General features: G+C 42.4%; 2 protein-coding genes and 1 long non-coding RNA gene across 4 annotated transcripts in view; all 3 read left to right on the top strand.

Moving 5' to 3' along the window:
* LOC124109127 (uncharacterized) overlaps nt 1–4,285 on the top strand; it is a 5,809-nt gene extending 1,524 nt beyond the window's left edge. The window contains exons 2-3 of the long non-coding RNA XR_006856875.1: nt 1,411–1,461; nt 4,111–4,285. This is a non-coding gene — a long non-coding RNA (uncharacterized LOC124109127). The remainder of the gene's footprint in view (nt 1–1,410; nt 1,462–4,110) is intronic.
* Nucleotides 4,286–15,958: 11,673 nt separating this feature from the next.
* On the top strand, nt 15,959–45,890 carry Vdac1 (voltage dependent anion channel 1). 2 transcript variants are annotated; one of them, XM_046467582.2, is made up of 9 exons: nt 15,959–16,096; nt 26,878–26,950; nt 27,513–27,562; nt 28,340–28,492; nt 28,588–28,640; nt 36,363–36,590; nt 42,802–42,952; nt 43,992–44,049; nt 44,916–45,890. In XM_046467582.2, the coding sequence occupies exons 2-9, from the start codon at nt 26,884–26,886 to the stop codon at nt 45,005–45,007; spliced, it is 852 nt and encodes a 283-aa protein (XP_046323538.1). In that variant the 5' UTR covers nt 15,959–16,096; nt 26,878–26,883; the 3' UTR covers nt 45,008–45,890. The 2 variants fall into 2 exon arrangements, with proteins under 2 accessions (XP_046323538.1, XP_046323539.1); XM_046467583.2 differs by lacking the exon at nt 15,959–16,096 and adding an exon at nt 16,187–16,333.
* A 3,162-nt stretch (nt 45,891–49,052) lies between these two features.
* CUNH5orf15 (chromosome unknown C5orf15 homolog) lies at nt 49,053–67,810 on the top strand. Its single transcript, XM_046467580.2, has 3 exons — nt 49,053–49,230; nt 63,501–64,024; nt 66,197–67,810. The coding sequence occupies exons 1-3, from the start codon at nt 49,095–49,097 to the stop codon at nt 66,326–66,328; spliced, it is 792 nt and encodes a 263-aa protein (XP_046323536.1). The 5' UTR covers nt 49,053–49,094; the 3' UTR covers nt 66,329–67,810.
* Nucleotides 67,811–70,858: the final 3,048 nt, after the last annotated feature.

Raw genomic sequence — 70,858 nt, 5'->3', positions numbered from 1 at the left:
TCACTGGTCCATACCTGAGATTCTGAATGGGCAAATGGGGCAGGGTCCCAGAATCCATGCTTGATCAAAGTTCACTGATGAGGTGGCCCAACCTCAGGGTCCCTTCCCATTGTGAGGTGGCAGTCATTCCACCTCCATCAGGAGGCCTTCAGGTCAAATAAATAAACATTGAGTACTATTGATTAACACCAAATTCCATAGCAACATTGGAGAAAAAACTTGATTTAAGATACATACATATAGGATGGTTAAAATGCTTACAGAAATATGTGGACTGGGTCTAAAAATGAATTAATTATGCAAAAGAATATAATTACTGTTATAGTTGGTGGGGAGAAAAGACTGAGTTATTTAAAGAAATGCATTTAGTGTTATATTACCCTTGTTATATTTCTTTTTTTTTCTTTTTCTTTTTCTTTTTTTTTTTAGAGAGAGTGAGGAGAGAGAGAGAGAGAGAGAGAGAGAATTTTAATATTTATTTTTTAGTTTTTTGCAAACACAACATTTGTTTGTATGTGGTGCTGAGGATCGAACCCGGGCCGCACACATGCCAGGCGAGCACGCTATGCTTGAGCCACATCCCCAGCCCCACCCTTGTTATATTTCAAGAGGCCATTCTATTTTCAGACTTTAGCTCAATTGTCAACTTTTTAGAGGCCTTTCCCACTGCCTTCCCCCCACTTCCTCAGCACTGGGATTGAGCCCAGGGCCTCAGGCATGCTAGGCAAGAACTCTACCACTGAGCTACACCTCCAGTCCCCCACCATTGTTGTTAAAGTTGGTTCCCTCTGTATCATTCTTAGTCTCTTTTTTGTCCCCACATTGCACTTGTCACATTTGCAAATGCGTAATGCATTTCCCTGAAGTCTGAGCTCTGGAAAGGAAGGCAGGGACTATCACCTTTGTCCCTGGGGGTCTCTTCAGGGTCCAGCACAGGGCCTTGTATATGCTGCTCAGAAGCGTCATCAGAAACAGGAATGAGTTGAGTCTGAGGGAAATGTGGGAAATGATGAAGGTGAAGGAGACAATGGAAGTCCCTCTCCTGTCTCTTCGTGGCCATTGACTCTTGAGAATGTGATTAGATCAGTGTTTCTCAATCTCATTACTATTGTTCTTTTGGGCTAGACATTTCTTTGTTGTTGGGAACTGTCCTGGGGAGAATATTTAGCAGCATCCCTGGCCACCAACCAACAGATGCCAGTAGCACCACCCACTACTCACAACTGGTGACAATCAAAAATATCTACTGATATTGCCAAATGCCTCCAGAGGTCAAAGATTGAGATGCATTAGGAACCGGGTCAGATCTTAACTTTTTGCACGAAGATGCACTTAGGTGTAGAAGTATTTCCTCACCATTCTTGGTTTCCTCAGCAGTAAGAGAGACTGACACCACAATTTATTTTTCAGAGGCTTTGCAGGTTTTGGAGTGACAGACTTGGAGAGTGCTGCCACCTGTTTGTAAGTGTGTGGGAATGCACCCTTGGGCGAACCTCTCAGGGCCTCAGTGAAACAACTTGCCTGGAGAGGTAGCAAGCAGATGTGTTGGCTGGTAAGGCCCTGCCACCAAGAGTGGGCCAGGGAAGCCCCAAATAAGGACAGCCAGGGTGTTCAGCAGCCAGGAGAGTTAACGGGAATGGGACTTTTCCTATTATTTTGGTCAAATATTTGGCAATGTTAAGAAATAAAATAAAATCAGCCTGGCTTGCTGGCACGCGCCTGTATTCCCAGTGACTCAGGAGGATCACAAGTTCAAAACCAGCCTCAGCAATTCAGTGAGGCTCTAAGCAACTTAGTGAGAACCTGTGTCAAAATAAAAACTAAAAAAGCGCTGCAGATTGGCTCAATAGCTTAAGTGCCCTGGATTTAATCCCTGGTATAAACCCCCGCCCCCCAACCAACCAACCAACCACCAACAAAACTCAGAAAAACTAGGCCTTTATTTCCTTCTCCTTTTTTTTTCTGCAGACACTATGATCCCTTTTCCTTAGAATTCCTCTGATTTAGGTCTTATCTGTACACATTTTAATCAGAGCAGGAACCCTGATGGTTGGCAATATGGCTGGTTTCTGGCTTGTCAATAACTCTCCTTGGCCAGGCTGGTGGTAATTTCAGGCTGGTGGAAAAGGTAGGAGGTTGACACCACCAGTGACCACACCCAAACTCACCAGCCTTCTCTAAACCCACATGTCCTCTGGTGCTTCCAGCTCAGTTTGCCTGCACCAGCCCTGGAGTTCCACAGCTAGAAACATCACCTCTATTTCTGAGTCCCACTAATTTTGTTTCCTAAATTAGTTCTATTTCTCCTCACTTCATTGCTATTCTCACTTTAGATTGAGCCACCTGTATCCCAATCCACCTGCAATGGCTCAACTGGGTCATTCTTCTGTCCTCTATGTTGTTGGCTGGAGTCATGCACATGGCTGATTCAGTTAGGAGCTTGGCCAGGGTTGGACTCTTCTAGATGGCCTCATTTACAAGTCTGGTAGCTCAGATGGTGAGGGTGCTGGAGCAGCAGCTGGGCTTTTCTCTATAGCAGGGACTTGTCATGTGAGGGCCTCAGGGTTACAAGAGCATCCAGGCCCACAACTGGCACAATGTCCCTTTCTGATGTTCCCTGGTTACACACCTATAATCTCTGCCACTCAGGAGGCTAAGGGAGGTGGACTATAAGTTCAAAGTCAGCCTCAGCAACTTAGAAAGACCTTGTCTCATAACAAAAAGGAAAAATATCTGGGGATGTAGTTCAGTGGTAGAGTGCCCCTGGGTTCAATCCCCAGTACCAAAATAAGTAAGTAAGTAAGTAAATAAATAAATAAATAAAATAAAGCTTAACTAGCTAATGATGTAAGTTATCCATTTATAAGAAAGATAAGAACATTCCAGAAACAAAAATGCACGTTTTAACTCCACTTAGCAGAAGTGCCTGGTACAACTGATGACAACCTTAGGAAAAATGTTTTTAAAATACACAAGCTTATAAACAAGGTTCCTGTTATTAAATGTGGGTTTGTTGCAAATGTTTATTTTGCAACAAATTACACTAGCAATTTCTCTAATTATAATTCAAGTGTAATTTAGTTAATGTAAATTGCTACACTTCTATAACAAAGAGATGAAGATACAGCTAGCACAACAGACCATAGCCCATTTACTGTGAGAGGTCTGGGGAAGGGGACTACATCATTTTATATATTCAAAGAGAAAAAAACCCCAATAGCCCCCCAGTTGTCCTGAGTGATTCTGTCAAAAGCCAGGTTATATTACACTCCCGCCATCCCCTCTTGCTTGGCCTTCATGTGAAGCATGACACAGCTCTTAGCCTGATTACAGTGTACAAAGCAAGGACGATGAAGACACCTTGCTCATCCTCATTGGCATCCAGGCTCCACTGGAGAGCACTGAAAACCTTGAGGAAGGACTCTTGTGGGAATTCCTGAGTCACTGCCAGGCATGGTGACACATGCCTATAATCCCAGAGACTCAGGAGGCTGAGGCAGGAGGATTGCAGGTTCAAAGTCAGCCTCAGCAATTTAGCAAGACTCTGTCTCAAAATGAAAACTAAAAATGGGCTGGGGATGTGAATAATCAAGCTTAGACTGAATATGCTGGGGATTGAACCCAGGGCCTCACACATGCCAGGCAAGCGCTCTACCACTGAGGCACATCCTTGGCCCCTAAATGAATGAATATTCTCAAGAGCTTTCCTTTCATAGCACTTATCAGAGTCCATAATTGCACATTTATTTGTATGGCAATTTGAGCAAAGTCTATCTTCTCCCTTGACTCTAAGCTCCACAAGGGAAGGAACAGTGTCTGTTCCTACCCAGTCTATCCCCAGTTCTTGGTACACTGTGTGGGACATAGTGACCTTCGAGGAATACTGGCTGAATGAGTGAATTCTGAGTCAGAGGAACAGGAAGGAAGCCAAGATGTGAAGCATCATGGTAGATGCGTCTCTCTTCACAGCACACAGATGCTGGGTCTTGAAGAAGATGTATTGCTATAGTTTGTGTAAGATATGGAAAAACGACAAACTCCAAAGTAGTGTGGCCTGGGAAGAGGGAGTGAGGAAGAAGGCAACACATGATAACATTGATCCTTTCCCAGTGACAGGACAATCCATGGAAAGGAAGCAAACATCATCCAGAGACAAAATATTCCCTGGGAAAGAGATACCCATCAAGACTAAAATGGCAAGCTGGGGATGTGGCTCAAGCGATAGAGCGCTCGCCTGGCATGCGTGCGGCCTGGGTTGGATCCTCAGCACCACATAAAAACCAAGATGTTGGGTCCACCGAAAACTAAAAAATAAATATTAAAATTCTCTCTCTCTCTCTCTCTCTAAAAAAAAAAAAAAAGAGGAAGCCAAAGCATTGATTCTTCCCCAAATAAGTTCTTTTCCCAGTGACAGTACAATGGGACCCTGAAGAGAAAGAGATTAGCACTGAATGCTGACCCCAGACCCTCCATTCTTCCAAAAAACATTGCCCAGTGAAAACAAATTTCAAATTTCACAACCCGTTTCCTGAGTGCCCAAACTGATACACTCTGTCAATAATTAAATCACCTCGGAGTGTAGCATATATAAGCACAGATTCCTCCTTCGGTCAGTGGCTCATTTTTCATCAAAAAAGTGTGTCCACCACATGCATGGCTCCACTGCTGAATAAAGGCTTTGCTGGCCCATGAAGTCTGCACCTGGCTCGGTCATTTTGTGCTAACAGTTTGAATGTTCATCTCCTCCAAAATCATGTTGACGTTTTATTTCTTTTGTAACAGTATTAAGAGGTGAGAACTTTAAGAGATGTTTAGGTCATAAGGGATCTCCATTCAAGAATGGATTATAAACACCCTCTGTTATAGCTGTTATTGAATGTGGATTTGTTGTAAATGTTTATTCTTGCACTAGCAATTTCTCTAATTATAATTCAAGTGTAATTTAGTTATTGTAACTTGCTAAACCTTCTATAACAAAGAGATGAAGATACAGCTAGCACAACAGACCATAGCCCATTTACTGTGAGAGGTCTGGGGAAGGGGACTACATCATTTTATATATTCAAAGGCAAAAAAAAAAACTTGTATTCTCCCCCTTTTCTCTCTCTCTTTCTCTCTCTCTCTCTCTCTCTCTCTCTCTCTCTCTCTCTCTCTCTCTTTCTGTATTTCTGTCTCATCCCCCTTCCTCTCTTGCCCTCTTTTTGCCCTTCTGCCATGTGATGATGCAGCAAGAAGACCCTTGCCAGACGTTGGCACCTTGATATTAGACTGTACAGCCTTCAGAACTGTGAGCCAGTAAATTTCTATTCATTACAAATTACCCTGTCTCTGGCATTCTGTTGTAGCAGTGCAAAATGGCCAAGAGACGGATATAAATTAAAATGTCCCAAATTGATTAAAACAACAAAAACCAACCAACCAGCCCACCAACCCCCAACCCAGGGAGCTAGTGCTTAGAACAGCTACACTTTGAATTTCTTTCTGTGATTATGTAAGATCACAGACTTTCTATGGGCCTGTAGCTCCAGGTTTACTCTAAGTGCTTATGAAAACTGCCAGTGCCCTCCCTGCCCCAGAAATATTCATGGGGAATCTTCAGGCCAGAGGGCTCCCCAGCCTTCCAGGTAACTCCTAGGCACATCACGTTTTGGGAATCTTTGTCTTTCTATTTCTATATTCCAAGTTTGGATTTTCTTGGGCTGGCATTTCCTTTAGGATGCTTAGTGTCTCTTAGAAACTTGGTGGTTTTAGTTTTTCCCCCAGAAGGCTTTTTGAACAAGCAGCCTGTTCTATAATCCTAGGAAAACCAGTGTATCTACTTACCTTTGTGGGCTACAGAGAGGTCATATAGTCCAGTCCCCTGGGGCTGGGCAGGATCACACTGAAGCCAGACCAGGTAGGGAAGAAATAAAACCAGGTTCTCTCCCACTTTAGATTTACTAGTGTGGGATTGTGGAGTTTGTGTTTGGGGCTTGTGGTTTGCAGAGAAGGGGTGGGGTCCTTGACAAGGGGGGAGCTTTGAGCATAGTTAAGGAAAACAGGTATTTCCCCAGGGGTGGGAGGTTGAGGGAGGACTAAAGGCCTAATCTTCTTATGTAAGAGTCATGGAAGAACTTGTTTTATAACTTCAGGGCAGCAGGGCTGCTAAATTTAGATTCAAACCTGAAACTTTTGAACACAGAGAGGCATCTAAGGCTGCAGCCTGTGGCAGGAAGGGCTGGGTCTGGGGTTCAATAGTCTCAGCCTTGGCAGGTGGGGAGACCCTGGCTTGAGAGGAAGGAAGGACCTGATGGGTTTTAGGAAAACCACAGCATTTCCTAAAAATCCTGAGGTCAGCCCAACCCTGCATCCCTCCTCCAGCACCAAAGGCCAGGTAGGTCTCACTTGTCATGACAGGTAGGGTTGGGGACAAAGGCAGGGATGGGTGGGACTCTGTGGCCAACTTGGCTCCTGACTTGTTGTCTACCTGTCACTGCCTATGTCAGAAAGAAAATCCCTAGCCTGGTGGGGTGCCATGCTCATAATTCCAGCACTTGGGAGGCTGAGGCAGGAGGATCGCTTTTTTTTTTTTTTTTTGGTGCTGGGGACTGAACCCATGGCTTTGTGTATACAAGCCAAGCACTCTACCAAACTGAGCTATATCCCCAGCCCCCAGAAGGATCACTTGAACCCAGGAGTTTAGGACCAGTCTGGGCAACATAGTGAGACCTGATTTGGCTCTCAAAAAACAACAAATAAACAAACAAACAAACAGAAAATCCTCCCCTTTAGTAGAGTCAGGGGGTGGGCTGGAGAGGGGTGGGAGGCATTGGGGAGGGACCGGTGAAGCTGCCAGCACTCTGCAGCTCCAGCAGCAAGCTTTCTTTGTGAGGGTCTTCATATTCTAGTTGACAGGGTGGTTGCGACGTAGTTTTGGTAACCTTTGGGGAGTAAGAACTGGTGGGCAGGGTGGTCTCAGCCTGGGCAGGTGCCAGGCCTGACGCTGTACTCCCGGCGCAAAGAGAAACCAGAAGCCACGCCCCCCTGACCAGAGCACGCGTGTGAATGTGCGCATGCGTATGACTGCTTGGGACACAGTGCCAGGTGCGAAAGGGCAGACGCCAATGGCCAGGTTAGGGAACAGTCCATTGGGCCATCCTTGGTATCAGAAGGATACACAGAACTCACTGAGATCTGGCCTCACATCATGGTTTGTTCCAGGGAAAGGATACAATCAAATCAGCGGAGGGAGGATGGGCACAGGCAGGGTTCCCGATAGAGCTGCCCTTGTTCTCTCCCCAGAGGTCACAGTTGCTGTTCACCTCTCCCAGCAACGATGTGGGACAACACACAGGGAGCACTGCCAACCAGGGAAGCCCACCTGAGCCTTTGTACCTGGAGTTTGTATTGGGACTCCACAGTGGACCGTCCATGTGGCTTCGATCAGTCTGGAGTCCTTCCAAGGTCCAGAGGATCATGTCTGACTCAAAGCCCGCACCCTGAATCACACCGTTGGTTTATCTGGTGGGGCCAGTCCCCACCCTAAATCACATTGTTAGCTGAGGGGGGTGTGGCCAGCTCCTGCCTTAAATAAAGATTCTTGTATGTAGCATGACACTGCAGGAACTTAGAGATGACCTTCTGGAAGCTGAGGGTGAAGGCTGACCTCTCCGTGGCAAGGTCAAGCTCTTTACTACATAGGCAGTCACACAAGGCTGAGAACAGTCAACTCACTGGGCATGATTCCCAGGAGTGCAACCCATATAGAGGGACAGCAAGCCACTCCCAAGCCGTCAACTGGCTTTATGCTGAACGTCTTCCTCGTGGACTCACCATATACTGAACAAGGGCCCCGTGACAGGCACTGTAGGGAGGACATGAGGGTGGATAAATCAGAGCCTGTGTCTGCCGTGTGGAAATCAGATAATGAAGAGCCACTGAACAATGAAATACTTAGAAGCTGTGATGTGTGCTAGGAAGCAAACAGGATTGATGGAGGGGAAAAAAAAAGGATCTGCCTTTGATTTTGTGGCTGAGAAGGCAGCTTTGAAAAGGTCCCATTTAAGCTGCCCAGAGAATTAAAGGGTAACAGCGGTGGCAGAAGTCTAAGCTCTTGGCAGAGGGGCACCAGGGTCTTTTCTGTCAACTGATATCTCTATGCAGACTGTGAAACAAGAATAACAGCCCCCTCCTTGTGGCTGACAAAGTCTTCTCAGGACTCAAGGCTTTATAATGCTGGCGCAGTATGCAAACCATACAACTGTACATGGCAGACTTGGCCAGCCAGTGCCTGAAAGTCAGCACCCCTGAGTAAAAAAACCAGGCTGTCACTAAGACACTGGTCATTTTAACTCCATTTGACCTTGTTCATATTTTAAATAATGAAAAACAAAGTTATGATCTGTTTGTAGAGGTCTTGGTGCCAGAAATTGGGGAATTCTTCAAGTTTCAGCCATCTAGGCAGTGCCTGCAAGTCAAGGGGGGGCGGGGGGAAGGCAAGTCCATTTTTGTCTTCAGGGTAAATCATATGTCCTACTCATTGGGGGTGCCAGAAAAAAGGAGTCCAATCTCTTGCAATAAAACAGGATCCTAGCTGAAGTCCCCCCTCCCCTTTTTATTCTTCATCCTTTCTCAGGAACGAGAACTTGTTTAGCAAAGGGGAAACCTTCTGGCTCAGAATCCCTGGTAGAAACCCAGACCTTGTCAATTCTACTTAATCAAACCCTCATCCATCTTTGAGACCGGCACAGCTACCAGAGCTGTGCATGGAGGCCTGGATTTGCCACCTAAATAATTGGAATGTCTGCATTCACTTCAAATCTCAGTTTTATGCAGGAAGTCTCTGTGTCTTTTCATGATCGCTTGATTTTGATACATTTACCACATTTTTTTTGAATTTTTAATATTTATTTTTTAGTTATCGGCGGACACAACATCTTTGTTTGTATGTGGTGCTGAGGATCGAACCCGGGCCGCACGCATGCCAGGCGAGCGCGCTACTGCTTGAGCCACATCCCCAGCCCCTTACCACATTTTTTAAAAGTTGGAAAGTGGAGAAAACAAAAGAAGGATGCCTTAGTGCATCCAGGCTGTAATAACCAAATGTCCTATAGACTGAGTGGCTCCTAAGCAAAAGTTGTGGAGACTGGAAGTCCAAGGTCAGGGTGCCATGATGTGGTGTCTGGTCAGGACAGCTTTCTGGCTCATAGACAGCACTTTGTAACTGTCTTTACAAGGTGGAAGGGATGAGATAGCTCGCTAAGGTCTTTTATAAGGGCACCAATCTTATTCACGAGGGTCCCACCCACATAACCTAACCACCTCTCACAGCCACACTTTCTAAAACCATAATTTTATAGATTAGGACTTCCATATGTGAATTGTGGGGAAGGGGAATATGCATCCCGATCACAGCATCATTCTAACGAATCTTACAGAATTGTGTTCAAGAGGTTTGTGTATTCGTTTCCTATGGCTGTTATAACAAACTAACATAGATTTAGTGCCTTCAAACAACTCACATGTATTATTTTTATAGTTCTGGAGGTTAGAAATCCAAAACCAGTCTCACTGGGCTAAATTTAAGGGGTTGCCAGGTCAGATCCTTCTGGGGGCTTTGAGGGGAGAACCTATTGCCTTGTCTATTCCAGCTTCTAGAGGCTTCCTGCTTTCCTTGGCTTATGGCCCCTTCTTCTGCCTTCAAAGGTAGCACATCTCTTCCAAGACGTGCGCTTGCTTGCGTTCTCTCTCTCTCTCTCTCTCTCTCTCTCTCTCTTCCCTCTTATCTGTGCTCCTGTCATTACATTGCCTTTGCTCACTCTGACCCTCTTTTAAGGATCCTTTCTTATTTTTTGAAATTTTTATTTATTTTTGGGTACTGTTGTGCAGCTGGGCGGAGCAGGGGCAGCCACTGCAATCCTTAGGTGCTGGTTCTGGTGACTCTGCGGGAAAGATTTTGAGTGAGACACAGAGTAGTAAGCAAAAGTTTAATGGAGTGAGAAGCGAGTGGAATGTATAGCATGGGGACTGCGGGGACTGCCTTCAAGAGAGGACGGTGAGGCTGGATTTTTAAGGAAACGGAGTCCTTTGTTCTTGCCTCAGTTTCCCTATTCCTCCTCCATTGGTTTATTTCCTTTGGATAGCCATCAGCAAGCTTTCTTTGGGAGGGTCTTGGTATTCTGGTTGACAGTGTGATTGTGACAGTTTTGGTAATAAGGGAGGGTTGGTTGCAAGAGACAGTGATGGCATTTTTCTGGAAATCATGGTGCCCCTTGTGGGGTTATAATTAGCTGTAGCTAGGGGGGTACCTTGAGGTTCCAGATAACTTCTCTGATGCTTATCTGTTTTAGTTAGGGTCCCCAGGACTTTAAATAATAATTCCCTCAAGGGATTTTCTCTACACCTTGGGGTAAGTTAGGCATTGAATATCTCATTCCCCAAAGCTTGCCTATTTAGATAAGGTTCCCCACAGTTTCAGTTTTGTGACTCCCGAATTTTTCTTGGTGTATAGGCCTGATGTCTGTCCTTCATTGCCCTTTCCATCTACCTATCTATTCATGGCTAACTAACCCAACAGTACCAGGGACTGAACCCAGGGTACTAAACCACCAAGTCACATTCCCAGCCCTTTTAATTTGTTTTTTAATTTTTATTTTGAGATGGTCTTGATAATTTCTGAGGACTTTGTTAAGTTACTGAGGCTGGCTTGGAATGTGTGATTCTCCTGCCCCAGCTTCTTGAGGTTATAGGAGTGCACCGCTGAGCCTGATGAGGACCTTTTTAAATTAAATTAATTTTTTTGGTACTGGAAATTGAACGTAGGGGTGCATCACCACTGAGCCACATCCTCAGTCCTTTTTAAAAAAAATTTTTTTTTTGAGACAGGACCTCAATAAGTTGCTGAGGCTGGCCTTGAAATTGCCATCCTCCTGTCCAGCCTCCCAAGCTGTTGGGATTATAGACATGTGCCACCATACCCATCTACATTTTAATTTTTATATGTTTAGTTTTTGAGAGATGAGGTCTTACTATGTTGCCCAACTGCCCCCAAACTTCTGGGCCCCTGCCTCAGCCTCACGAGCAGCTGGGACCATAGGCATCCACACCTGACTCTCATGAGGAGCTTGTGTGTGTATGTATATGTGTGTGTGTGTGTGTGTGTGTGTGTGTGTGTGTTGCTGGGGATTGAACCCAGGCCTTGTGTCTGCGAGGCAAGCACTCTACCAACTGAGCTATATCCTAGCCCTCATGAGGAACTTTGTGATCACACTGGGCCCCCTGGATAACTTGGGATAATCTCCCTTGTCCAAATCCTCAATATCTGTATGATCCCACTGAAACATGAAATCTAAAATAGTCATACTCAGCTGCCCATGGTGATGCCCACACCTGTAATCCCAGCTACTCAGGAAGCTGAGGTAGGAGAATCACAAATTGGAGGCCAGCCCTGGGCAACACAGTGAGAGCCAGCCTAAAGAAAAGTCATACTCATAAGGGCAGAGAATAAGTAGGATGATTGTTTCCAGGAGTGGGGTGGGGTGAGGGGTGGTGGGGGCACAGGCAAAAGAAAATAGGAAGGTACTGGTTAAAGGGCACAAAGTTTCAGTTGTGCTGGATATATAAGTCCTGAAGACCTAAAGATCTACAATGTAGCATTGTGCCTATAGCTAAGGATACTGTATTGCAAGCTTAAAATAGTTGAGATGGAAGATCTAATGTGTTCTTACAGCAAACAAACAAACAAACAAACAAAAAACAAGGTGGGGAGATGACTGTGGGAGGTGATAGGCATCTTTATGACTTTTCTTTCTTTCTTTCTTTTTTTTTAGTTGTTGATAGACCTTTATTTTATTTATTTTTATGTGGTTTATTTATTTTACATGGTGTTAAAGATCAAACCTAGTGCCTCCCACATGCTAGGCAAGCCTCTATGGCTGAGCTACAGCCCCAGCACTTTATGACTTTTCTTTATTGTCTTGTTGCAGTGTTTTCAAGGATGTTTACTTATCTGTAATAAACTCATCGAGATGAATATGTACATATATACGGGTTTGGTTTTTGTCCCCCCCATTAAGGTTGTAACAGAAAGATTTCCCCACAGGAAATCTTTGTAACCATCTTTCCTCAAGGCTGCATAAGGGGTTGCTTCAGATTGCTCAAACTGAAGACCAGACTGTTGACCCTGCTACATTTTGCTGCAGCTGGCATCCCTTATATTTAGGATTATTGCCATAGTGTAGATTCCCAGAAGCAGGTCAGAAGGGGAGAAAAGGTTTATGAATCTTATTACTTACTGCCTAGAGGCCTTCTAGAAGGATTTTATCCATTTACACAGCCTCTCTTGAAGAATCCCATTTGACTTTCTTAAAAATAAAAAAAGTTCTTCTTTTCTAAATAATAAAAGCATTATATCCTCATTAAAGAATATTTGGAAAATATAAAAAGAGCCAAAGGGGAAAAATCTTTTATAATCTCATAAAATGAAACACCACCTAATTATAATATTGTAAATACTTCATTAATATGAAATGCATTTCTTTTCAATACTTCTCTGTGTGCAAGTGTGTGAGACTTTTAAAAAACATGGATATAATGTTAGGAATTTTTTTTTTTTTTTTTAGATTTAAGATTCTTCATGATTTTAGATATGTAAAAGTTCTTTTCTCCACACCACTAGGTATCAAAACCAGGACCTTGCACATGCTAGGCAAGCACTCTACCAACTGAGCTATACCCCAAGCCTTTGTGTGTGTGTGTGTGTGTGTGTGTGTGTGTGTGTGTGTGTGTGATAGGGTCTTGCCAGGTTGCTGAGGCAGGACTTGAAGTAGAGATCCTCCTCTCTCAGCCTCCTGAGTTGCTGGAATTACAGGAGTGGCCCACAGTGCTTACGAATATTTTATTGTGCTTATCTTGGGATGGTTTCCATCCTGTTTAACCTGTGGATGACCACCTTCTATGTCACTCAGAATCTGGAAGGCTGGTGGATCCTTCTTTCCCTGGGTGATGAATGTCAGTGTCTAAGGTGGGGCCCATAAATCCTAACTCCCCTACTTAATCTGAAGTCTGAAGAGTTCACTGGAAAATAGTTAAAGAGCTTAAATTTTATGACAATTGAGCTTTCTAAAACAAATAATTGATGCCATTTATAAGTAAAATATTTTCCTCTTTGAAAAATAGATTATGGCTGGGAGTAATGGCCCAAGCCTGTAATCCCAGCGACAGAGGAGGCAGAGGCAGGAGGATTGCAAATTCAAAGCCAGCATCAGCAATTTGGAAAGGCTCAGAGATACTTAGCAAGACCCTGTCTCAAAATAGAAAATAAAAAGAGCTGGGGATGTGGCTTAGTTGTTAGGTGCCCCTAGGTTCAATCCCCAGTATTGCAACAAACAAACAAAACTCCCCAAACCTACCCACTCCCAATAACAACAACAATAAAAACTGTTTTTTTTTCTTTTCTGGATGTTGTACATTGTTCTATTTGAAGGGCAGTTAGGACCTGTAAGAAAACCCAATCCAAACTAGACAAGGCAAAAAAGGTATCTTTTGTTTCAGAGGGCTGGAAAGTACAAGACTCATATATGGCTAGATCCAGGAGCATGCTACATACATGATCTGATCTCTGCCTCTTTTTTAAGGGCTGGTTCTATTTTTAAGAAAAATCTTTATTTCATCAGTCCCAGGAACTCTCATCCAGTCTCACTGGTTCCTCCCTGTAGCTAGGGCAATGTGGAGCTCTTGTTGGTTAGGCCCCATCATAGCTTGTGGACTGGGAAGGTGAGTTAGGATCAATACCCCCGCACCCAACCAACAAAACAAGAAAACAAAAAACTGTAGGCGGGACTAACCTGTCCCCACAAATGTCCTTCGTCCACTCAGTGCCACCCAAGAGTCCTCCTCAGGGATTCATTGTAGCTGGGTCAAGCTGAAGCTGGGTTATTAAAATGACACAGGCAAACCCAAGCGCTGGAAGAACAGGGCCACTCAGGACACAGGGCTCCAGAGCCACCTCCCCTCTCCTGGAGTTGCTGCTTTTTCTGTTCTGTTGGTTTGCTTAGCTATTTCAAGGTCAACCAACTAGGAAACCTGGATACCAGACTCAGGACTGCCTGAGGGTAGTGAGGCTCCAGGACTTTTCCTTACTATCTCACTTTGGGTTTCTTCTTTCAGACTTTCTCGAGGGAGGACTTGACTGGCTCAGCATGGGTCGAGTGCCCACCCACAGCCCAATTAGCTGTGGCAAACCAAGTGGAGGGGACGCTGAGGGTGTGGTGGTGGTGGCAAATCTGGTATAAATTGCTGCCTGCTCCCCATTCCTTCAGGGATGCCAGGGGAGGGGTCTGAGTCAAGTTGTAGTGTGATTGATTAGATTCCAACCCCAGAGCTTCCAAGTCTCCTTGGGGCCCCCAGTTGATTTCCTTCACAGTTTATGAGTGCTTGCTCTTCATCTGTCCCATTTTTAAATTATACCAACATTCTGAAGTTGAGACTCTGCCAGGTCAGAGTTTTTCCCAGGGTTACACAGAGTGTCTCAGAGGGCATCCGGTGGTTAATCCCAAAATAGCACCCACAGCAGCTGAGATTAGGAGAGGCCTGGGGAGTCCTCCAGGTGAGGGATCTTAAAGCAGGTTTGATGTGATGCAGGAAGACGGTTCTCCCAGCCTCACAACTGGGCAGCACTGGTGGTGGTGGTGCCGCAGGGCTGAGGCCTCCTCTTCCTTGTCCTGAGCTCCCTCCCTCGGGCCCTGTCCTCCTAAACTCTAGCTTTACTGCACTCTTGAGTGACTCAGCAGCTTTCCCTGCCTGCCAGTCTCGGGGAGTGGTTGGGCTTATGTGTGCGGCAGAAGACCCCAGGTTGGGAAGCAGGAAGTCCTCAGAGATGGGGCGACTCATGGGCTTGGGAGGCAAATCATCTATTTATTTTTTGCTCCCTAGGATCTGTTTTTGCTTAAATTTTTTTTTTTTTTTGCGGGGTGCCGAAGATCAAATCCAGGGCTCCACTTGCTACACATACTCCTAGCCAATTTGGAATTACACACCACATCCCGATTCTGAGCATACATCTGCCCTCCCCTGCTCAGTTCCCTTTTCTCAGCATTCTGCCATTGGAGTGTCATTCCTCCTTCCTGAACTGGGGATTGAGCCTGGGGGCGCTCTACCACGGAGCCACATCCTCGGCCCTTAACACCGGTGAAACACATTTCTAACTCCGGTGGTCACTTTCCCATTTCATCTGCCACCTCCATCCAGAAGCCTACCCTGACTGTCTCTGCCAATGTCCCTGCTGCCTACTTCTTTAGTCACAGCTGGCTGTGAGCAAATGTCCTGATTCTGCAACCTGGCATCTCTTCCACGGGGCCTTAAGTACGTCGTTGGTCCAAGGCCAAGGGTGTGCAGAATCTTCATTCATCCTAGAATTCATTAATCCTCTAAGCCGGCTTCAGGTGGTCTGGCGCGGGACAATGGGGACTCGACAGGGGTCCCTGAGAGGCTCTCTGCTGGCCTGCGGACCCGGCGTGACCTTATCTTAGTGAGGTATTTGCAGGGCAAACTCGGCGCACTGGGGAGTTTTCTTTGCCATTTAAAAGCTGATGCACGCGGGAGGGTTTGAGGCACCGGAAACTTTGTGTCCAGATCCTGGAGTGCAGAGCAACAGTGGCCACCAGCTCAATACTGCACCGCCTCGGGGGCCCAGTGTTCCGGCTAGACGTGGACTGACCTCAGACACTCGGAGCCCGATTTAACACTCGCGCGGACTTTGCTACCGGAGCACCGGGGCCACCTAATCCACCCAGGCGCGGACCAGTTCCAGTCAACTCCGGAGAGGAGGTCTCCGTTTCCAAGACAGAACCGTAGGCACAGGAACCCCGCGCCTTTCCAGCGCTGGGAAACCCAGGGCACCGCTCAGCTAACCGGAAGATCCCCCTCCCCTACCCAAATGCTTCCACCCGGCCCGAGGTTCCGGCAATGACCCGCGTGTCCCCGCGCACGCACACACCACGCGCACGTCAGTCTCACGCTTCTCGGTCGCTCCGTGCCCGGGCGCACGCAGGCCCTTACGCGCGCCCGCACACTTCTGCAGGGTCGCGCGTTCGCTGCGGGCTCAGAGCGAACCAGAAGGGTAAGAGCGCGGCTTGCGGGAGGGAAGGGACCCAGGCCCCACCGGGGGCGCTGCCCGGGGCGTGGCCTAGGGCGGAGCTCGCCCGGCTGGGCGCGCAGGGCGGGGGCGGGTCCGCGCCGCCGCTGTCCACAGAGCCCCGCCCTCGGCCCCGCTGCTCGCTCCCCTCGGTTCCTCTGCGCCGCATCCCGGGCTGTATCCGCCACCGCTTCCGTAGCTCCCGCCGCCACCGCCTCCGAGGTAGGCGCAGCAGAAAAGGGCCTGGGCTCTGCTTGCGCCCCGGGTCGCGGGCCGGGCTCCTGGGGAGCTGAGAGGGAGGCGATGGCGGGAGGAGCGGGCGAGGGCGAAGGGCCTAAGAGCACGGTCCGGGGAAGAGAGCAGGGACGGCCAGCGCGGGCCTGCCTGGTCAGCAGCAGGCAGAGAAGTCCTGGCGGGTGGACACCGAGAGGGTCCTGGCTGAGGAGCGCGAGAACTAGGGTCCAGAGGACCTAGAGAGCCCAGCCGGACTTGCGGGCGGAAGGACATGGGCCACCGCGTGGAGGCCCTGCCCGCCTCTGGTCTAGGTGACCTTCCTCGGCCTGCGCCCTCTGGCCCTCGATCCTGTCAGCGTCAGTCCGGTGGGGACCCTCCCGACTCCCACGCTTCTTGATCCAGGACCCCGGATCTGTGTGGGCCAAGATGCCGCCGCAGGAATGAACTCCTGTGACGTGCCCCGGAGCCCCCGGTCCTACACGCTCCGGTCGGCCCACGCCCGAAGAAGCTGGCGCCCAGCAACTCCAGCGCGTGCCAGCGCCTTCCCGGGCGGAACGGAGAGTCGACTTAGGCCTCAGACGCCAGGACTCGGGCCTGGGCAGTAGGTTTGGCCTCGGAAACGAGATCCTCCAGGAAGCAATGTGGCCTCCTTGTCCTTAGAAGGAATTTCTGATTCGGTGGCTCATTCATTTGGCAACTGCAACTCTGCGTTTAGGAAAACTGGTTCTGAGCCGACTTCAGATTTGAGGCCCACAGCCCTAGCGATTTGTCCAAGGTCATAGAGCTGGGAAGATACCAAACCTCAGTTTTGTTATCTGTAGAATGGGAGCAATTCTACTCTCCTTCCCTAGGTTCTGAGGAAAAATAAAATGAGTTGATGCCTTCAGAACAGTGCCCAGTGTGTACAAGGCCTCCATAGAAACCCTGACATTTACCCTTGAGACTTTTGAAGAGGATCTAGCCCATCCCCCACAGACCATTTTGCTCCATGTGGTATTCTGAAAGGGATTCAATAAATGTAGCTCCGTTATTGTAAACATTATTGCTGTATTAGCATCAAGAATTTGTATACAGGTAACTTTCAGGATAATTCATGAAAAATCCTGTTCAGTTTACAAATGACAAGGTCAGACTGGAGCAGTAAGTTTGCATGTGCAGGACTTGAATGCAGGAACAGACAAGTTTCACCTAGGTCTGTCTCACCTGAAGTTCCCTCCACCAGCCTCCCTTCACCAGGGGAGATAGGAGAAAGTGCTCCTCTTTTGCCTAATATTCTGCTGTTGCAAAGATCAGGGCAAACTACCCAGGGCCAGCCTTCTTTTTCTCCATCCCAGCTCTGGACTGACAGTTCCTAGAGGGTCAGACTTAGGCTACCTGGCACACAGTAGGCTCTTCAGAGGGTCTGTGGGAGTCAATGCACTCTTTGTATCCACCTTTATCGATAGAGTTGTTTTTTATTATTCTAGCACATAGCATATAGTAGGTGACATTAAGTATTCTTGGAATTATTGAATGGGCCTATGAAGGGGCTGAAGACCCAAGCCATAGTCCGTTGATCCTGGACATCCTTTTGATGAACATAGCTCTCTCACTCACAGAAAATAGTCTTGCCTAGTCATAAATATTTGAAGAACTATTGTGGTATGTACAGCCTAGAGCATTTTGTGGGAGGCAAAACTTTTCTGATTTGAAAAAACTTCTTTAAACACTTGATTTTCATTCCTTGATGTCCTAAGTCCCATGGGAAACTTGTTGAACTGATGTTTCTAGGCTTGAAGGCAGGGTGACATGGATGAGTGGGTTTCTATCCAAGGCTACGGGCCTGGTGCCCTTTCCTTCTCTGATGGTGGGTGGGTTGATGTCTTCTGCCCAACTTGTCCAGAGTAACATGCCTGGCCCAGGGGAGTTACTGCTCACAATTGATTACTTTGTTTTGCTATTCTAGAGTTGGGCTATAGGCAGGTGCTCTTGGTAGCACAGAAAGCTTGGACTCAGGGGGACCATACAGTGAGGAGGTACATTGGGCCTCTGGCCCTGCTGGATAATAAGCACATGTGGACTCTGAACTCTAGGCTGGTGGCGATCAGGGGCATCATCCCCCACCTTTGCCAGCAAGATGCTCCTGAGGCACTGAAGTTCACTTTGATAGAATTTCCTGTAGTCTGATGTCTTTGGTGGTAGTGACTGAGAGGCGCATGTGTGGCTGAGAAGTGGCCCAAGCCAGGAGGCAGCCTCTCAGGATGCCCCAAGGATCTGCAGTTTTTGGTCTTGGGATCCCCGGGTTCCTGTGGATCCACTAAGAGTCAGCAGGAGGACCTTCAGCTGGGCCTGGGCATATTTTTTAATTTTAAAGTGGGTAGGGGGTAGAGGGAATCTATGCTCTTTACTCACAACTGGTTTGGAAAGAAACAGAGAGAGCAACCTGAGTTTGCAAAACAGGTTCAAAATGAGCCATAGGGTCTAGTACAGGCTAAATCACTTTCTTGTGCCTCAATTTCTCTGCTGCAAAAGTATGATTATCATTGTCACTTTGTTTGTTGAGAGTCTGCTCAGTGCCTTTCTGGGGGATGTATGTATGTTCTATGACATTGAGTTCACCTCCTTACAACCCTGGGAGAGAGGTTCTGTTGTTGACATTTCACTGGTCAAGAAGCTTGGGCACAGGGTAGTGTCACACAGGTGGGCAGGGTGGTGTTCCATGCTGGTGTTCTCACACTGCCGTCCCTGCTCCAGGGGCCATTTCAAGGAGCTAATAGACATGAACGCCTGTTGAAAATTAGAAATTGCTGTTCGGATGGGAGATGTTATTCTTTCACAGCAATTGGAGTGAGCTTGTGCATGACTGAGTGCAAGCCAGGCAGCAGTGGACGATGGTCAGGTCACCCTGTTTGTGGCAAGGACAGTGGTGCTGGTGTCTTTTAGAAGGGTCAGTGTTCCATGGGTTGAGGCGGGAGGCTTTCTTCCAGGACCTGGCCCGACAGTGTTCAGCTAAACAATGCCTCTTTATGGACAGGGAGAACTCTGGACCCTGCGGTTCAGGGTGATTTTTTGGCAACATGCTCAGCAGCCATTATTATAATAAGAAATTTACAAAATGTAACTTGTAATAAAACATTAGCTGTGTTTATTGCAAGCTTGATGTGAATGAGCTATGAAAGTGAGGGCTTTATATTAACAAACTAATGTGTTTCTGAATGATGCTGAGCCAGGTGCTCTTTCCCCATGTTAAAGCTGAAGAAGAGTGAGATCACAGAGGTGTTGACTTGCTCAAGGTCACACACCTAGAAACTAGCCGAATAGGATTGAGACTTGGGTCTTTTTGACTCCCGAGGCTACTACCTGTCCCAAATGCAGTCTGTGTAATCCCAGTGGGCCAAACTGGGAGCAAGGCTCCAGAGGGATGAGGTGCCTGAAGTCAGGCAGGAGTGCCTGGTGTGCCTGGACCCTGGACCCTGGACCCTGCTGTGTTTGCCGCCAGCCCAGGCCTTCTTCCCTTGGTGGGTGGGTGAGTAGGCAGCTGTCTCCTAGTCAGCTACATTCTCCTGTGTCTCCTGGAAGGCCAAACTAGTGGCCTAGCTTCCAGCGTGTTTTAAAATAGAAGCAAGGCCTGGAAAGCTGGGCTGCCCTCTGCGACTGTTGTGGAAGGGGGAGGGGGAGGGCAGCTGCTTTGAGAACATAAACCCGCCACCAGAGCACAGAGCCTTGGCTTTGCCAGCATCTGGAAGTGGGGAATGTTCCCTGGGCTGCCACTTCCTGGAGAGAGAGTGATGTGTGTCGGGGTTGAGGGGAGGCTCCTGAGTATGATCTATCCCTCCAACATTCTGGCTTTCAGAGCTAGCCTCTAGGCTTACCTTGTGCTGGGAAGTTGTTTTTCCTGGTCCCCAGGGTGGGGGCAAAGTCTTGTTGGTCTAATCTAATCCCAGTGGGTCTGACGCCCCTTCTGTAGGCTTATTGCCCTGGAATGGCCAAAGTCCCCCCCCCCCCTTCCTGAGGGGATTCCTGGGATGATGATGTTGATTTTGACTGTTGTATTGGTCACTGTCTTAGCAGGCATCAGACGTGCATTTCCACATGGTGATCCGAGAGAGTTTAATGAGGGGATCACTTGCAGATAGGTGGGCAGGGTATAGGATACCCACAAGGGGGTACCCCTGGGTCTGTTAACAACTTGAGGCCTTCAGCGGGAGGGGCTCCCTGTCAGGGGCTCTGCTTTTGGGTAGAAGAAAGCAGTTGCTATCCACTTGAGGCCAGGAAGGGGGGGAACCTGGGGGTCAAGGATCTGATCCCACTCTCCTCTAAACTCCCGTCTTCTGCATGTGTTTCACTTTTGGTGAACCCAACCATAAACCCATTGATAACAGTCCATAATGATCAGCTCTGGGCACAGAGCAGGATGGGATGAGCAAAGAGGATCTAGTATAATAGAGTATGTCACCACCATCATTGAGTTTTCTCCCTGTGTCAGACACTCAGTGTTCCATCTATTTCACTTATTCCTTGGAACACTTCCCTTCAGGAGGCTCCATCATTAGCCCCCATTTTATAGATGAGCAGTATGAGAACCTGTGAGCGGAAGTGGCTTGTCCAAGGTCACTCAGCCAGTAAGAGTTTAGTGTAGGGATTCATTAACAAAGATGTGGGCAGGGCACAGGGTACCTGACTGGGGTGTGGACTTGGGTTTATTAATATCCTGGCTATCTTCTGCCAGGCTCAGCCATTCTGTAGTCACTGTGCCCTGTGGACAACTGAATGGGCTGTGAATGCCATGGCAGGGTAGCTCCTGGTTTGTGGTTCCTCCCCCTGATGCCCTTTTGTCTTTGGAGGTGGAGTCTTAACCCCCTGGGGTGTTAACCTGTGTTCAAGGGACTTCTCCCAGCTATTCCTGGCTGAGCTCTGGGGACCCACAGCCACCCCACTCCCTGCTTTAACCACTGCAGTCATTCTTGGCTCTCTGAGGGCACCGAGGGTCACCTGCCTGGATCCTTCTGGGGGAGGATCTGCTGAGAAATGAGCATATGTCAAGGTAGGGGTTCTAAGAGGTGCTTGGTGCAGGAAGTCAGCCTGTTCTTGTTGGCATTTGGGGCCATCCTGCATGCGGGCAGCCAGAGGCTGGGGGTGGGAAGACAGGAGGATTGGGGTCTGCTTGCCCTGGGGGATTCTCATGCACACGAGGAGCTTTGTCCCACTCCTGCTTTTGGGCAGTGTGGCCAAGCCATTGGTGGTCATCTGGGAGTGGAATCTCCTGTAGACTTTGTCTGATAACCCTACCATCTCAGTATAGTTTGAATATATTCTCAGTATGGACATTGTCTACATAATTTTTCCTTCTGGCATCTCTACTTGCAACAACCTGTTGGAACATTTTGGCTTTTAAAATTATCAATGTATGCAAACAATTTAAATAATGAAGTAGAATAATGAAAATCCTCTTTGAACTCCATACTTTCCCCAAATTTAGATACTAAGTTTCTATCCCTACCATCCTTACAATGGCTTGTACCTTTCCACACATTCCTGCCATTCAAAATTCATGAATGTAGAGACTTGTACATAAAAAGGTTTTCCCTTCATTATGAGGAATTAGAAATTTTGTGACTGTTTTTTTTTTAAAATTATGTTTTAGATGACGTGTCACCACATATAAATCCACCTCATTATTTTCAATGATGACGGCAGTTCACGGTTCTCCTTATTTTAGCAAGTATGAACTTGTGAAAACGAATTTTATTCTTTTGTTTCCCTGTTGATGGACATTTAGGTTGCTTCTGGTTTTGCATTACCAATAATGTGTTTGCATCCTCTTGTGCACACCTTTGACTGCATTGGATACTACTTTGGTGGGTTCCTAGGAGTGGAATTGGCACTAGGGTTAATGCTGGGTTTATTGCTCAGCAATTGCCCTCCAAAAAAGTGTACCTCTAGTATTTACACTCGGAGTGAACAGGAGTGACTTCCACACCAACACTGGGTATCATTTACAGTTTTGCCAATTGCCGCTTGGCAATTGGACCGTGCTTGGTTTTGAGACCATAAGTGTCTGATTCTCACTTCTGAAGGCACTTGCTCACCTTGGGTTTAACTGTCCTTAGGCCTGGATTAAGGCAGGTGTGTGCAGGGTGCCAGTCCAGTCTCTTCCTCTCTCCACTCAGGGTGCTGCAGCTGCCCTGAACAGGGAGCTCCTGTTTTCTGGTTATATTGTAATGTCTTTAGTCTCAATTGTTAGATACTAAGTTTCTATCCCTACCACCCTTACAATATTGCTTTTTTGTTGTTGTTTTTGAGTCAAGGTCTTGCTTTGTTGCCCTGCTGGCCTCTAACTCCTGCACTCATCCAGTCCTCCTGCCTCAGCCTCCCAAGTAGCTTGTACTACAGGTGTGTGCCTTCAGGCCTGGCATACAGTAATACTTAGATGTTCATTGCTCATTCACTCATTAAACATAATTTATAATGAATACCTCTCTTGTGCCAGGCCTTGGAATCATTTACATCTAGCTTTTTCCATAATTTGTATGTTTATGCATAGTGGACTTTGAGGTACTTCGAGTTCAAAGGTGTGATTTGGGGATAAGTGTGGGGAGGCAGGGGCACGGTGAGCAGAGCAGCTATCACTGACATGCAGCTGATGAGTCAGGGAGGATGTGTCCCCCCAAGATGGAGGTTATGTAAGTGTGTTATGCTGGGTGATATACTATCTCTCCCCTCTTGTGCTTCCAGTATGGCTGGATTTACATTCCTTAGCTGGAGTGGAGCTTGCATAATTTGTTCAAGGTCAGCCAGGGAAGGGTTGGGTAGGCAGGCTGGCAGGCTGTGGAGGGGAACTAGGGACTACTGTCTCTGGTGTGCTTTGCTGGTCATTCTCAAAGTTATCAGTGACTGCAGGCAGGTCTGCATACCCTGCCTTGCCCAGCCTTCTGTTTCCTGTTCCGTCATGGGTGTGAAGCTCCCGGTTCTGCCCAGAAGCCCTTGTCCAGGCAGAGAAGTGTGGTCCTGTCTTCCCCAGGCTGCCTTCTCTTTTTCTCTGTGCAGGGCTGGCTGCCTGGCCTGCATCAGACTGCTCTGATTCCTGCTTGGCCTCTAGAGGCTGGGCTTCTGGAGGCACGTGGGGCAGATGCTGTAAAGACAGCTGTGCATGCAAGACAGTGTGCATTGGTAAACTGCACAGATAGTAACTGGGAACAGGTCTGCGTGGGAAAGGCAGGGATGGGTCAGGGCCAGGGTTCAACCTCAAAGCCAGCACCCTCACAGGGTTAAGTGAGATAGCTGTATGCTCCCTTCTCTATCTAGTCTTAGCCTAAAGAAACAATGCAGATCATTATATCTGCCATAAAACTGTCTCTGAAGTGGGTTCTGAGACTCATATAAAAATGGGTGTTTTCTTCATAATTGTAAGAAGGCTGAGCTCTGGGAGAGGCAGGGCTATCTGTCCCAGGGCCTTCCTTAATCCTGTCAAATAATGAAGCACAGGAGGGGGTGTGGGTGCACAAAAGGCAGAGAGGAAGCTACCTAGCAATGGGGCAGGTGGGGGTAGTGAAGGGGCGAGCCATCCTTTAGTTCTCAGGTTCAGGAGTGGGTTTGACTGCCTAGGTAGCAGTCCTCCCTGCAAGGTGCTGTGAAGGGGAGTATGCCTAAGCATGGGGCACACCTACCTGAGTGGGGAGCATGCCTGCCTGAGGGCATAGAATGGGGGTGTTATGCTCCATTATTTTGTGTTTAAGCAGACCAGGAAGTGATGTGCATCCAGAATGGTTAACATGGAGTGTTGGCACTTGGGGTTGTGTTTTAGTTAACTGGCAACTTCACTTACATGCATCTGGTACCAAATAAAGGAAGTGTTGCAGGACTTCAAGGAAGGGAGCCCATAGCCCTGGGAGGGCTGGCTTTATTTGAGCTCCTAAGGGCCCTTCTTCTGAGCTCTGCCTTCCTGACCCCCTTGTCCTTGCCTGGTAATCTCCTTAACAACCTCAGGCTTTTAGGCTGATGTTTGCTGTGGGTGGAATTTTTTTTTTTTTTTTGATGGGTGGCTTTGCCTGTTGGGTTTTGGGGATTAAGTGATAAGAGAGGGCATTTGGGGAGCATTAAATGATGAGTGTTCTGCCTTTTTCCCTGAGGGAGATACCAGTCCAGATGCAAAGGCCTCCGTGTCTGTCAGGCAGGTCCTGGAGGGTCTCTCCTGTGGGGCCAGGGAAGGTAGAGGGAAGGCCCTGGGTGCTGAGGTGCTGGAGGGATTTAGATGACCCAAGGTACCACCACTGGACATTCCTCCTCTTCCCCAGGCCCATCCACAGAGCAATAACACCAAATGGAGGTGCTCTGTCCACTGGCTTATTAACCCTGGCAGGGATGGAGAATGTTCTGGGTCCTTTGCCAAGATGTCTGCAAGTCTGCTTGGGGCCCTATTACCTCAGCTTTCAATCTAGGACTGTTTTGCATTGGCTTCTCCTAGGAGGGGCCAGGCTTATCTGTGCTTAAGGCCCTCTTGTTGTTAGGCAGGTAGTATGTCTTGAGGCCTTGGTAGGTGGTTCCTGGTGTGACCCTGGGATTGATGTCCCTAGAGGATTAGTTGGGAGGAAAGAACAAGTGGGAGGAGGGGATTCCTCAGACCTGAAAATGCCAGTAGGGGTAGCCTGAACTGGATCTCCTCCCCTCTTCTCTGTGCTCTGACCCAGGGTTCCAGCCTGTTCATGTGCAAGAAATAACAGCAGCAGCAAAAATAGGACAGAGTAAACAGCTCACTGCACTTCTCTGCTGTGACACATAAGTGAGCTGGGACAAAATTAGCAAAGCTTCTGAAAAAAATAAAATAGGGCCTGGACCACAATTTCATGATTTAAAATTGTGGAGGTGTATAGTCTTTTTTTTTTTTTGGCAGTGTACCCAGCATTTCAGTGGGCTCTCGGCAGTGTCTCTGGAGTGAAGGCCTTGGTCAGGAATGCAGCTTCTAGTTGTGATCTTGTTCCCCTGGGATCACTTGAACCCCTCCTCAGTGGGCTCCTGATCCCCAGGAACATGCCATGAATGTGTTTATTTGTGTAACTGCATACATATTATGTGTGCTTTCAGATGGGTTATATGCAGATTCAGTTTGATAAATTAGGTATAATGTTTTTAAAAGTGAATGGAACCGACCTTCAGGTTAATGAGACTACTATTCTGTAATAATTCTGGGGATGGAGAAGATGTGGGAAATGGTGCTTTCTTATGACCTCTTCTTTTCCTGGATGGGGTACATAGAGTGGGCTTTCCTGGATTAGGATTTTAATTCTATGTACATAGCTTGTCAAAGCAAAACCTTCCAGGGCTGTTAGGCGCTGTGGTACATGCCTGTAATCCCAGCAGTTTGGGAGGCTAAGGCAGGAGATTGAGAGTTCAAAGCCAGCCTCAGCAAAATCGAGGTGCTAGGCAACTCAGTAAGACCCTGTCTCTAAATAAAATACAAAATAGGGTTGGGGATGTGGCTCAGTGGTCTAGTGCCTTTTAGTTCAATCCCTGGTACGCCCCCCGCCCCCCCCCCAAAAAAAAAAAAATAGCCTTCCAGGGGTGTAGTGTTGTCTGTCTTTCAGGCAAAGATTGAGTTACTCTCTTTCCTTGAACATCAAGATGCTTGATGAATATTTGTTGACTGACTTTATGATATGTAACAAGCCAAACGGTGCTTTTTTTTTTTTTTTAAATTTGTGCTGGGGATCAAATCCAGGGCCTCACACACGCTAAGCAGGTGTTCTATTATTGAGCTCCATCCCCAGTCCCCCAAGTAGTACTTGGATAGTTGGTTTTAAAATGAAGTGATGCTGCAGTGCAATTAAGTTTTGTTTAAATTAATTTTTTTTCTTTTTGTATTATATGGCTGAATTTCTTTCCATGTTGGGATTGCCTAACTAGTTAGATCTTATTTTATTCTCTGTGAGGAACATGACTCTAAAAGCGGGATCCCCTAAGGTCTGGGAATGTAGCTCAGTGGTAGGTATTTCCCTAGAATGCTCAAGGTCCTAAGTTCAATCCCCAGTTTTGTATAAAGTTGGGCTCATTCTGGTACATAATAGGTACTCAGTAATATTTGTTGGTTGAATAAAATCAGAACCATATAGAAATACGTCATCATAAAAAACTGATTTTTATTCAGTGCATTTAATGTCCTAGCAACCGACATTTTGTAAGAAGATATGTTTTATTGGCAAGAGTCCTGCAATCCAGTAAAATAGCTGGCTCATGGGAATGTGTCTTTGATAGATAATTCATTCAGCAAAAATTTACTGACTCCCTCTATGTTCTGGGCCTGTGCTCTGTCCTGGGGATATGCAGAGGAGGCTGATGGCCTGTCAACAAAGATTTACTGAGTGTCTCAACTCTGGCCCCAAAGTGAAGGACAGGACCTTACATGCTTCCTCTGCCCACACCTGGGAGGATACAGTGCCTGAAACTCTTAGTGGTGGATAATTTTTATTGGTTGTTAATTGTGTCTAATAATTTTTATTGATGGTAAACTAATTTCCATAATTACCAATGTATTTATTCTGGTGGTTCTTTTATTGCAGCAGAAGATGGCTGTGCCTCCCACGTATGCCGATCTTGGCAAATCTGCCAGGGATGTCTTCACCAAGGGCTATGGTAAGTGCTTCTGGGAGGGAGGGGGCGCCTCAGCTACAAACCCAGTTGGCATATTTGCAGTTTTACCTTAATAGTGTGGAAGACCTGGGTTGGTCCACTATTTAGAACTTCTGTGTCTGGGAAAAGAGATCAGCTTTCTGTGGTTGTGAAGCAGTTTTGGTTGTGTACCCAGTAGGGGCAGCTTGTGGATTGCTGCTAACAAGCAGATGTTCTCATTTTTTCTTGCAAGCAAGGAGCAGCCCTAGATGCTGCTGCAGTGGAGCGCAGCTTCTAAATATAGCCTGTCGTGCCCATGAGGCCCTGGTGACTGTCTCTGCCAGCTGCAGGCACCTTTCTCAGGCCTCACTAGGAGTGCATGTGGAGCCCAGGTGGGCTGTGCCTGCCTCTCTGCTCTGTTCAATGGCTGCTGAGCTCCATGGAGGCCACCACCAGCAGGGGCTGGGCCCTCAGCCTTCAGGGCCTCCGTGTTCTTCCTTGTAGAAAGCATTTCCAAACAGCTATGAGTGAGGCGCTGCTCTTGGCTTCATTACTTAATCTGTTTACTGTTTTCTTTTTTCTTTAGGCTTTGGATTAATCAAACTTGATTTGAAAACAAAATCTGAGAATGGATTGGTAAGTTATCCAACTCACATGGAACATGGGTATTTATTGTTGATTGGCAGATAGCTACCCTGTGCTGAGTGGCAGAACCAAAAGCTCCTTTTTGGATTGTGTCGGTTTTGAGGTTGTCACTCACTGCATCTGTGTGTAATGGGTGGTCCAGGGAACTGTGCCCAAAGGCCCCCTGTTTAGCAGCTGTTAATACAGGAAATGGCAATGGTTTCACTTGATGCTTCCCTTTCTGTCTCCCTCCCTCCCTTCTTTCCTTCTATGTTAGGGATCAGACCTAAGGCCTCCAGTGTGCTAGGCAAGCATTGAACCACACTCCCAGACCCTTCCTTGTATTTCTTATTTTAATATCAACCTGTGTTTAATGCCATATAATTCTTTTAGAAACAATCTTAATAGTCCCTTTTAGATTGTGTGTGTAGTCATGATTGGAAAGAAGATTTGGGTTGAGTTGCTGCCCTTGGCTTCATTACTTAATCTGTCAACTTCAGCCCATTGCTTCTTCTCTGAATGAGGCAGGAGATAGGAGGGAAGGGAGGCCTTCTTGGCCAGACTTAAGAGTAAGAGGGGAGGAAGGATACTGTCTCCTGACAAAGCATTCCCCACAACTCCTCGAGGTAGCACAGACTCTTTTACACCTCTGTACATTTTAAAGATCTAATTGAATTGTGAGATTAGCTGTCGCCTGCCCACACTCCAGGTCTCAACTGTTGCATGATGGCCTGAGTGGTACTAAGGACATGGTGGGCTGCAGGTTGTGAATCTCCCTCTCTTTTGAAGGAATTTACGAGCTCAGGCTCAGCCAACACAGAGACCACCAAAGTGACGGGCAGCCTGGAAACCAAGTACAGGTGGACTGAATATGGCCTGACGTTTACAGAGAAGTGGAACACTGACAACACACTAGGCACTGAGATCACTGTGGAAGATCAGGTAACAGCCCCTGTGAAGGGACGTGGGTTTCATTCATTCATACCTGCCGGCCTGCCCTGTGACTAAACCTGGTGGCACATTTCTTTTTTGTTCAGCTTGCACGTGGACTGAAGCTGACCTTCGATTCATCCTTCTCACCTAACACTGGGTAAGACTCTCATTTCTTCCCTGTGAGGGCTTTCTGTGGTGTTAGGGGCCCTGAAAGCCTTTTGAGACAAAGGTTTTTGAGAACGGGGCTGACGTTACCTATAAGGCAGCCTCCAAGACATAGAGATACAAATTCTCTGGTTTTCATTTGGTTTCAGGACACATCCACATCCATCCAGCACTTCTTAATTTAGAAATGGTTTTTACCCAAACCCAGGTCTTGGTGTACCTGTCCTTGACCTTGTACTCATCTGGGGATCTGAGGGTGCCCAGGCCAGGCTGCTACCCTCCTCCTCACCACAAGGAGCTTCCTTTTTAATGGAGGATGCAGATTTAGTAGTGTTTTTGAATAAGATTCTGTACTATCCTGTACTTCTGGCTGCAGGCTGCAGAATGTCTGCTTCAGTAATGCTGTTTCATATGGGCAAGCCTGCTGGTAATTGTAAATGGCTAGGGCCACAGGGCAGCAGGTGACATTTGGAAGGAATGGCTAACTGATCAGTGTTGCCAGCCCATTTGTTGGGTGGTAGGGGTCCTTCTCCCACTGAGACCTTTTGGGCTTCACTACAAGGGAGCTCCTGAGGCTGCACTTTCCGTGGTGGGACCCTCTGGTAGGTTTGTTGGTTCTTTTTTTTTTTTTTTTTTTAATATTTATTTTTTAGTTTTCGGCGGACACAACATCTTTGTTTGTATGTGGTGCTGAGGATTGAACCCGGGCGGCACGCATGCCAGTCAAGCACGCTACCGCTTGAGCCACATCCCCAGCCCGGTTTGTTGGTTCTTAATGCATCAAGTTAACTTGCCTCTCAGCTCCAGAGTGCCTGAGTGGCTAATAGGAACTGTTCTCTTCTGGAATACACACCTGTTCTTCCCACTTAGAATGGTGGGTCCCCTCAATTGGAGGAACGTTGTTTTTCACACTGATGATGGGATCAAAGGCACACACTGAATTTAAGTTTTTAATTTTTAAGTTGAACAATTTTTTTGGTAACAAGATACATAAAATTCATCATATCCATTATCTATAGTTCATTGGCATTATGAATTTCATTTTTTGCCATTCCATGTTATCTTCTTTTTTTCTTTTCTAACAAATGTTTATTCGAAAAAGCATCCACTAACGCCAGATGCTGTGCGAGGTGTGGGGTGACCACAACCAACTAGACTGGCTGACATGATTCCTGTTCTCTGGAAATAAGACCTTCTTTCTTCTTTTTCTTCTTTTTCTTCTTCTTCTTCTTCCTCTTTTTTTTTTTTAATGGTATTAGGGATTAATCCTACCTAGGGGTGTTCTACCACTGAGCTACATTTCCAGCTTTTAAAATTTTGTTTTATTTTTAATTAATTAATTAATTGATTATCTCCTCCTCCTCCTCCTCCTCCTCCTCCTCCTCCTCCTCCTCCTCCTCCTCTTCTTCTTCTTCTTCTTCTTCTTCTCTCTCTCTCTCTCTCTCTCTCTCTCTCTCTCTCTTTGGTACCAGGGATTGAACCCAGGGGCACTTAACTTCTGAGCTACACCCCCATCCTTTTTATTTTTTTATTTTGAGACAGAGTTTTGCTAAGTTGCTGAGGCTAGGTTTAAACTTGTGATCCTTCTGCCTCAGTCTCCCAAATTGCTTGAATTATAGATGTGTGCCTCTTTGCCTGGTTAAAATTTTATTTTGAATCAGAGTTTCACTAAATTGCCTGGGCTGGCCTCAAAATTTGTTGTTGTCTTGCTTCAGCTTCCTGAGTTGCTAGGATTATAGGTGTGTGCCACCATGCACCACTGAAAAGGCTTTTTGTAAGATGGTTTTGGATGATTGGTCAGGAGCTGTTTAACTCTGTCCCCTTCTCTGCCTTGATTCCTCCTGCCAGGAGCATTGCCTTTTTGCTGGTCCACTTCCCCCAGGCATCATGCCATCATACCAGGGAACAGTTATCCACAGAGATCCTCTGACAGGGTGAGGGGCTGGAGGACAAGACCACATGCCTGAATTTGCTGCCTGGACTTTGCTTGATGCTCTGAGATAGCACACTTTGGGTTTTTCCATGAACTTTGGGAAGGTCTGCAGAGAAGAGGTTTGTAGCAAGTCTTAGAGACTTCTCTGCAGATCTCCCCAAAGGGAGGTTTTTTCACACACCCACACACGTATGTATATATTTACCCACTGTATTGAGTGACTGACTTGGACCATCTAGGTTTGAGTAAGTACACTCTATGATGATTGCTAAATAATGAAATTGCTCAATGATGCATTTCTCAGAATGTGTCTTTGTCATTAAACAAGCATGACTGTAATGATCAGAAGCAGCAAATTAATGTTGCTGTTGTATTATTAATGGTTGTCCCACTGAGGTTTTCTTTCTGGTCCATGAATCAGGATCCTATGTTGCATTTAGTCCTTTGTCTTCTCTAATGTGGGCAATATTCTTATCTTTCTTTGTCTCTCTTGACATTTTGAAGAGCAGCCGATTATCTCATAGAATGTCCTTTAATTTGGATTGGCCTGATGTTTCCTCATGATTAAATTCAGGTTATAAACAGGTGTGATGGCATAGGCCTATAATCCCAGTGACTCAGGATGTTGAGGTAGGAGGCTTGCAAGTTCAAGGACAGTCTTAGTAACTTAGCAAAATCCTCAGCAATTTAGTAAGAACTTGTCTCAAAATAAAAAGGGCCCTGGGTTCAATTGCTGGTACCCAAAAAACAACAACAAAATTCACATTACACGTCTTTAGCAACCATAGAAGTGATGTTGTGTTGTGTCCTAGATGCTCTCAGGAAGATGCTCTCAGGAAGAATATGTCAGTGTGCCTCATTACTGATGAAAATGACTCTGATCATGGTTAAAGTAGTGTTTGCTAGGTCTCTTTACTGTAAAGCTATTGTTCTTTCCTCTTTGTAATTAGTAGGTATCTGATGGGAAGATATTTTAAGACCGCAAACATTCTGTTTCTCATCATTGCTTTGGCACAGATAAAAGCAGCCTTGGGTGATTCTTGCCTGTGACACTTCTGTTTGGAAAATGGTGATTTTTCTATTCCTATCATTCCTTCACTTATAATTTGAGATCTATTATAAGAAAGAGCTGTCCCTTGTCCCTCATTTATTTAATTGGTTATTTATGTTAGTAATTTATATTAGTGTGATTCATGAGTATTTATTTTATGGGTTATAACACATTGTCTCTTTTATTTTGTTGCTCACATTATCTGAGATGTGGCCGTTGGGAGCTCCCTCAGGTTGACACCTTGTGCTTTTGACGAACTCCTCTCATTTTTTTGAGCTCATCTTTATTTCTGGTTTTAGAAGATGTACAGGGTTCATCTTGTATTTGCTCTTACCTGCTATTAACCATTTCTCCAAGGAGACCTGGTTACTTACATTGGAGAATGGTGTTTAGAAGATAAGGTTGTGGGAAATATGTGTACATTTTCCTGCTGGGTATTTGAGGAAAGTTTTGATGACTCTTGATGAAGGTTGGAGATGAACATTGGCTTCCAAAGCCACTGAGGGGTGCTGCCTGGAAAGCACCTGGCTCCTGAAGATGCTGACTGTGACCGCATCTGGTCCCTAATGCAGATGGCATTAGGGACCAGCACTCATCCTAGAGTATCTGTTACAGATAAAGACTGCTTGCTAACCACAAATCAGAGTCAAGCCTCTCTTGGTGCTTGTCAGATTAGCGCCACTGCTTAAATAGCTTTAAAAAAAAAACCCAATGATATTTGAGAAAGGAAAGGCTCCACAGCTGTAGTGCATTGTGCTAGAAAGAACAGAAACCTTGGTAGAAGCCTGAGCCACTGTCCCAGCCTTGCTCCTTCTCTTGGGGAGCTTGGGTCACTGGTCAGGATCCCATGAGATGCTGGGTGCCATGGAAACTGGTGTGGGTGGTGCATACATTGGTCAGAAGCTTTGCCATGGGCATTAAAACTCTGTGATTGACAGCAGCTTTTTATCTGATGCTCATAAAATGCCCTATTTCTACATTTCGTGGCCTCCTGTTCTTTTACATGTCAGCCTCTTGATAGTCTTCTTCCTGCAAAGAATAGGTAGACCAGGGTAGGTGGATTTGGAATTTTTCTCATTGAAAGGTAATTTGTTTGTTACTCCTCTTTAAAATGTACAGAAACTGAGGGTAGGAAAGAGGGTGGGATGAGATGGACATCATTACCCTAGGTACATTGCAGGAATGGTGTGACTCTACTTCGTGTACAACCAGATAAGTGAAAAATTGTGCTCCAATTGTGTACAATGAATCCAAGTGCATCCTTCTTTCATGTGTCACTAACTAGAACAAATATACAAATAAAAATAAATAAACAAAATGTACAGAAACAACTTGAACAGAATTGAGGTCCCAGAGTTTCATTGTCATTTTTTATTTCTTTCAAGTGCTGGGGATTGAACCCAGAGCCTTGTGCATCCTAGGCAGGCACTCTGCCATTGAGCTACATCCCTAGTCTCCCAAGTGTCACTTGGGAAGGGTGTTGGCTTTCTGTTCTCATTGAGAACTTGGATTGCTTCAACTTAAATTTTTTTTTAAATTATGGAAAAATCTCAAATACACAAAATTACACAGAAAAGTATACTAAGCTCTAATCGTTTTCTCATTATTTGCCTTTAATAATTGCCAACCCATGTCATTTTTTATTTAGACAGCCATAAATAACTTCTCCACTCGCATATTATTTAAGTAACAGCACGTAATTTCATATGTAAATATTATAGTAGGTATCATTAAATGATAAGTGTTCTTTCTAAAGAAGTATAACCATTGTCTTAATATTAATTGAAAAAAGTTAACCAGAATTCCTTTATATTGTCAATACTGGGGATTGAACCCATGGATGCTTTAATACTGAGCTATTATCTCCAGTCCTTTTTTATTTTTTGTGGCTCCGGGAATCAAACCGAGGGCCTCTCACATGCTAGGCAAGCGCTCTACCACTGAGCTACATCCCCAGCGCTGTCCTTTATATTTTGAGACAAGGTCTTACTAAGTTGCCAAGGTTGGCCTCAACAACTTGTCATTCTTCTGCCTCAGCCTCCTGAGTTGCTGGTATTACAGGTGTGTGCAGCCACACCTGGCTATACTGTCAAGTCTTTAGTCTGTTCAAATATTCATGATTTTTGTGACTTTTTTAAATATTTATTTTTTAGTTATAGGTGGGCACAATATCTTTATTTTATTATTATTTTATTTTTATGTGGTGCTGAGGATCAAACCCAGTGCCTCACACATGCTAGGTGAGCGCTCTACCACTGAGTCCCAGCCCCAGTCCCATGACTTTTTTTAATAGAATCAAAAATTGTCTAGGGCTGGGGTTGTGGCTCAGCGGTAGAGTGCTCACCTTGCATGTGCGAGACCCTGGGTTCGATCCTTAGCACCACATACAAAAATAAACAAGTGAAATAAAGTTGTTGTGTCCAATTACAACTAAAAAATAAATATTAAAAAAAAATTTTCTGTGTAAAATTGGGAAAATTGTTTAGATGCCTTCTCAGTCTCTTAATTTTCCAATTTTCTTTTTTTCCTCTTGCCACTTATTATAAGGCGATCATTTGTTCTATAGTTCATAGTTATGTATAAACTGGATTTTACTGTGGGGAGCCACAATGATTGACCACACCCTTCCAGTCCTGATGCCTTAGATTCTGACCAACCACTGCATTCACTGTGGCTTGGGAGGGGTCTAGCTCGGATAGTAAGGGGTCTTCTTTGTGGGGTGTGCCCTAGGGTTGAGTTACACTCACCTGTCCCTTGTAGTCTTGCCTCTTCTGCCCTTTTTTGGATAGAACTTTCTAAGAACAAGAGTCCCCCCAATAAAAGCTCACTTCTGAACGTGTTCCCTCTCTCTCACCAGCCTCTCGTGACTTTCTCTTGCTTTCCCTTTTGGGGAGCCTGAGCCTGAGGCTGAGAGCAGGGAAGCTGTCCTGAAGCTTGTGTAAAGGTAAACTGTGTCTGTGTTTTATCTGGTGTCCCTGCAAATTCACACCAGTGATCTTAAGTTCAGATGCCTGTGCTGGTCGGGGGCAGCACCACTTATTATAAGGAGATCAATTTGTTCTATAGTTCATAGTTACATATAGACTGGATTTTACTGTTTGTATCTCTGTAGTATCATTTAACACATTCATTCCCCTATCCCCATTTTTTTTTTTTGGTGAATTGTTAAGTCTAGAGGCTTTGTCACATTTGGATTCTGTTATGGGGTGCAGGGACTAAAAATAGAGGTAGTGCTGTGTGCTTCTGTTGCCTGTGGGATGCACACATAGGCCCTCTATTTGTATGATGTCAGCGTTATTCATAAGCCTACTTTTATAATTCCTCCTTCATTTATTGGTAGAATATTATAATAAAGAGAAAATTCTCATCAACTATTTGGTGACCTTGAGGCATAGTTAGTACAGGAGAGGAATTGATTCCTTTTTTATTTTCAGAGTAATAAGTTGATTCTCTGGTGTTCAGAGATGATAATTTTTTTGTGTCATTATGAATTCATAGATTAAAACATATTCAATATATTTTAATCTACTGCCAATATTATTATTTTTTAAAAAATGTTTTCATTAGTGCATGATATTATTTTTACCAAAGCCCTTCCTTCAAAGCCCCTTCATGTGAGCTCTTCAGTCTTTTTGCTCAACCCCAGGAATGTTTAATAGCTGTGGTAGCTGGTGCAGGATCACCTTGTATATTTTCTGCCCAGACTTGTAATTGGACATTTCTCAAGGAGCAGTGGTTCCTCAGAGGAGGGAATTTAAAAATAAAATAATATATATATTTTAATATCTTTATTTATTTAGGCTGTGCAGTCCTTGGGCGTTCTAAGCAGATCTGATTTCTCCTGTGGTCTCTGCTGAAAATGCAGATGGCCGCAGAATGGGGCCATTTTATAGCTGAACAACAGAAACAACCAGATGAACATAGTTCCTATTCTTTTGATAAATTCAATCTTTTTTTCCAACTTTTGCTTTTGGTAAAAGACAATATATTTGCTGGTGATATGACCCTTCTTTGGGGTTTCTGGTTCTGGAGGAACAGGCATCAAAGGCACTGAACTGGTCATAAACTCAAATGTGGCACCATTAGCCTGGACCTGGGGTCAGGTGCAGCTAACCAGGACTTCTGGCCCCCATGACTGCCGGGCCCCAGCTTCCACATCAGCACCCAGTTCTCTGAATTATATACACAACAGGGTCTCACAAACATGGCCTTGAAAGCTATCTTACCTTTGTATTCACTTAGAAGGGCTGTAGTATTTGCTTTTATACTTACTGGCTGATCCAGAAAGAAGATGACCATCTCCTTAAAACTGCTGTTTAGGTAGCTGCCTTCATGACAGATATATCTTTCCCACAGGTTTGGAAGATAGCAAAGATGCATCTGTTTCATAATTACATAGTAGTGCTCTGCCTAATAAATGCTTGTGTAGGCTGTTCCTTAAGCCTAAGGAGAGGAGAGAAAAGAAAGATGACCAAGTGCTTACTTTTCAGGTCCCTCTGCTGTGCTCTCACTTTGTTACTGTGCCTCTGCAGACTGGAGTCCAGTTGAAGAGAGGCCACATCCTGTCCAATGTGACCAGTAGCTGCTTACCAAAGACCTGAGGCCCTGACTTCATCTCCACCCCCTCTACCCCATTTAAACTGGGATTAAAAAAAGAAATTTGCATTCCTTGGCATGATGATACCAAGGTGAGTTAGCTTCTGATTGTAATTTAATTTTTTTTCCTTCAGGAAAAAAAATGCTAAAATCAAGACAGGGTACAAGCGGGAGCACATCAACCTGGGCTGCGACGTGGACTTTGACATTGCTGGGCCTTCAATCCGGGGCGCTCTGGTGCTGGGTTATGAGGGCTGGCTGGCTGGCTACCAGATGAATTTTGAGACCGCAAAGTCCCGAGTGACCCAGAGCAACTTTGCAGTTGGCTACAAGACTGACGAATTCCAGCTTCACACTAATGTGTAAGTGTGCACGTGCAGAGTTTGAGTATGTCTCACAGGGGGGTGATTTTCATTTTTTTTTCCCCTAAATGCAATTTCTTTTCCTTTTTTGTACTGGGGGTTGAACCTAAGAGTGCTTAACCACAGAGCCATGTCCCCAGCCCTTTTTATATTTTATTTAGAGATAGAACCTTGCTAAATTGCTTAGGGCCTCACTAAGTTGCTGAGGCTGGCTTTGAACTCCTGCCTTAGCCTCCAAGCTACTGGGATTACAGGTGTGTGCCACTGTGCTTGGCCTAAGTGAAATTTTTTTAAAAAAATATTTTTTAGTTATAGACGGACAGAGTATCTTTATTTTGTCTATTTATGTTGTGCTGAGGATCAAACCCAGTCACTCTTCCACTGAGTCACAACCCCAGTCCCCTAAGTGCAATTTTTAATCACTATAATAAGTGTTTGTTGGCATCAGATGAATCAAATGGCCTCTTGGCATTTTTTCTGTTTCCCACCCATCCATTTCCTAAAGTGTCTTAGTTTCTGTTCTGTGAACAGCAAATACTGCCACTGGTACCCAGGATGACTGATTGGTTATAACAAGACATGGTGTCAGTCCAGGGGGTGTCCCTTTCCTGCAGCATTCTGGACCCTGGAGGTCCTTACAGTTTTAGTTAACAAAATGGGGGGACAGGATAGGGAAGATGAAGCTCTCTTGCTTGCATAAGCCTGAGGATCAGCTTTCATGCTTAGTGGAATATAGACATGGTAGATAGATTAGGAGGTGATTATCTCAGTGAAGTGCAAAGGTCTTCTCTGCATTTTTTTTTTTTTTTGAGGGGTACTAGAGATTGAACCTGCCCCAGAGGGTGTTTTACCACTGAGCTACATATTTACTCTTTTATTTGATTTTGAGTTGGGTCTTGCTAAGGCTGGTGTTGAACTTGTGACTCTCCTGCCTCAGCCTCCCCAGTAGTTGAGTAGGAAGCATGCAAACCACTGTGCCAAGGATGGTGGGGCATTTAAGTTTACTAATTAAGGACAGTGTGAGGAAGGGAAGAAAGGATTAAGCTTAGTGTTGAGAGAGCTCCTTATAATTAGACTTGAGTTGAAATAGAGTCATGATTTAGGTTAAAGCAAACAAAGATTTTTTTTTTTCTAAAGATAGAAGAGGGAGAGGGAGAGAGAGAGAGAGAGAGAGAGAGAGAGAGAGAGAGAGAGAGAGAGAGAGAGAGAGAATTTTTTAATATTTATTTTTCAGTTTTTGGTGGACACAACATCTTTATTTTTTTTTAAATTTTTATGTGGTGCTGAGGATCGAACCCAGCGCCCCGCGCATGCCAGGTGAGCACGTTACCGTTTGAGCCACATCCCTAGCCCCAAACAAAGATTTTAATCATAAAAATATTCTTTTATTAGTTCCAGTGAGGAATGAACCTGTGGTACTAGATGAGTAAGCTCTATCAAGTTTCTTTCTTTCCACTAGAGGTCACTACAGAAGTTTAAGAAGTCACTTCTTAAGACCAATTAAGTGGCATTTAATGTGTAAAATAATATTATTTGTTTCTTGAGAACTTTTTATCATTAGTTTAAAATTTGAAAATTTGAGTCTTTTTTTTTTTTTTTTTTTTGGTACCAGGAATTGAACCCAAGTGTGCTTAATCACCGAGTCACATCCCCAGCCCTTTTAATGTTTTATTTGGAGACAGGGTCTTGCTAAGTTGCTTAAAGCCTTGTTAAGTGGCTGAAGCTGGCTTTGAACTTGGGATCCTCCTGCCTCAGCATCCTGAGTTGCTGGGATTACAGTTGTGCTCCACTATGCCCAACTAAAAATTTGAGTCTTTTAAAACTAAAAAGTCAGAGGAAAAACTAATAGAGGCAGTTCAGGGATGGCCAGGGAGGTGAGGAGGTGTGATACAGAGGGGCAGCACCAGAGAATTTGGCGATGGAATTACTTTGTGTCCCGATTGCTGTGATAGCTACACAAATTTGTATGTGTTGAAAGTCATAGAAATGTGCAACAACACAGGTTGATTCCTTTTTTTAAAAAATTGTACCACTGGGGATTGAACCCTCGACTATTCTACCACTGAGCTCCATCCCCATCCCTTTTAAAAATTTTGGGACAGAGTCTCACTAAGTTGCCAAGGGTGGTCTTGAACTTGTGATCCTCCTTCTTCAGCCTCCCAGAGAGTAGCTGGGGTGGGAGGTGTGTACCAACATGCCAGGCTGGTTTATTTTTTTATTAAAAAAAGTAATATACAAAAAAGTCATAGGAAAAATATTAAGGCATTAGAAGTGTTTTTAAATTCAGAATTCTGGCTAGAATGGTAAGTGCTTCCTCAGTTTGGAACTGGGAGTTGGTACCAGTTCTAGGAGGAACAATGGCTATTTGACATTTCCCTCATACCTGAACTTTGGTATTTTCAATAAGGAACAAGTCGACAGAGTTTAGTTTTGTCACTGGCATGGAGGTAGCTGGCCCAGCTTCTCGGGGCTGCCCTGGTGTTGCTGGAGGTCAGATGTGGAACAGACTTTCTTTGTGCTTCCTGTAAGTAAATGTGAACAGGGAGTTCCCTCTGCTTATTGTTTTAAAAGCTAAGTGTAGGAAAGCAATATTGTAGACCCAGTTTTAGAATATTCTGGAAACTATGGCTTTTTTTAAAAAACACATTTATGCCCAAGAAATTTCCCTATTTGAATATCATACTAAAGCCATTAGAAAATCTATTACTTTCAACAGGCTGCCATTCTGTAGCATGCTTGGGCTTTTGAGGAAGACAGAGTTCCCAGAGAATTTGTGCCTGGGCTCTCTCTGTGCTTGCTGGAAGCATAGGGTCTGGCTGAGTTTCGGGGGGAAACGTAAAGACTTTAGGAGCATTTAGTGCACATCTGCTTCAGGGAAAGGGTATGGTGAAGAGCAAAGTGGAATGAAACAGCAAGAATTTGTAGTACTTAAGCCCTTTGCTGGTCCATCTCACCCATGCCCTTTCCACCAGAAGTACCCAAAGTGATGAGGCAGAACTTTGACATTGATTTTATGTTAAAAATGTTTGAGAGAGTTCAGGCAAACTTGAAGACCAGTTGATGCTTGGAGGATGCTTATCCCCACCCCCTGTTTAAAATTACAGCATTAGCAGGCATAGTGGTGCATGCCTGTAATCCTAGTGGCTCTGGAGGCTCAGGCAAGGAGGATTGTGAGTACAAAGCCAGCCTCAGCAACTTGGTGAGGCCTTAAGCAACTTAGAACTTGTCTCTAAATAAAATATAAGAAGGGCTGGGGATGTGGCTCAGTGGTTAAGCATCCCTGGGTTTAATCTCCTACACACATACACACACACACACACACACACAAAAGAATTACACCATTAAATATTTTCTTAAATTTTAATCAAAAGAGTCTGAGCCCATATTTATGAAATCAAACAGTACAGAGGTGCTTAGGAAAAGCAGTGGTTCCAGCCTGTCTCCACCTGCTTGTAGTGGCTGCTTGAACAGTCTATGTTTTCTATGGTTTCTGCTGTAGGAAGGATGCTTCTGACTGGGCCCTGGTATGTACTGTGCATATAAACAATAATCCAAAAGCAGTAATGGTAGATAGTGTGCAGACCCCAGGTTGACTGAGAAGGAAAAGTGGACCTTCAGCTCTTCATGTACATTTTATGGCTGGCAGTGACCACACAACCATTTGCATGCTGTTCTGCAAGTTCTCTGGGTGGGGCAGACTTCCCAGTCAAAGAACTTGAGCAGCGCCCCCCAAAAGGAGGAGGAGGATCTGAATGACTTGGGATGGGGATAGGGAGGGATTTCCAGTGACTGGAGTCAGTACAGTATGTTTGGAAAAGAGGAGAGAGTTTGGCCAGGTGGGATTTCATTTAGAATATTTTTGTGAGATAGAAACATTTTGTAACATAGCAAGAAATTCCCTTTCAAATCCTATAGGGCTTTGGATATTGCAGCACTGGGAGGGGGTACCCGGGATTGAACCCAGAGTGTTTAATCACTGAGGCACATCCCCAGCCTTTTTTTTTTTTTTTTTTTTTAATATTTTCTTTAGAGACAGAGTCTCACTGAGTTGCTAAGTGCCTCGCTAATCTGCTGAGGCTAGCTTTGAACTCTTGATCCTCCTGCCTCAGCCTCCTGAGCCTCTGGGATTATAGAGTGTACACTACTGCCCTAGCAAATTTTGTTTTCTTTGATAATTTGGAATTCTGTTGGTCATTCATCAAATTTGTGAATAATATCTGGTAATTTTCTAAACTACTAATATATATCAGCCTTAAGATGCTGATTCATTTGAATTTTCTTATAATATTGAATTCTGCAAGTTCACTATTAAAACTATTTGTTGTGTGATGTGAATTTATTATACATCTAAAAGTTAGGTAAAATTTGATTTTTACCTAACCTTTTAGCCTTGTAAAAGGTTCTAAGTTCAATTCCCTAGAACACCCCAAACAAACAAACAAATCCATAAAATTACAAGACAAACAACATACTGGGAAAAAAACCTCTTGTTTAAAATTTTTTTTGATTTTTGTTTTGTTGATACTAAAATTTATATAACACATGAAGTTTGAAACTTAAAAAACCTAAATGATAAAAAGTCAAGATAGTTAACTATCATTGATAGGTCTGTAACCATCATCAGAAACTTTACATTTAAGAACCAAGCTGTTTAAGAGTCTGTCAGTCAGATGCTATCCATTAAACTGCCTTCTATAATCCATATCCTTTTACTTTTTTTAAAAAATATTTTTTTAAGTTGTAGATGGACACAATAACTTTATTTTATTTGTTTATTTTTATGTGGTGGTAAGGATCAAACTTAATGCCTTACACGAGCTAGGCAAGCATTGTACCACTGAGCCACAACTCCTGCTTAATCCTTTACATTTTTTAACTCAAAGACAAATATGTAAGATTTATTAACTTTTTTATTTTCTAAAAGTTCTCAGAATGATCAGAATCATCCTACATGGAAAAAAACCACAGTTGGGTAATCTATTTTCCACAAATGAACCCCTGCTTATATTGTGAGGTAGCAATCAATGACTGAATGGACATCTGTGGTGTCCTACTCACAAACATTCCCTCTTCACGTAAAGAGCATAAACAAAGAGGGGTCAAAGAGTCCACCTTTCATTGATTCATTGACTTCTGGTGTTTGTGTAGCATGTTAAATGCATGATTTCAGTTTAATAACAACAAAATAACCAATATTTAGTCGGAAAAGTAATTATATGTTCCCCATAGCAGATATTGGCAACTTCTAACACAATCTCTAGGAATAATTCAAAGTCCTGAACCATGTTTAGAAAAACATTTTTAGCAGTCTGTGCAGGATTTAGTCCCATTTCATCATTGGTGATATTTGTGCTGTTGCTGCAGGAACTTTAAATTCTGCTGCTGCAATTTTTTTTTTTTTTTTTTGGTGTGTGTGTGTGTGTGTATACCAGGGATTGAATTCAGGTACTCTCGACCACTGAGCCATATTTCCAGCCCTATTTTGTATTTTATTTAGAAACAGGGTCTCAGGCCATTGCTGAGGCTGGCTTTGAACTTGCAATCCTCCTGCCTTAGCCTCCCGAACCTCTGGGATTACAGGCATGCAACATCGCACCCTGCTTCTGCTGCTGCAACTTTTAAGACTGCTGTGAAAGGATCATTCTCAGAAACACTGAGAACTTTGTACAACAGAGGCAGTTCTGATGTCAGCATGATCTTAAAGGAAACCTTTGACATGGTGGAACAGGTCTGAACAGATACCAGACACCGACTTGGCCATATAGCCCCACTCCCTCTGCAGTGAGGAAATGTTTCTTCCCGTCCCATTTTTATGATAGAATCATTTATAAAAGTAATGACAAGAACAACAGAAAAAATAAATCACTCAATCCCAGTGTCCTTGTCGTTGCTTCTATTTTAAAGAACATTTGGAAGCAAACTTCAGGTTCTTGACAACTCTAGTAGTTGACTGGACTGCCTTTGGGTGTTCCCAGTGACGGTTGAAGTAGCTCCTACTTTCTGAGCCTTCCTGACTCTGGTATGTTTCCTGTTCTTATTAGGCTTATTATAATTTAATACCTGTTTTTTGAAATTTGGTGATCTTCTCCATACCAGTGATGGATTCTGTGCATTTCCAGCATCCCTGCTTTCTGGTTGATAAGGGGCAGCTCTGCATGGACTCTTGCCCATTCTCTGGGCAGCTTGGCATCTGTGTTGTACTTATTTGCAGGAATGACGGGACAGAGTTTGGTGGCTCCATTTATCAGAAGGTGAACAAGAAATTGGAGACGGCTGTCAATCTGGCCTGGACAGCAGGAAACAGTAACACTCGCTTTGGAATAGCAGCAAAGTATCAGATTGACCCTGATGCCTGCTTCTCGGTGGGTACCTGTGGAATCCCACAACTCCCAGGATTGTTGGAGTTTTGTACTTCCACTTAGAGATTTTCTCACTGTGAAAAGAGTTCCACATGAGTATAATTATATAATAGCAATAGTGCTTACTGTGGATGCGAGGCATTGTATGGAACCTTTTACCTGTGAATTATTGCATTTAATTCCAGTTAAGATAGATACTGACTTGCTTTTTTAAAGTCATCTTTAAAAAACTGGAAGCTTAGGGAAGCTGATTAAGTTGCTCAAAGGCACTCCAGCAGGAAAGAACTGGATTTGACCAGACAGCCTCGCTATGAGCTTCTTTAACCAGTTCCTGTTCCATAACACAAACTGTACCCTTTTACAGTTTGTGTTATGGAACAGGAACCGGTAGGGCTTTAAATGTTTATTTTCACTCTCATTTTCCATTCTTGTTTTTAGTTCTTGCAGTGCACATTAAGAAATCAGTGGTCAGTTGGTGTCTTTTTGGCTTTGCTCTTGAGTCCTTGAATTGGTGCACAGTATTTGCAGTAAATTCTGTTGGGCTCATTTCTGTGGTCACAGGGCATTGTAGGCTCTACTCTTTTTGGGGTGGAATGAGGAAGTTTCATGTTGCAGAATGGTTTCCGCTGGTTTGTGTAATTTTCAGACAGTCCATTTAAAATCTCCTGAACAGGGAATTGAATTTGGCTCTCTTAACATTAGGCACATTAAGAACAAGGGAGAAAGGGCCTCATTGTTTGGAAGTTATGAACAGAAAGAAAGAGTTATAAGGGACAAAGCCTGCCAACAGCCTTCATTCTTTCTGCTTTGTTCTTATGAGAAATGCTAGAGTTCTTAACAATTCAAGCAGGAAAACACATTACCTACATTTGAGATATTTCATATTTAATTTAATGAATCCTGTAAATGAGGCAGTTATGAAAAAAGATGATTTGATTCTGATGCCCTAAGTTGGTTGAATAAAAATCTCTAATTACCCATTTTGAAGATGGAAGTATGAAACACTTAGCTTTTCACGTGCTCTTATCTTTTTTCTATCTAGGCCAAAGTGAACAACTCCAGCCTGATTGGTTTAGGATACACTCAGACCCTAAAGCCAGGTATGTGTTGCTTGTGGGTGATGTCAGTTCTCAGTCTTAAGAAAATTGTGATGCTAGCTTGTTGATTTATGTGTGGCTTATAAAATGCCTATATAGGACATTATAAAAGTGTGTGTGTAAAGTTTTATGATTAAATGTTTATAAAGGAACTGCAAATTGAAAACATTTGAAGAATTTGAAAAATAGTAATCAGGAGGAAAAAAGGCCGAGATTAACATATGTTACAATTTTGGTTACTTTCTTCCATCTTTTTTTCCAGTGTATATAAATAATGATACTTATTTCCAGCAGATTCTGAAAAACTAGCCTGTAAATCATTCCTGTTGTAGAAAGAGAAATAGGAAAAGTTGTTTGCAGGTTGTCTTCTGTATAGTCTGCTAGATGTGTGAGAGCTCTAGGAGATAATTCCATCTTTCAATCTAGGGAAGGCTAGGTTTATATGATGTTAGAAGCAAGTTACTCCTGGGGAAATCAGCCCTTTAGATCTAAGATTACAAGCTACTCTTGGGAAAATCACTTGGGGGGGTGTGCACGAGCATGTATGTTTGCATGCTATACATGTGTGCATGCTGTGGAGGTGAGTGTAAGACTTCGGGACTGATTTGGGTTGGGATTCCCTTTCAAGGCACCATTGCTGAAGAAGCCTACTGTGCGGTACCTGCAGTAGATAGACTACTTGTAGCTGGGGGATGATGAGAGGAGAAGGAAGTAGAGTTCCAGGGTAGATTTAGACAGGCCTTCTGGTCTGTGGAATAATGGTAATTTTGTTGTATAAGCTCACTGTAGGATACAGATTCTGAATTTGGTGTTAACCTTTTTTCCCTTTTCTTTCTTCCGTCCTTCCTCCTTTCCTTTTCCTGCTGCAGGTATCAAACTGACACTGTCAGCTCTGCTGGATGGCAAGAATGTCAATGCTGGTGGCCACAAGCTTGGTCTAGGACTGGAATTTCAAGCATAAATGAATACTGTACAATCATTAATTTTAAACTATTTTGCAGCATAGCTACCTTCAGAATTTAGTGTACCTTTTAATGTTGTATGTCTGGGATGCAAGAATTGCTAAAAATCATGTTAGACCTCCAGGTGAAAGAGGATTCAGCTTTAAAGTGTTACCATTTCAGAGGTACAGAAGAAATCGAGTCCAAAAAAAGGTCCTTTCAGCTGTAGACTTGTGTGTGTGTGTGAGGGACTTGGTGACCCCTCTAGAGATGCCAGGTTTACTTTTTTTTTTTTAATCTAGAAATGGCTGCAAATGGAAGCTGATAATGTATAGGCACTTTGTAAATCTGTATTGAGTAAATGAATGGAATTGTGACTTCCCGAAAATCAAACCTTGGTTTCCTAACCCTAATTGATGAGGAGCTCATTGCTTGGTGGTGTGTACAAACTCATCTGAAAGGGACTTTTTTAGACAGACCTTCATAACCTTTTTCCACTCTAGCCCATCGTCACCTCTTTTACACCAAAAGTAGTCTGCAGGGTGTGGTCACTGTTTCTTTTTCGTGCCATTTTGGAGTGGAGAGGGTGGACGTGATGAAGCCAATAATTCAGGATTTAATTCCTTTTTGTGTTGTGGTTTTCTTGCCCTTGCACCAGTGTCTGAAATAGCTTCCAGGAGCTCCAGCTATAGGCTGGGAAGAGTCTGCGTGATTGTAATCACACAGTGACAACACTAGGAATCTAAATTGGACTTCTGCTGTATTCTCACCACTCAATTTATTTTTTAGCAGTTTAATGGGTACATTTTAGAGTCTTCCATTTTGTGTGGAATTAGATCCTCCCCTTCAAATGCTGTAATTAACAACACTTAAAATAAAACTTGAATAAAATATTGAAACCTCCTCCTCCTCCTCCTATTGTCCTTATTAACAAAAATGTATATGAGGGGCTGGGGATGTGGCTCAAGCGGTAGCACGCTCGCCTGGCATGCGTGCGGCCCGGGTTCAATCCTCAGCACCACATATAAATATGTTGTGTCTGCCGAAAAACTAAAAAATAAATATTAAAAAAATTCTCTATCTAAAAAATATATATATATATATATATATATATATATATATATATATGAGAAGAGGGCACTTGTTTAGATTTGTTCTTTGTCCCCTTGCTCTGTACTGTGTGTGTGTGTGTTTTATTAGTTTTCTCTTGCTATATAACTATGGACTTAACAGCTTAAAAGAACACTCATTTCCGTCACAGTCTGCAGATCAGAAGAACCGTGGCACACCTACCTGGGCTCTCTGCTCAGGTTCTCACAGTGTTAACCAGGCTATGTTCTCATCCCAGCAAGAGGCTTGTGGTCCTTCTAGACCTACATAGATGTGGTAGATTCAGTTATTTTTGCTTGTAGGATAGAGGTCTGAATTTCCTTGATGGCTGTCAGCTTGGGTTCACCCTCAGTACTTAGAGGTTACCAGCATATCTTACCACATGGTCCCCTTCATCTCCAATGCCAGGAAAACAAAACAAAACAAAACAAAAACTTTCATGTCATATTCATCTTACACTCTTCCAGGAGATCCCCATCCCTTTCAAGGTCTTAGTGGATTAGTTTAGACCCACTGAGAGTAATGTTTTCATAAATTTAACTGTGGGGTAAAGTAACCTAAGCATAGATAAAAATACCATCATATCCACAGATTTTTCCCTGTTGGTCATGGAGGCACTCATTTTGGAATTTTTCCATATATTTGTGTGTGTGTGTGTGTGTGTGTGTGTGTATAACTTTATTATGATGGGTAACTCACACAAAAAAGTGTAATGAACTATCCAACTTCAGCAAATACAAACATTTTCCCCACTGATTGTTTTTTTAGGCAGACTTTTTTTTTGTTGTTTAATAGTGACATTCAAAACAGGTATCAGATTTATTTTTAGCATTTTGTGTAACTGATTACCCAGAACTGTGGGCCTTAGTGTTTGTCATACTATCTTCATCAGGTTTACAAGGACTTGCAACTTGTTTCTAAGTAAATGTTTAGAATTTTTCCAGAGATTCTGGTAAACAGGTTGCTGAGTGTATCCGGACAGGTGCCAAGTATAGTATTAAATATTTTGAAGTGTATAACTGCCCTCAATATGAGGGAACATTTTGCTCACCAATTACTTAATAAGTGTCTGCCTATTTTGTATGCTGTGCATTGGAATATCCTATGCAAAAATGAAAATGTCTTGAGTATATAATATTAGTTAAGAGAACTGGAAACAATCTGTTATGAAGACAAATGAACAAAGTGGACAAAGGTTCAGAGAAGAGGATTGAGGTGTGTTTATTACAGGAAAAAATCCTATTTAAGTCTAAAGCAATTTCCAAACAAGCAAGAGCTAGGATTGAGAGGTTTAATTGTTAAACTGAGTGTTTTCTTAAAAAAAAAAAAAAAAAAAAAACACAAAACAACAAAAACTTCATTTATTTATTTTTGCAGTACTGGGGTTTCCATTCAGGGGCTTGAGCATGCTAGACAAGAGATCTACTATTGAGTTACACCCCAGCCCCCCCCCCCCCCCCACACTGTTTTTTTTGGTACTGGGGACTGAACTCAGGGGCACTCAACTAGGAGCCACATCCCTAGTCCTATTGTGCATTTTATTTAGAGACAGTGTCTCACTAAGTTGCTGAGGCTGGCTTTGAACTTCAATCCTCCTGTCTCAGCCTCCTTAGCCGCTGGGATTACAGGGGTAGGTCACCATACCCAGCACCCTTGGCCCTTTTTATCTTTTGTGTCAGTAGTACTAGGGCGTGGAACCCAGGGCCTTGTACAGGCTAGGTAAATGCAGTATATAGAGCTCATCCCTAGCCTGAGGGGTGTTTTCTGTACTCACAGGAGTGAAAGCTTCTGGGCGCTGTGGGGGTGGGGGGACTGTGTGCTTTGGCTAACTTGGAAGTTTTGTAATGAGGGCACCATTCCGTCTATATGGGCTTGTGGTGGACTTTGGAAAATAAGCAGATGAATGGCTTCTCAGTTTTCTTAACACAGACTTAAGTGTTTCTGAGCTGTCTGGAGCCAGATAAATGCTATGGGAAAAACAGATTCAGAACACAGGCCCTTCTCTACTCTGTAGAGGCAGTTCAGCTGTCTCTGGGGACAGCAGCAATCTTCTGAGGGAGTCACAGACAGTGGTGAAACTGTGGACACAATAAATGTCTTTATGCCATGCTAACTTTCGTGACAATTAATCAAATGGGACCTTTATAAATTGAAGCCTATAGCTGTTTATTAAGGAAATATTCACAGAAGGAACACACAGACCAACGCATTATGCCAAGGCCCAAGTGAACTTCCTGGAAGTTTCTAAATTTGCATTTTCATATACTGGGGGTTTTGTATTTTAACTTACAAAATTTAAAAAGTAACAAAAGTGTATTTTAGGAAATCTGGAAGCTCTTCATAATGGTGACCCCCGCAGCCCTACTTCTAGCTACCTTCCCTGTTTCTTCTTTACCTTCTTATGCTTCCCGCTGTTGTCTCCCTCCCAATAAACTTTACAAAGGCTTTGTGGTTCATTTTGTTTTCTGCTGTACCCTGAAATATGGGGAAGTGCTAAATATTTGTTGAAATAATAAATGATTGTGGGATTGATAATAATATGGAGAAGTGCTAAATATTTGTCGAAATAATAATTGATTGTGGGAACGATAATAATAATATTTACCACCCAGATATGACCACTATTACTATTCTCGTTTTCATTGCCTTTGGGAGGTGGGGGAGTTCACTTTTATGATCAGTCTACTTGAAACAGCTACATTTTTCTTGAAAAAATGTTTTAAACTCTCTTATTGGAAGCATGGTACCCCGACAAACGGAAGGCAGCGAGGGGCTTGCCTGGCCCTCTTTAGCACCTTCCTCACCACATTCGTAACACGCGCGGGAGCGCAGAGCTATGCCCAAGAGGCAATTCCCACCACCTTTCCTCCTTATTCCTGTTTCCAGATGCTACGTCATCGCGCTGGGACGTAGATGCCTAGGACCGCGCTGCCTTACGCAAGGTCTGACGTCATGACGTAAGCCTAGCAACAGCGCAGGCTCCCGGCCAAGACCTTTATGGCCGCAGCTGCCTTGCGGAGGATGAGGAGGGCCTCGCAAGCGAAACTGCTTCCCGGGCCCGGCATTCAGACCCCCGGAGGGCTGGCGTGGACACTGGTCCTCGTGCTCCTGCTGGCGTCCGCCATGTCCACTGGTAAACGGGGCGTGACGGCAGGGCGGGTGAGGGAAGGAGGTGAGGGCCTGGGCGCGGGTCTGGAGACAGACTGGGCCAGGGGAAAGGACTTCCAAGTGTCCAGAGCAGACGGTGTCTAGTTGAGGCAGAGTCTGCCCAGCGTAGAAGGGGGCACATGGTGGGGTCCAAGACGGTGGAGTCTTCCAGGGCCTCAGAAGTGCGGCTGAGAAATGCAGACGCCCGGGAGCTGGGAGAAGAGTGTAGATGGGCGGGGAGCGGGGGAGTGGTGGTGTGGTTCACAATCTTGAAGAACGGACTGTCACAAGGAGTGGCGACTGTCGGGTTTCCACAGTTCTTTGGAATGGGGAGTTGGGTCTCGAAAGGGGCTCGGGGTTGCGGGGTGTGGTGTCTATGGAGGGTCCCAAAGTGTGTGTGTGTGTAGGAGGGCGGGGCGGGGACGTAGCAGGGTCCTGGAAGGAAAATCTTCCCCCCCCCCCTCCCATGAGTGATCAGTGACCCAGTGACTGGACGAACTGAACTAGTGAATGAATGAATGAATTAGAGAGAGAGAGAGAGAGAGAGAGAGAGAGAGAGAAAAGAGAGAGAGAGAGAAAGAGAGAGAGAGAGAAGAGAGAGAGAGAGAGAAAAGAAAGAAAAAAGAAAAAAGGTTGGGAACCAGGCTCAGGAGGCTGATGCAGGAGGATCACAAGTTCAAAGGCAGCCTTAGCAAAAGCGAGGCACTAAGCAACTCATAAAATACAAAATAGGGCTGGGGATGTGGCTCAGTCCTTGAGTTCAATCCCCAGTACCAAAAAAAAAAAAAAAAAAAAAAAGATAAAAAATTATCTGTAAACTGTGGTCCCCTTCTCTGTATCTTGGGTTATCCAGGACAACACTGCCTCAATTTAATGGATTTGAGAGAGAAAGGATTTCTTCTTTGCAGACGTTACCTTGTAGATAAGATTGAGACTTAGTGGGGAAAAATCCACTAGTAAGAATTTAGAATGATTTAGCAGTATCTTGTTCAGTAGTCTCGATTTTCTTTCAGTCCAAGACACAGTCCTTTTCTTCCAAAGTCTTTTTTTTTTTTTTTTGAGTTTTCAGATGAAAAATAGTGTGAAAAAATGTTTTAAACCCTCTTATTGGAAGCATGGTACCCCGCCATGTGGGAGGCAGCAAGGGGCTTGCCCTGGCCCTCTTGAGCACCTTGTTAGAGGAAGTTATGCCAGTGGGGGGCGCCCTTAAAGAGAACTGTGGAACTCCTATCTTTTTTTCCTCTCTCTCTTTCCCTTCCCTGACATGAGGTAAATGGGCCTCCTCCACCACACCCCCTCCATGATGCTGTATAGATTTATTCCTTTGCCAATCGTGAACATCCAGCCATACATTTTACTACAGTGCTTTGGGTACATATTTCCTCAAAAACACTGAAGGTAGTACAATACATTGCCTTCCCAGAGTTGTTTGCAAGTCTGAGGGGAAGGACTGTGGTCATTGTGATCCATTTTCCCAAGGCCCTTTCATCATTAGTAAAATGTAAGGAGGATTTCCCTGGTTAATGTTGGTATTTCTGTTCCTAAAGTATTTGAGTAGCATAATTGTTTGGATCATTTGATTATCTTAGAACAAAATGACATTTAAATATCTGTATTTCCAGCTGGAATGATTAAGAAGTCTGTATAGCAAGGAAGTAGTTACAGAAATAGATTTTTTGGTTGAAAATCTTGTGTTGGGGGAGAGGGGCAAATGAGGGGGACTGTGAAGTATTAAGGTGTCCTTTTGTCTCTGTTTTTATTTCTTAGAGTACTTAAATATTGCTGTAACCATATTAAAGATTTTAGGGAATCTTTATCTTTTTTTTTTTTTAAAGAGAGAGGAGAGAGAGAGAGAGAGAGAGAGAATTTTTTAATATTTATTTTTCAGTTTTCAGTGGACACAACATCTTTGTTTGTATGTGGTTCTGAGGATCAAACCCAATGCCTCGCGCATGCCAGGCGAGCGCGTTACCGCTTGAGCCACTTTTTTTTTTTTTTTTTTAAAGAGAGAGTGAGAGAGAGAGAGAAAGAGAGCATTTTTAATATTTATTTTTCAGTTTTCGGCAGACACAACATCTTTGTTTGTATGTGGTGCTGAGGATCGAACCCGGGCTGCACGCATGCCAGGCAAGCGCGCTACCGCTGGAGCCACATCCCCAGCCCCGGAATCTTTATCTTTTAAAATTGTCTTTATTTATACCTATTTTGAATGTTATAAATTCAGATTATTTCCTACTGAAAATAACTTTAATGAAAATGAACATATATGTTTTTTTATAGAAGCTCCATTGCAGTAGTGTAGCATTTATAAAGTTTGGGGTAATGTAAGTATTTTTTTGCAAGCATGCCTTATGTGGAATAATGTCAATGTAATCACTCTTATAATAAAAAAATTTAAATCTAGAATGTGTTGGGTTTCAAATTTCAAATAAGCCTACAGAAAGTTACCATATTAGGTTTATTTAAATTTGTTTCATAGTAGATTTCTTAAAATTTCAGTGCTTGGTGTATTCTTGGAAGTGTGTAGGAATTCATAAGTTTTATGTTTTTGTTTTGATAAAATCTAAAAAAAAAAAATACTCATTTTGTATCACTGGATGACCAGCTTATGTTCAAGCCTTGCTGAGCTGTTTCAAAAGTGCCTGCTTTTCTACATTTGCTATCTTTGTTCCCTAATGATCACCTTAATTTAATCTGTAATACATTTATTTATTTTTTTAAATATTTATTTTTTTAAATTGTAGTTGGAAACAATACCTTTATTTTGTTTATTTATCTTTATGTGGTGCTGAGGTTTGAACCCATGACCTTGCACATGCTAGGTGAGTGCTCTACTGCTGAGCCACAACCCCAGCCCCAATACATTTAATTTTTAATGCAAGTTTTCTTAAACCAGCATGTGAGTGAGTTCTCAGGGTCTTCTTCATTCTCAAGTTTGAAAAATGCCAATATGATTTTATTTTAAGTCATTTTTTTTTAAAAAAGAAAAAATTAAAGAAGAAAAATTTAAAAAGTCCTATTTTTAAAATGTTAAGTTTTAGCTAAAGAGGTAATACCAATTAGGAAAGGATAGAAATGGAAGATTTAGACACCTAGAGTAACGTGTATGTTTGTAGAAGCTAAGCAATTAAATCCATAAAGCAGGAGTTGTCTCTGTTCTGAAAATTCTTAATAGCTAACTGGATCAGCTTCTCTGATTTGAAGGATAAGAGGTCAAGGAAGTTGATTTACTTTGGATCAAATGTATCAGATGAATTCTTAGTTATTTTCCTGTGTGGTATTTGTGTATTACTTTTAAGTTTTTATTTCTTGAACAATACACATTCTGCTCCTACTTGGTGCTAGGTATTGAAGTTACATCATTAGTAAGGGTAATATTAAAGGTATTTTTAGAGCAGGTAGTGTTTCCTGGGCTTTTCAGGAGCAGGGGTAGGTGTAGAGACACTACTTGGGATGCCATGTGTAGTTGGTGGTGAGAATTGGATGAAGAGCACATTCAATAAACATTAAATGCCTACTACTTGCTAAATAAGTGGTGGGGGTGGAACAGGTAGGGAGATTAGCAAGTGACACTGAGAGTGAGTTAACCAGGCCAGATCTTTTGCACTATTATATAGACTTTGGTTTTTGAGAGAAAGGGAGAGCCCCTGGAGGGTTTTTTAAGTAGAAGAGTGACCTCATCCAATTTAAATTTTACAGGCTATCTTGTTGAGTGTGGACAGCATGGGTTAGGGTGGAAGGAGCCAGATCAGTTAGGAAGCTATTGTAATAATCCAGGTGAGGCTTGGAGTAGACAGTAGCAGTGGACAGGTGAAAAGTCTTCAAATTTTAAAGGTATAGTAACAGATTGGATGTGAGGTGTTAAGAAAATGACAACTCCAGGGTTTTTGGATTGAATAAATAGAATGATGGAGTTCCATTATTTGAGATGGAGACTGTGGGTACAGCAAGGTGGTTTTTTTTTTTTTTTTTTAATTTTTTGGAGTGGGGTTTAGATATTCATTTCTTTATTTTTTTTTTGAGATAATTAGCGGTTGTAAGAAATAATTATAGAGATTTTCCATACCCTTTACTCGGTTTTCTGAAGTTGTAGCATCTTGCAAAACTGTAGTATAATATCACGTGCAGGATATTGACATTGATATAGTCAAGATTTCCATTGGCATTTCCAATCAAGGGTATTTCCATTGCCACTTGTTGCCCCTCTGAGGTCACCCCTCTTCCTTTCTGCTCCACCCTCTCCAGAACTTCTGGCAACCATAAATTTGTTTTCCATTTCCATAATGGTATCATTTTGGGAGTCTTATATAAATGTAATCATGTAGTATATAACCATTGGATTGGCTTTTTTCACTTACACAATTCTCTGGAGATTCATCTAGGTTGTAGTATGTGTCAATAGTTTGTTCCTTTTTATTGCTGATTAGTATTCCATAGTATGAATATATTATACTTTAATGATCCATCTGTTGAAGGATGTCTGGTTGTTTCCAGTTTCTGGCTATTATGAATAAAGCTGCTGTAAACATTTGTGTACTGATTTCTGTCTGAACATAAGTTTTCATTTTTCTGGAATAAATGCCTTCGCGTATAATTTTGATTCATATGATAGTTATATATTTAGTTTTTTTTTTTTTTTAAGAAACTGCCAGATTGTTTCCCAGAGCCTCTGTTCTATTTTATATTCACACCAGCAACATATGAGTGATCTGGTTTCTCTGCATCCTCACCACTTTTGGTGGTGTTCTTATGTTTCATTTTAGCCATTCTGATAGAGGTGTAATGATATCTCATTGTAGTTTTGATTTGCATTTTCCTAATGGCTTATTATATTTTTATATGCTTATTTGCCATCTGTGTATTCTCTTTTGTGAAATGTCTCTTAATGTCTTTTGGCTATTTTGGGACTGGATTGTTTTTTCTAACCCTAAATTTCAAAGATTGTCTCGTATTTTTTCTAAAGGATTCATAGTTTTATGTTTCAATATGTGACTTATTTTTAGTTTTAATTTTTGGTGCTGAAGATTGAACTTGTCATACATATCAGGCAGGTGCCCTACCATGGAGCTATAGCCTTAGTCCTTTTTAAATTTTTTTTTTGTTTGTTTGTTTTAAGACAGGGTCTTACTAAGTTGTCCAGGCTAGCCTTGAACTTGCAATCCTCCTGCCTCTACCTCAGGATACAACACTGTGCCCAGCTATTTTTAGTTAATTTTTGTATCTAAAATAGTAGATTACATTGATTGCTTTAATAATATTGAACCAGTCTTGCATCTCAAGAATAAACTTCATTATTCCTGGTCTATACTTTTAATTTTTGTATTCTGGTGGTCCTGGGATGAAACCTAGGGCCTATGTATGCTAAGTATGATCTCTACCATTGAGCTACAGCCCCAGATCTTTTAATTGATTTTTATTGTACTAGTCAGCTTCATGTTACTATAATGAAATACCTGAGACTATTAACTTATATAGAGTGTGGTTTATTTGACTTATGATTCTGGAGGTTCCATTGGAAGATTGTGTGGTCTTATGGCTTTGGGTCACTGGTGAGGACTGTCATCATAGTGGAAATATATGGAGGGGCAAACATCAAACAGGAAGCAGGAAGAGGAAGAGGAAGAGTCAAGGGTCCAAAATTCTCCTTTGAGAGCATGCCCCCAATAACCTAAGGATCTTCCACAAGTCTTTACCTGTAGAGGTTCCACAGCTTCTTAATAGTACAACACTGGGACCCAAACCAAATCTTTAACACATGGGCCTTTGGGCACCATTCAACCTCCAAAATATAGCATTTATATTGCAGATTTTTATTTGCTAATATTTGTTAAGGATTTTTTCATGTATATTCACAAGAGATATCAATCTGTAGTTTCCTTTTTCCGTAAGGTGTTTGGTTTTGGTACCTAGCCAAATTCTTCTTTTATTAATATGTTTTGTCTTTCTTTTTTTGGTTAGCTTTAAAAAATGAATTGAGGCGCTGGGGATGTGGCTCAAGCGGTGGTACGCTTGCCTGGCATGCATGTGGCCTGGGTTCGATCCTCAGCACCACATACAAACAAAGATGTTGTGTCCGCCAAAAACTAAAAAATAAGTAAAAAATTAAAAAAAAATGAATTGATAAGTATTTTTTTGCAATCTCCTGCCTCAAGCTTCTGAATCATTGGGATTACAGGTGTCTGCCACCTAGCCAGCTTCTTCTTTTATTAATATGTTTTGTTTTTCTTTTTTTTTTTTTTTTGGTTAGCTTTATAAAATGAATTGATAAGTATTTTTTTTTTTTTTTTTTAATTCTCTGGAAGAGATTGTGTAGAATTGGTATTGATTCTTGTTTAAATGTGTGGTAGAAATTGATGAAACCATCTGGGCCTGGAGATTTATTTCTTAGGAGCTTTAAGTTAAGAATTCTATTTCCTTAATATTTATAGGGCTAATCAAATGATATATTTCATAGTAGGTGAATTGTGGTAGTTTGTGCTTTCCAAGAACTTTGTCTGTGTCATACAAGTTGTCATATTTATGTGTGTGGTGTAATTCATGATTATTTTTTATTTGATGTCTGTTGTATCTGACTTATATCCCTTGTTAATTTCTGATGTTGATAATTTATGTCTTTTTTCTCATTTTATTTTGTCTTTCTTGGTAGGGATTTGTCAGTTTTTCTAATCTTTATCTTTTCAAAGAACCAACTCTTTGTTTCATTGATTTTTAGTATTTTCCTGTTTTCAATTTTATATTATCTTTATTATTTGCTTTCTGGATTTTGAGTTTGTCTCTTCTTGGTTATTGAGATAGGAGCTTACATGATTGTTTTAAGACAGTCCCTCTTTTATATGCTTTTATTTTTTATATGCTTTTAGTGGTATAAATTTCCTTGTCATTGCTTTAGCTGTATCTCACATACCTTGACATGTTATATTTTCATTTGCATTCAGCTCAATGCTTTTTTTCCCCTTGAGACTTTCTCTTTGATTTATAAATTGCATAGAAGTATGTTGTTTAAGATAAACATTGTGGTTTATGCCTGTAATCTCAACTACTGGGAAGGCTGATGCAGGTGGATCACAAATTTCAGGCCAGCCTTAGCAAGACCTTATCTCAAAAAAAAAGTGTGGGGAGCAAAATCATCTCTCATACCAAGAACCAGGAAGATGTCAAGGTATATGAAACACAAATCAGTAGATGCTAACACAGTTGTGGCTGTGGCTGAATGGCAGAGCCCTTGCCCTCATGAGTTCAATCTCCAGTACTGGCAGAAAAAAAAAAGTGTATTGTTTAGTTTCCAAATGTTTGAAAAATTTTTCTTTTTCTTTTCCTCCCTTCCTCTCTCCATCTCTTCCTAGTTGAACTGGGGACTGCTCTTCTACTGGTCGACATCCTCAGCCCTTTTAAATTTTGAGTCAGAGTCTCAGTCAATTAATGAGACTCACTTCAAATTTGCAATCTCCTGCCTCAAGCTCCTGAGTCATTGGGATTACAGGTGTCTGCCACCTAGCCACCTATCCAGCTTCTTCTTTTATTAAAATGTTTTGTCTTTTTTTTTTTTGTAATACTGGGGATTGAACTCAGGGCCATACACATGCTAAGCCCATGCTCTACCAACTGAGTTACATCCCTGGCCTCAGTATCTGGTTTAACCCTTTTTCTCCTCTCTTTCTGATCTAATACATGCTAGGTTTTTTCGTTTTTGCCCCTCAGGTCTTTGAGGTTCTGTTTGTTTTTCTATAGTCTGTTTCTACAGCCTGGATAATTTCTGTTATTCTTTCAGTTCACTGTTTTTTTTTTTTTTCTCCTGACTGCCTTCATTCTGCTCTTAAATTCACCTCCTGAGCATCTTATTTATTCATTTGATTCTGGGGAGTGAATCTAGGAACAATCTGCCACTGAGCTACATCCCAGGCTTTATTGATTGATTGATTGATTGATTGAGATAGGTTCTTGTTAAGTTGTCTAGGCTGGCCTCTGATTTGGGATCCTCCTGCCTCAGCCTTCTGAGTAACAGGGATTACAGAGTGTACCACTGTGGCTAGCTCTGGTAGCATCTGTTGATTGTGTTTTTCATATAGCTTGACATCTTCCTGGTTCTTGGCATGACAGATGATTTTGGATTGAAACCTGGACTTTTTTGTACTATCCTATGGGACTTATTTAATCTTTCTCTTTCAGTTTTTTTTTTTTTTTTTAACACTGCTGTGGCAGGGGTTGCTGCACACACATTACTGCTGTGTAGGGGTACAAATCTTGTTATTTACATTTGCTTGCTGTTGACACCTAAATAGTGGTGGTCTCCTTGTTTTTCTTGGGTGGGGGTAGGATTCTGGCTTCCCTCAGCGTCTGCACTGACATAATTGTGGGCGTGGCCTTGTTATTGTTTGATGATGGTTGAAATCTTGACTGTATATTCGTTTTCTTCTGGCACTGTTCCATTGGGGAGGGGAAGAGGGTACCTGTTATTCTTTCCTGATCTTTTGGCTAGAGAAAGTAGCCTCTTAGGGGACAATTCTGTCAGTACCTGTTTTAGTCAGCTTTTTTGCTGCTGTGACTAAAGGACCTGACCAGCACAATTAATAGAGGAGGAAGAGATTATTTGAGGGCTCACAGTTTCAGAGGTCTTGGTCCATAGAAGGCTGGCTCCATTTCTTGGGGCTCAATATGAGGCTGAACATCATGGTGGAGTGTGTGGCAGAGGGAAGAGGTTCACATTATGGTGATCAAGAAGCAGAGAGAGAGTCCATTCTCTAGATACAAAATATATACACCAAAGCCATTCTCCAGTTCCCACCCCCCTCTAGCCACAACCTACCCTTCAATTAATCCCATTAGGGATTAACTCATTGATTAGGCTAAAGCTATAACCCAATCATTTCTCCTCCCAACCTTCTTGCGTTGTCTCACAGATGAGCTTTTGGGGGACACCATATCTAAACCATAACAATACCCCTTCTTGTTTTCAGGTTGCTTGCTTCTTTATCTGCCAGTTTGGGATACATGAGATAAAAAGAAAATTTAGGACTGTGAGTCCACTTTTTCATCACTCTAACAAATACGAGATGTTGAGCTTTTAAAAAGAAAAGATTTACTTTGAGTCACAGTTCTAGAAGTTTCACTTCATGATTGGTTGGCCCCATTGTTTTGGCTCTGTTGTGGCACATCATGGCAGGAGCTCATAGTAAAGCAAAACTGTGTACCTCATGGCTGGGAAGCAAAGCTGAGGAGGAGCAAAGACTGGGGAGAAGGGAAGAGCTTGGCATCCATGATCCCCTTCAAGGGAGCTCCCAGTGATCTGACCTCCCAGTAGGTCCTACGTCTTAAAGTTTCTACCACCTCTCAATACTGCCAAGCTGGGCACCAAGCCTTTAACATATGGACCTTTGGGGAACATTACAGATCCAAGCTATAGTACCGGGGAAGTCACTACCATGTCATTTCTTAGGTTCTGAGTCTTGTAACTGTCCTGCCTTGTTCTTTCCACCTTTCAGAGTCTTCTTTCATTATATGTATATAATGTTCAAAGGTTTTAGTGGTTCTTAGTGGGAGAAATAGGGAAGAAGAGTACATCTGTCTTCCTGTAAACCAGTGATAATCCATTTTGAACCTGTTAATTTGAATGTCAGACATCTGAGGGGAGATGTCAAGCAGGCATATGGGTCCAGTTCACAAAAGTTCCCTTCTGATGGCTTCATTTTTCACTGAGAAGTTAGGAAGTGATGTCAGTTGAAAATGAGAGTAACAGAGAAGGTGTTGGAAATTTGATAGAGGAAAATGTGAATTGCATCCTAAGAGGGGAGGAGGGCAAATGGACCAGAAATACAGTATATAATATCTTTATATATCTTTAAACAATCTGAATTTTTGGTTTTGAATTTCAAATGAAAACAGTAGCAAGTATGTATTTATTTCCAGCCATGTTCAGCTGCTTGATGCCCTTGGTGAATTGTCGGAAAGCTTGATTTAATGAGGGGTAGATTTTGCCTCACCAAATGAATGAGTCAAAATGAGTAAGAGGGAAGGGAAGGGGCTGTGGATGTAGGGCAGGGATTGTAATGGCTGATCACAGAATTGAATCTTGGTTAAAAAAGCGAAGAGTATGTATTGGTGGGGTTTGGTGGAGGCCAAGGATGGGTGAAAAGTGTGAGGATCAGAGAGTAGTAGTCTTGATGGATTGAGAATACCAGGGGATGAGCTGAAAGGATAGGAGGCTGTGTCAGCAAGTAGAATGCATGAAATAGTTGATGGAAGAGTTGTGATAAGAGATAATGACCATGGGCAAGAGAGACTAATGTAAGGAGGGAGGGCTAGCTTATCAGAAGAGGGGAGGTTAAAGATGTTGAAATCAAGACAAGAGTACTTGTCTTGTATTAAACTTTAAGAGCCAGGAGCTGAAATCATTAAAAATTAGAGGACACAACCTGACAAAAGTGAGTGATAGCTGAAGATATGAGACTCACAGCTTGTGGAGCTTATGGAGGGAATGGTCTAATCTGTATGAGGCAGAATCTGTGGTACAAGGATGGTGGGAGAATAAATTATTAATTAAAAGGGTTGTAGGGCTAGTGTGTCTTTAAGGGACTGTTAGGTTTTAGTTATACCAAGAGAATGGAGGATGGAAGGAGAGATCTGCTGAGGATTGTGAATTCTAGAGTGCTCCATGGAGACTTTCTTTATAATCATTCCCCCAGGTATCAGCTTGTGTTCTTTAGACATAAATGAGTATCCAAAAAGTCAGATGTAGAATAACAATTGTTTTGAAAGTCATGGTTAATTACTTGGCTCTCAGTTATTTGAATTTTTAATTTTATTTAAAAACATGACTGGCTATACTTTGGGACAAAAGTTAAATGCATTATAGAAATAGTAATGTATAACCTGAACTTAACTAAGTTGAAGTGATGAATGTAAAAATTCTTTTTAGAAGTCCCTGTTTAATAGTTTTTGAATTGTGTACTCTGCAAGAGGTCCTATTTTTCTTTTCTTTCTTTTTTTAAATATATTTTTTAGTTGTAGATGGCACAATATCTTTATTTGTTTATTTTTATGTGGTGCTGGGAATTGAACCCAGGGTCTCACGCATGCAAGACAAGTGCTCTACCACTGAGCTACAGCCTCAGCCCCTATTTTTCTTTTCTTCTAGTAAACAATTTCAAGGAACCCAATAACTGAGAATGTTTTAAGAGAGTTTAATTTTTTATTTTCTTTCTTTATTTTTATTTTTGTAGCACGGGGGGTTGAATGTAGGGCATCACACATGCTAGGCAAGTACATGACCACTGAACTATATTCCCATCCCCCTTTTAAAGCTAGGCACCCCCCTCCCCCCCCCAAAAAAAAAACCTACAAATAACCCAATCAATAAATGGGCCAAGGACATGAACAGACATTTCTCAGAAGATGACATATAATCAATCAACAAATATATGAAAAAAATGTTCATCATCTCTAGCAATTAGAGAAATGCAAATCAAAACTCCTCTAAGATATCATCTCACTCCAGTCAGAATGGCAGCTATTATGAAGACAAACAACAATAAGTGTTGGCAAGGATGTAGGGGGAAAAGGCACACTTGCTGGTGGGACTGCAAATTGGTGCAGCCAATATGGAAAGCAGTATGGAGATTTGTTGGAAAACTGGGAATGGAACCATCATTTGACCCAGCTATTCTCCTCGGTCTATACCCAAAGGTCTTAAAAACAGCATACTACAGGGACACAGCCACATCAATGTTTATAGCAGCACAATTCACAATAGCTAAACTGTGGAACCAACCTAGATGCCCTTCAATAGATGAATGGATTAAAAAAATGTGGCATATATACATAATGGAATATTACTCAGCAATAAAAGAGGATAAAATCATGGAGTTGGATAAGATAATGCTAAGTGATTAGCCAATCCCCAAAAAACAAATGCCAAATGTTTTCTCTGATATAAGGAGTCTGACTCATAGTGGAGTAGGGAGGGGGAGCATGGGAGGAAAAGATGAACTGTAGATAGGTTGAGGGGTGGGAGGGGAAGTGAAGGGGCAGGGGGTTAGCAATGATGGTGGAATGTGATGGACATCATTATCCAAAGTACATGTATGAAGACATGAATTGGTGTGAACATACTTTATATACAAACAGAGATATGAAAAATTGTGCTCTATATGTGTAATAAGAATTGTAGGGCTGGGGATGTGGCTCAAGCGGTAGCGCGCTCGCCTGGCATGCGTGTGGCCCAGGTTCGATCCTCAGCACCACATACAAACAAAGATGTTGTGTCTGCTGAAAACTAAAAAAATAAATATTAAAAAATATTAAAAAAAAGAATTGTAATGCATTCCGCTGTCATGTATTTAAAAATTAAAATCAATAAAAAAAATAAAAATTTTATTTTTAGATAGGGTCTTGTTATGTTGCCCAGGCTAACCTTAAACTTTTCGATCTTCCTGCTTCAGCCTCCTGAGTAGCTGGGATTATAGGTCTGTATCACCATGTCTGGCTACTATCATTTTATTTTTTTTACTTTTTTCAGTGCTGTCGATCCAATCCAGGACCTTGCACATACATACTAGGCAAATGCTCTATAACTGAGTTACATCCATCAGCCCTAATCTTTTTAAAATAATTTATTAAATTATTTTCTTGGGAGATACTATTCATCCTAGCTGAAACCAGCTACATGAAATAGATATCAACTGTATTAAGTAAACAAATATATTCACATAAAGGATTGTCTGTACATGCACACGTTTGTGAAAGGCCTAGTGTGGCTTGGTTTAATCTTATCCCCATAAAATATTTTATTTTAATTTGATAGGCTTTAAAATATTATCTAAATATATTTATATCCCACAAGCCTTTTTTTTAAAAAAAAAAGCATAATAGGGCTGGGGATGTGGCTCAAGCGGTAGTGCGCTCACCTGGCATGCGTGTGGCCCTGGTTAGATCCTCAGCACCACTTACAAACAAAGATGTTGTATCCGCCAAAAACTAAAAAAAATAAATATTAAAATTCTCTCTCTCTCTCTCTTTAAAAAAAAAAAAAAGCATAATAGATGTCCTCGAAGGTCTTCAACAAATTCTACATTCAGTTATGTATTAGAAACACTGGTTAATTTCAACAGGAATTCCTCAGTTGAATCTGCCTCTATTAATACTTCTTGTTATATAGTTACTTACATAAATAATTTTCTAAACCATGCTGAGTAGGTAGCACCACAGGGAACTGAGAATTGGTGTCTACTAGATATCATTTCCTATACCTAGATTGCCTCCTCCAGTCTTTGTAAATACTTTTTGTTTTCTTCTTCTTTTCATATGGGGATTGAATCCAGGGGTACTCTACTGAGCTACACTCTCAGGCCTTTTTTTATTTTTAGGTAGGGTTTTGCTGATTTGCTTAGGGCCTCACTAAATTGCTGAGGCTGACCTCAAACTTGGGATCCTTTTGCCTCAGCCCCCTGAGTCACTGGGATTGCAGGTGTGTGCCACTGCGCCAGGCTGTAAATATTTTTTTTTTTGGTGTGTTTGTGAGGTGCTGAACATTGAACTCTGGGCCTCACACATACTAGGAAAGTGCTTTTATCACTGAGTTACAGATCCTGCCCCTTCCCCAGTCATTATCATAGTCTAACAAAGCTGTCACTGAGCTTTCAAGTTCCAGTTTCTAATTTTTGTCCTTTATGACTTTTCCCTTTCTTTCTTCTGTGGGTACTTTAAAAACTCTGAATGAGGGAGTCTTCCAGTTCAAGTGTCACTTAGGAATGCTGGACAGCTTGCTCATATCTTCTCTTAAATTAGTTATATTACAAGTATTAAGTTTCCAAATTACATATCTTTTTTGTGACTTCTTGACCCATGATTAGCCAGCTCTCTGTTCTGGGGATAGGGTGGAGCCTGGACAAAGATTACTGAAGTCTAGCCTCTCCCTGAACGGAAGCTAGCAGGAATGGGTAAGGGCTGTATGTGGACTTTTTCATCTGACCTAAAGTCAGATCCCACTGTTTTCTTTCAGTGGTGGGCTATGCCACAGTGGGTTCATTATGCTACTTAAATTGTTACTACCCAGCAAAGCAATTGTTTTACCTGATGAATAATTAACTTAAAAGAAATATAACTGATTGCTGGCTATTGAGACTTAATAACTAGTTCTTGAGAGAAAGTTATAAGAATTTAGCAGAGGGTAATGCTTAATTAAAAATTGAACTAAATATTGCTTTTAGCTTGGTAGAGATGAGTTGGAGATTTCAAGGTAATGGCTTTCTTCATTTATTTCAGCTCTTTCACTAACAGAATCACCGGACCAAACTGTACAAAGCTCACATATTTCTACTTCAAATATGAAAGCTGTAACACAAGAAAACCTGATCAAATCTTCTATTTCCCATATCAGTACCACTCTCCCTCCTGCAACCAGTACAGAGAAAAGTAGAAGAGCATCTGCAGCCCCCCATCCCTCCCCTACCACTTCTCTGTCCCAAGAGGAAGCTGATAACAATGAAGATCCGAGCATGGAGGAGGAGGATCTTCTCTCATTGAATAGTTCTCCATCTACAGCCAAAGACACTATGGACAATGGAGATTATGTAGAACCAGACTATGACTGGACCACCAGCCCCAGGGATGAGTCCGATGAGACTTTAGAAGAAAACAGGGGTTACATGGAAATTGAACAGTCAGTGAAATCTTTTAAGGCCCCATCCTCAAATGTTGAAGAGGAAGACAGCCATTTCTTTTTTCATCTTATTTTTTTTGCTTTCTGTATTGCAATTGTTTATGTTACATATCACAATAAAAGGAAGGTAAGTTTGGGGGATTTTTCAGCCTCGTTGTGTATTATTAGCTCAGTTATATTTCTTATCAATTATATTTTAGTTTAAATTGGTAAAATATCAAGCTGTCTAATTGATTTGTAAATCTGTGGTGTATTTTAACAAACTACAGACAGAATACTTGTATGTGTTTCTTAAAAAAAAGGTGTCAAATTATTTCTTAATGAGTAAAACGCAAGGTCAATATTTTTTTGTTTGTTTTTTTCCTCTTCAGTACTAGGTATTGAACCCATGGGTGCCATATCACTGAGCCTTATCCCCAGTCCTTTTTATTTTTCATTTTGAGACAGGGTGGTTTTTTTTTTTTTGGTACTGGGGATTGAACCCAGGGGTGCTTAACCCTGGCCCCTTTAAAAATATTTTATTTAGAGACAGGATCTTGCTAAGTTGCTTAGGGCCTAAGTTGCTGAGGCTGTCTTTGAATTTGTGAATCTCCTGCCTCAGCCTCTGAAGCTGCTGGGATTATAGGTGTGTGCTAAATGCCTGGCTGAAATGGATCTTTTTTTTTTTAAGAGAGAGAGAGAGAGAGAGAGAGAATTTTTTTAATATTTAATTTTTAGTTTTCGGTGGACACAACATCTTTGTTTGTATGTGGTGCTGAGGCTCGAACCCAGGGCCGCACACATGCCAGGCGAGCGCACTACCGCTTGAGCCAAATCCCCAGCCCCTGAAATGGATCTTAATAAGTTACCACAGCTGGTCTCAAATTTGTGATTTTCCTGCCTCAGCTTCCTGAGTTGCTGTTGTAACATGTTACAAAAAATTTTTTTTTTTAAATTTTTATGTCGTCATTTAGCATTGATATCTCAGTTGTGAGTACTATGATTTTATAATCTTTTTTTTTTTTAAATAGTACTCACACTGGCTCTAAAAGTATTTAATGTTTATTTTAGGAAATTCAGAAAACATGAGTTTAGAAAATAAAATTCAAGCTATTATCCAAGGGTATTAACATTTTGGAATATTTCTGATCTATAAGTGTATATATAATTCATACATACATGTGTATAAATTTTAAATGAATTTTATATATTTTTTTATCTTGCTTTTTGCCTAACAAATCCTGACCATTTTCTATAATATTAATATTCTTTAAAAACATTGTTTGATAGCTGTATAATTGATTCAGCCATTTTCCTATTGGACATTTAGATGATTTCCAATTTTTGGTTCATAAATAATATTGTAACAAACATTTCTATGCTAAAACACTGGCTGGGTGATTTAATATAAGAGTGCATCTCTGTACCATACATAAAGGCTGAAGAGTTGAGCTTTTCAGAATACTCAAAGAGAGATCAAACACAGAATTTCCTTTTTAATACTAATGGTCAGGAAATCTCAGTTCTTGACTATTGCTTTTAATTCCTGGAAAGTCATCTTCCTATTCTGAGCTTCATTTTCTTATCCAAGAAATGACAAAATTGGGCCAGACAATTTCAAAATGCTTATAACTTTGAGAATCAGTTAATCTAATGATAGAAAGTAGCAAAGAAAGCCGATCGTGGTGGTAAATGCCTGTAATTCCAGTGGATTAGGAGGCTGAGGCAGGAGGATTAAAGCCAGCCTCAGCAAGCAAAAAAGTGAGGCGATAAGCAACTCAGTGAGATCCTTCTCTAAATAAAATACAAAATAGGGCTGGGGATGTGGCTCAGTGACCAAGTGCCCCAGAGTTTAATCTCTGGTTACCATCCCTACCCCACCCCCCGGCCCCCCAAAAAGAAAGAAAATAGCAAACAAACTAACCCTCAGGTTATTTGTCATTACTGACCTATCACTGGCTTTGAATTTGTAGATAGACAGATTTTTGAATGCTAGTGATATTGTACCCTAATGTTTGGTGCTGGACTATCTTTGTTATAACTCCTAATGGACTTGTGAAAAAGTAGGCTACTGGGCTCCATCTCAGCTCCTAATTCAGGCTAAAAATAGAGCCCCAGAATCAGAGTCACTCCTGTGTCCATTGACATCTGAGAAGCACTGTCTGACCTTGTTTATAAGATGAAAAAACAAAATAGCCTTTTTTATTGTTGATATTTTAGTTTTGGGAACTGAAGAGAGAGAGATTTCACTTGTTATAAAAACTTTTACTATATCTTTTTTCTCTTTTGTACATCTAATTAATTTTCTTTTTTATTCCAGATTTTCCTCCTAGTTCAAAGCAGGAAATGGCGTGATGGCCTTTGTTCCAAAACAGTGGAATATCATCGTCTAGACCAGAACGTTAATGAGGCCATGCCTTCTCTGAAGATTACCAATGATTATATTTTTTAAAGCACTGTGATTTGAGTTTGCTCATTATATAATTTTATTTGCTTGACTTTTTATATGATATTGTGCAGTTGTTTGCCATAGGCAGTTGGTACTTAAATGAGAGGCGCATGTCTCTCTTTTGCCTTGGTGCTTTGGAAATTGAATGTCACAAACAGGGAGTATGTGATTTTTAAATCTACATTTTTAGAGCTGAATTAAATCAGGTGTTGTCTGAAATGTGAGTTAAGCATTACCTTACATTTACACTGGTAGTTTTTGTTATTTTCCATTCATTGTACTTGTTCTGGAAGTAATGCTACTTTTAAAGATCCCAGACTTGTAACTAAATTCTAACATAGTTAGTACTATTGACTTAGAGTCATTCTCTGCCATCCAGGTACTATTTTTTAAAGACACATTACTTTGCGGTCCCAAGCCAAAATATGCAAGGGTATTTGTAATAGTACTTTGCATTCAAGTAACACACTTTTTTCTCTACAGAAAATTGCTTTGTGTATTTTAGGCAATTAAAATACAGTTTAAGATAATGAGACTGCTCAATCCCACTACAGTTTTAGGTAGCATATTAAATGTGTCTAAAAATTCTGGCAGAAGAGACTGAATTTTCAGTGATTGTAGATAAAATATTATATAGATATCATTTTTTGGTTTGAATTATTGAATTAAATTACAGGTAGAAATTGGTAAAATGTTAAATAGACGAAGAATTACTTTTAGTTAGCAGTTGATTGAACCACAGGTTCCTCAAAAATTTCAAGCAGTGGGCAGAGTTTAAAATTATATCATTTGTTCATTTTGGTTTTTATTGTATAGTAAGTTTGAGTAAATTTTAGGGCCCATTGTCACTTAAATAAGACTGTATCTCAGTCTTTCAAATTAAAATTATGCCTGAATGAAATTATTTGTAATTGGGCTGGGGATGTGGCTCAAGTGGTAGCGCGCTCGCCTGGCATGCGTGCGGCCCGGGTTCGATCCTCAGCACCACATACAAACAAAGATGTTGTGTCTGCCGAAAACTAAAAAATAAATACATAAATAAATATATTAAAAAAAAATGAAATTATTTGTAATTATTTGAAATTATTTCTTGTTTGTTTATTTTTTATAGCAACTGGAAGTTATTTACTGTATTTCCTTTGAGTCTGTCTTTCTATCACAAAGAATTGATCAGTATGTAAATAAGTGATTTGAACCATGTTTGACTTACAAGTGTCACTACAACTTTTCAGAAAGCATCACCTCTACTATGTGTTAAACAAGGCCCGGGCGAGCCACATTCATGTGCTTTGTGTAGAGAGAGAAGAAGCAGCACCGTCCATCCTTCCTCTTGGCTGGACACTTGACTGCCCCAATGAGGAAAGGAAGCACGATGGAAATACACCCAAACTGTTTTATTGCAGTAGTTTTTTTCATATTTGAAATCGTACTATTTAATATTTTGAATAAGATTTTAAAAAATAAATCCAAGATATAATTCCAGGATTTTATAATTGTGTTTCATTTTAGTAGTAATGTGGTGACAGAGGTCAGTGCTGTCTGGGAGAGGAAACAAACTTGATCCGCTTGCTATCATTCCCTCTTAGCTGTAGAACTTTGTCTATAAGAACGCCACCTATATTTTAAATCCTTATTTAGCTCCAATTTCCAATAAAATTGAAACTGAAACAAAGTAGGATGGCAAAGGAAAGGACCTGCTCAATGTGCTCTTCCTAGCATCCTGGACTCCCTATTGTCTGGGATGGGAGCCTTTTCAACTTGGAGGCTCATCCCCCTTTAGTGGATCTAGATCTCCTAGGTACTTCCCAGTCTTTGTCACTCAAGTTCCAGTGCTGCCATCAAGCAGCATTTGACTTTTGGAGCTTCAGATTATACATTAATTAAAAATGTTATTGGAGTCACAGAGGCATCTGCTGGACAAAGGACTGAAGACCCACATTTGAACCTTACAGCATTTATGTATGTTATTCATGTGTGTATGATCTGCTCCCTTCTTCTGGATAGACCAGAAGCTGTACTCAGTGTTGATACTGATGGCATAAGTCACCCTTTAGCTCCCATCTGTGTCTTAACTGAAAAGGAATGTATTGAAACTTGAAAGACAGAAATAGACATTTAGCATTTGTATAGGCTGGCATGCAGGCATGTCTCGATGAGGGTTTCTTTATTTTAGGTGTAAACTCGGGATGAGTGTAAGCTCTTTGGGGAGCATGTTGTTTGCCCCAGAGTCTCTTGAGAATAGGAAGTAGCTGTTGCTGTCTTCCTACCCCCAATTCAACACTGTGCCTGGCACTTTCTAAGATATTCAGTGCAATGTTTGAGAAAGGAAGAAAAAGTAAGATAGCCCAACTCTGCAGAGGATCACATAGTATATAGTTTATGCTAACAAACTGGACACAACGGCTCTTAGGGCTTGAGAGCCAGGATGTAGCCTGATCAGTCATTATCTGCACATCCACATTTCTACTTGAAGCTGAAACCAACACTGGCTATGAATTGTCACCCTTTCCCCCAAATACCAGGTCTTGGTTAGAGCAGTTGCTGCCTGTCGAGGTCAAGGTTGCTGCTGACACAGCTGCCAGGCCTTCTACCTCTCTCCGCCCCTGCTGTGTGTGTATGATGATTGCACTTCTGCCTTAGCTGGTTTGCTGCTCTAACAGTTGTCTCTCTCATGGGCTCTACCTGAAGCTGTTCCATCTTGTCTTCTGAGGGCAAGATGTTTTCCAAGTCAACAGAAGAAAGCTACCCTGAGGTTTGAGGTCTATTTGGCCTGATCCAGCACAGCCTTGGCTGTAATTTTTACAGTAGGATTTTGTTCACCTGTGTTTTCACTTTGACATGAGGAAGGGAAGTTGCTTGGACAGATTCTAGAATGGAATGAGGACCATTTCTGACTCATGTCAGGAGCCTGATCTCATGACGTTCTGTCTAGGCAGCTTAAGTAACTCAAGGGATTTGATTTTGGATAAGCAACAGCTTCTACTGAATGAGCTCTTAAGTTTATATCTCTTTCAGCTCCTTCTGAAAATAATCCTTGATTTGTTTTCTATCAGTAATGAAGCTCGAGATTTAAAAGCCCTTCCTTCCTACTTAGGAAGTCTTTATCTGTCACTCTAATATCTCTGCACTGAAACCTTCAACTGCCTAATTTCTCTGCTGGGAACTCCTTTACTTCCTGGATGTCCTCTCTTGCAGGCATGAGGGTTGGGTGTACTGACACCTGAGACCCTTCCATGGGAAGCAGTGTCTTGGAGCAGGTTAGAGCTGTGGTGGGCCCTAGAATCTCAGAGGTCAGGATTCCCATTCTGGGCCTGACCCCAAGGCTCAGAGTCTTCCCCAGGCCATTCTGTGGCCTCTAGAAAGAGGCCAAACATATTTCCTGCCATTTCCTTGGGAGTGAGGAAGGGTCAGGGTTCTCAAGGGATAACAAACATTTTGGGCCTTATTGGGGCTAAAGTTGGCTTGGCCCATGTTGCTTCTCCTTGGTCTTTAGAAATACAGACCTAAGGAGAAAAGCAGGGAAAGGATGGGTGTGGAGTAGGGCAGGGGCTGGATGACCTTGATTGAGCTTTTTGTTACTCATTTCCTACTTTTAAAATTGGTGATTTATGACCTTCCAGGTCTGTTAGGGGGAGTAGATAGTTTTTGTTTTGTTTTGTTTAGATAAGGCTCCCGATTCCCTATTGCTCTAGAACACAAGACAGCTAAAGAAATGTGAGAAGAAAATATTACTAAAGGTCCTCAATAATTTAGGTATGTTCTCTTTTCCTTTCTTTAAAAATTTCTTTTATTATGATTATGACATAACACATCATAAGGAAATACATAAAATCAGCTGGGCATTGATGGCACATGCCTGTAATCCTAGTGACTCAGGAGGCTGAGATAGGAGGATTATACGTTCGAAGCTAATCTTAGCAACTTACCAAGACCTTGCCTCAAAACAAAACCAAACCAAACAAAAAAAAAACCCAATAAAATCAGTATACAGCCTAACATTTTATTATGAAGCAAATACTTGTGTAACTACTGTCCAGGTAGAGAACTGGAACTTTGCTGGTACCCCAAACCCTCTGCCCAAGCACTAAAGCACTGTCTTCACCCTGCCTCCACAGGGAGCTATCATTTTTAATTTATGGCAATTACTCCCTTCTATCCACCTCCAACTTTTTTTTTTTTCTTTTTGGAAGTTATGGACCAAACTTGGGTGCTTTTGAGCCATAATCCCAGTTCCCCCCTTTTTTGAATTTAGGGTACATGACCCCTTTTTAAAAATATTTTTTAGTTGTAGATGGACCCAATAGCTTTATTTATTTATCTTCATGTGGTGCTGAGGATAGAACCCAGTGCCTCACCCATGCTAGGAGAGTGCTCTACCGCTGATCCACAACCCAAGCCCAATCCCATCCCTTTAAAAAAAAAATAAATAAATTTTGAGACAGGCTCTTGCTTAGTTGCTTAGGGTCTCACTAAGTTGCTGAGATTGGCCTCAACTTGCAGTCTTCCTGCCTCAGCTTCCAGAGTTGCATGGCT

Source organism: Marmota monax, unplaced genomic scaffold (assembly GCF_021218885.2).
Source record: "Marmota monax isolate L192 unplaced genomic scaffold, Marmota_monax_Labrador192_F-V1.1 WCK01_AAM20220418_F8-fsc00199, whole genome shotgun sequence".
In the NCBI taxonomy this organism is placed as follows: Eukaryota; Metazoa; Chordata; class Mammalia; order Rodentia; family Sciuridae; genus Marmota; species Marmota monax.
This window is presented reverse-complemented; position numbering and strand designations above follow the sequence as displayed.

Excerpts from the sequence above, each read along its gene's own strand:
- Vdac1 (XM_046467582.2), top strand. The coding sequence starts at position 26,884 with ATGGCTGTGCCTCCCACGTATGCCGATCTTGGCAAATCTGCCAGGGAT. Across the intron at positions 28,493-28,587 it reads AGATCACTGTGGAAGATCAG|CTTGCACGTGGACTGAAGCT; the intron begins GTAACAGCCCCT and ends TTTTTTGTTCAG. Across the intron at positions 28,641-36,362 it reads TCCTTCTCACCTAACACTGG|GAAAAAAAATGCTAAAATCA; the intron begins GTAAGACTCTCA and ends TTTTTCCTTCAG.
- CUNH5orf15 (XM_046467580.2), top strand. The coding sequence starts at position 49,095 with ATGGCCGCAGCTGCCTTGCGGAGGATGAGGAGGGCCTCGCAAGCGAAA. Across the intron at positions 49,231-63,500 it reads GGCGTCCGCCATGTCCACTG|CTCTTTCACTAACAGAATCA; the intron begins GTAAACGGGGCG and ends CATTTATTTCAG. Across the intron at positions 64,025-66,196 it reads CATATCACAATAAAAGGAAG|ATTTTCCTCCTAGTTCAAAG; the intron begins GTAAGTTTGGGG and ends TTTTTATTCCAG.